At 34.4% G+C, this 72,089-nt stretch overlaps 3 protein-coding genes across 4 annotated transcripts; all 3 read right to left on the bottom strand.

Annotated features, from left to right (window-relative positions):
* Positions 1-13,354: 13,354 nt before the first annotated feature.
* LOC120071987 (glutathione S-transferase U19-like) lies at positions 13,355-15,009 on the bottom strand. Its single transcript, XM_039024418.1, has 2 exons — positions 14,457-15,009; positions 13,355-13,889 (listed from the first exon to the last, which is right to left on the bottom strand). The coding sequence occupies exons 1-2, from the start codon at positions 14,769-14,771 to the stop codon at positions 13,542-13,544; spliced, it is 663 nt and encodes a 220-aa protein (XP_038880346.1). The 5' UTR covers positions 14,772-15,009; the 3' UTR covers positions 13,355-13,541.
* A 16,879-nt stretch (positions 15,010-31,888) lies between these two features.
* LOC120084549 (probable glutathione S-transferase) lies at positions 31,889-33,950 on the bottom strand. The gene is made up of 2 exons (XM_039040350.1): positions 33,463-33,950; positions 31,889-32,415 (listed from the first exon to the last, which is right to left on the bottom strand). The coding sequence occupies exons 1-2, from the start codon at positions 33,775-33,777 to the stop codon at positions 32,077-32,079; spliced, it is 654 nt and encodes a 217-aa protein (XP_038896278.1). The 5' UTR covers positions 33,778-33,950; the 3' UTR covers positions 31,889-32,076.
* A 9,580-nt stretch (positions 33,951-43,530) lies between these two features.
* On the bottom strand, positions 43,531-50,615 carry LOC120084536 (probable glutathione S-transferase parC). 2 transcript variants are annotated; one of them, XM_039040342.1, is made up of 6 exons: positions 50,128-50,615; positions 49,164-49,460; positions 48,190-48,295; positions 46,567-46,683; positions 46,311-46,450; positions 43,531-45,570 (listed from the first exon to the last, which is right to left on the bottom strand). In XM_039040342.1, the coding sequence occupies exons 1-4, from the start codon at positions 50,440-50,442 to the stop codon at positions 46,610-46,612; spliced, it is 792 nt and encodes a 263-aa protein (XP_038896270.1). In that variant the 5' UTR covers positions 50,443-50,615; the 3' UTR covers positions 43,531-45,570; positions 46,311-46,450; positions 46,567-46,609. The 2 variants fall into 2 exon arrangements, with proteins under 2 accessions (XP_038896270.1, XP_038896262.1); XM_039040334.1 differs by having other exon boundaries at positions 43,533-45,570; positions 46,299-46,450.
* Positions 50,616-72,089: the final 21,474 nt, after the last annotated feature.

Raw genomic sequence — 72,089 nt, forward strand, 5'->3', positions numbered from 1 at the left:
TAGCCATCATTGATTTGGCCAAGAGATCATTAACTTACTTAACAATCTCCCGTAAGTGTGACCCGCCATTTTAAGCCCTAGAGGTCCGTCCCAAAAGGCCAATTCGAAGGGAAAAAATCCGATTGGGGCAAAACCTAAAGTGACCCTATCCATTTCTGTAGTTCACCTTGATATTGACCAACTGCACAAAACCCATCCGAAGGGGGCCGCTCCAAAGGCGACACAAGGGCATACAGAATGATCTCACGGTGTCAACCAATGACAGAGACCATAGGATGTGTTGGCACACACCCTTCACCCACTTACTATAAATACTCTCTCCGTCCACCTTGATATTGACTCATGCAAACACCATCCGAAGAGGGATGCAACTTGGGGCATCTCGAGGCCAAGCATGAATCTCACGGTATGGACATAAAGGGAGAAACATGAGTGGAATCATAGACATATCTGATACGTCTCCTCCTCCCACTGAGTATTTTATAACTTAGGTTTAGTTTACCTAGAAAAAACACGGCTAAGGATTTTAGCTAAGTGACTTTTAGATTTTCCCAAGAGTAACTTTTACCTTGGATAGTTGAACAACTTTTGATCATCATCCATTAAACTCTTTAACGGAGTCTTTGACCAAAACGTCGCATGCTTGTTGAAAATCTATCTAATTCACCTTTCCAGGTAGGTTCCCAGGTAGGGATGATACGTTTTCGTCAACTAAGAACCCCAGCCTAGCTAGAACCCGCCTTAGACAAAAGGTCCCTTATAGATTGGTTTACAACAAATTTAATCTTTTATGCCAACAATTTAATCCTATTAAACCGATTTTAAAAGATTAATCTAGGTTACTAAACTCTTTAGAACCACTGAACTTAGGTCTATCTCAATCCAATTTTAAAACCCTTTAAAAAAAAAAGTTCACCCTAAGTCCGCATGCAAATATGAATTATCAATTTTAGGTCTAATTTCCTTTATAACATTTATAAATGGAAACAACCACCACAATGCGAAACTAACACATGCAAGGCATTCATAACGATTATAAATGGCCTAATTGTCATGCTCAATGCATTGTCCATTCATTGCTACTTCTTTTATATAACACTTACACAAAACAACAATGAAACAAGCAAAACATGCTTCCATTCACCCTTAGACTATAACATTTATAATAAAAGAATGATGCATGATAATGCTCACTGCATGCAAAATATAACTCTTATATTTCATGATGCATACGCATGCTTTTAAGTAATTTCTTTATGCAATATTATAACATTAATAATACATGATGCATGAATAATTGTACAACCTAAGGTGAGTTTTTAACTATATGACAAACACTTTGACATATAAGAAACATATATCACATGTATAAGCCATAAAAGTTGATGAACTAGGTTAAATTGCCTTAAAATTCAAAAAGGGAAAGCTAATTATTACAAATACAAGAAGTCTCTGGTTCAAACAGGTGAATCGGGTCTTGAACCACTCAGTAAAGCATCACTTCTTCAACCATCCATCGTGTACTAAGCACCCCTCGATCGTCTACACGATAAAACAAACCTTTCGTTCTATCGCTCACTAGCACTCCCAGAGTTAAACAATCGTTTAGCATTACCATATGATCTTCTTGAAAAATCCAAACGATCGTTTAGTTATTACTACACGATCGTGTACCTTTACTAAGCAATAAAGCCTGAAGTACACAATCGCTTAGCGTGCTCCACACGACACTACCTTCCGCAATCGTCTCAGCGACTACGATGCCACAAAGCACCATCGCCTAAGCGATCGCTTAGCTAGGATCTTCGTATTGTATACGTGTGTTCGCATAGGTAGTAACTAAGAGATAAAGCTTACTAACTACACGATCGTCTAGCGCACGCCTTCTACTAAACGACGAGCATCGCATGCTNATAAAGCTTACTAACTACACGATCGTCTAGCGCACGCCTTCTACTAAACGACGAGCATCGCATGCTCCCACTACGATCGCCTACCTCCAGCGCCTACACGATCGCGCAACCAAGACTACACGATATGGTAAACGATTTACCCTATCGCTTAACATTAGCTAAACGATCGATTAGAAAATACTACATGATCGTCTAGAACGAAAAATCTAAACGACCGCTTAGTGAAATCCCAACGATTGTTTACCTGAGGCTACACGATCCAATCATCGCTTGATCTTCTTCTTCGTTGAGAACTGCATCGTCATGCGCCAAAGCTTCATCACGAACGACTCGACGAACTCGAACTTTTCGAATTACAGACTCGATTGACAAGTTAATTTCGCCCAAAAACGCAGGGGCCCTTACAATTAACACTGTGTAATAACGAAATCTTTACAAAAAAGGCAATTTAAACTCGAAACATTCATCAATTCATCCATAAAATGCATAAACAGTTAATTATAAATGCAGAAACCCACCGTGACTGTAAAAACCGTTCAATTCAGATCTGTAATTTGGAATATCAGAGAACTTGGCTCTGATATCAATTGAAGGAAATCGACACTCGAGATTTCTATGAGCAACAGGACAAGACAATTCCAAATTACAATCATGAATCAACAATACATTTACAGTCGACTTCAAACATAAACAGTTATGCAAATTATAGAAAAATTACAGCATGAAACAATACAAATATACAAAGAGAACTCTACGCACATATGCATAAATGTCACCACACTCCGATGTGCGACTCAGATCGAACAACCGCAACCACGTGCACTCGATCTACACAACCACAATACCGCATGAACACGGCATGAACACTTCGCGTTCTTCCTCAACGATCTCCTCGGTTACGAACTCCTCCGCAACACCACGAACGGACTCCTCCAACGCACCACAAACGGCCTCCGGAAAACTTTGATGTTGTCAAATTGAGTCTGACACCACCAACAAGGCGACCTTGGTATTCTTGGTGTGAGAATCCGGAAGATGGGCTCTGTTCGGACTTGGTGTTAGGCAGACGAACGGAGGAAAGAAAAATCGTGTACACGACTGGGCAAGTGGGAGAAGTCGGAGATCTATCGTATAGGTCGATGCCTAATCGTTTAGATAAAGCTATGTGATCGTCTAGCAAAAGCTATGCAATCGTTTAGCTCTATCATTTAGCTCGACAGACTCTACATGGTCGTTTATCTTGGGCCAGTGATCGTTTAGTAAATACTGCACGATCGTTTAGCTAACAACTGCACGATCGTTTACCTAGCCAGCCATCGTTTAGTAAATCTGTATTTACTTGACGACTTCCATTTTGGTTATTTAAAAGAAAAAGTATTAATTATCTAATAATTAATATTATTATAAACATAAATGATAACCAACTTATCATACTATATTTATAACCTATATTTTTAATATTTCATCTTATAAAACATATAAACCATAGTTCTTTTTTTATTCCACAGTACATAATGTAAATCTCATTTACATAAATCCTTCACTAGATGTATCTTATACATCATACCGATTATATCATATATAATCAAGATACCTCTTGTCAATTTGAACGTCTTAAATCAACACCAAGAACTTGATCCTTCAACATGAATCCAAGCTACCAAAGGGACCTCATGGACCTGTAGATCCGAAGCTCCAACGGTACGTGAATAACTGATTAAACTCTTTAGTCACAGAATCCACCATCCGTTAATTGCAAGGCACTCCACTAAAGACCGGCAGTTGAACTCTCCTCACTACAAATATATTATGTGTCTATCTTAACCAATCAGCAGTGCCACAACCCTTCACAGATTGCTCGTAAGTACAGCTGGGCCAATAACCGTTTTGCCCCTGTAGTTACATCTATGTCCTTAAGTACCACTTATCCCTCTAATGAACATAAATTATAGTCCTACTATGACTGAGTCTTCTCTTCCAAAGAGAAGCTGTGGCCACTATGTTCAAGCTCCAGAATCAGCCCTTAAGGGAGAAATCTCTCTACTTATCCCTACTTCAAGAAATTAGTGAATTCCATATTGTGGATTGAGTTCCCAGCTCCCAGATCAGACAAGTAACAAAAAAGGTAGGCATGTTGAGTTGGCAATTTGGCCACTCTCACCCATACTAATCAAAGGACCACCCTCAAAGGCAAGAGTTCACAAAACACTCAAAATTGAGGTCGTGTCACCTATGGTCATTTAGATGAGATGCAAGTCTCTAGAATCAATGGCATTATATACAGAGTCTAGTCGTCTTGTGGTCCAGGTCTTATACAAACTCTTTGTATAAGACACCCCCACTCCACGTCTCCACATGAATGGTCTGGATCAACCATCTGTAGTAGTTTAAAANCAGGTCTTATACAAACTCTTTGTATAAGACACCCCCACTCCACGTCTCCACATGAATGGTCTGGATCAACCATCTGTAGTAGTTTAAAACACTTACAAACCTCTACAAAGCGGGTCGTATCCGTAGTGTCACTAGGATCAGGTATCCCACCTTAATCCTTATACTATAGACCGATTTAGATTATCACTTAAGGCATGATCCACTTGTATATCACATATACATGCTTAAGTTCACATAAGATAACTAAGGAGCTTTCTTTATTGGATATGAGTAAATGCCAGAATTAAATAACACTTATTTTATTCATTGAACAATGTGTATCTTTACAAAACAACGAGACTCTGGGAGAATTAGGACACCAATCCCAACAGCCCTCACGAGAGATTTACTAAACAATCTAGCGAGATTTACTAAACGATCGTGTGCTAGCAAGATTTACTAAACGATCGTGTAAATGACCTAGTGAGATTTACTAAACGATCGTGCTAGCAAGATTTACTAAACGATCATGAAACGATTTAGCGAGAGACTAAGCGATCTTGTAAGCGATTGAGCGAGAGACTAAGCGATCGGCTATACATTCTCACGAGAGCAAGATTTACTAAACGATCAAGCATTCTCAGTCTATGCAATAGATAGAACCTTTCTCCCACTTGCTTAATCGTGTAGTTCGATCGTTTTCTTCCTTCTTCCCTCTACCAAATTCACACAAAGCCCATACCTCTTGGATTCTCGTTCCAAGAATACCAAGGTTTTCAGTGGTAGTGTCGAAGGGTTATTGTTCGTGGAGCAGACTGTTCGTGATCTAAACGAAAGCGAGATATTGGCTAGACGATTGTAGCAACAACAAAAGGTTGCTATTCAATTGTTCATGAGAGTGAGAGATTTACAGAAGAAAAGTTCTTCAAAGGTATGTCTCTCATTCTTTTTGTATTAATTAAGAAAACATGTTGTAATTTTGTTTAAGATGCATAACTGTTCTTGTATGTTTGTGAATGCCTTTCATTCTTTCACAATGGGTTTGGAAAGATGTTGCTTCTGCTCACCGGTTCTCTTGAATAAGAGTTCTTTCAGGGTTAAACTGCGAATCAGACCTGCTAGATCACAAATTCTTTTAGTGGATCCTCCTCTATCATGTAAAGTTTTTTTTTTTTATCTAATTACGCAGGAAGAGGAGCAACAAATTAGGGAGAGTCCAACACCAGTCGTCTCTCTTGCTATTGGAAATCCAAATTCATCTCGCTATGTGAATCAACAAAGTAATAATAAAAATTTGACTGGATCAAAGAACTCTTAGCGCCTAGTTTTTACACGTCGCAAAATTCAAGACCACACAATTGATAAGTGCTACAAAGTACATGGATATCCTCATGGGAATCACCAACATTGCAATGGAAAAAATTCTAACCTAAATAAGAGGACCAGTTTGAATGCCAATACTGCTGTTGTTGTTAATGTTAATCCTGCTACAAATACTGACGTACAAAGATCCTTGAATGCTGAAGAAATGTTGGCGCGATGTCACACTACAAGAAATCGCACTTCTTTCGATGTCCAAAATCGTCGAAAAATGGTGGAAAATACGTCAGAGATCCACTCCTGATGATAAACAAATCGTTGGGAGTTTGGTCGGAAAAAATCCGTTGAGAGAGGAACTCCCGATGGAAAAAAGGATCCGTCGGGAATTGCTCCTAGAACTCTCAATATGTAGAAGGAAGTCCTGACAACTAGTATATGTTGTCGGGATTTCTAGGAACTCCCGATGCGCTCTTCTATGCATCGGGAATTCTAGAACTCCTGACGACCTGTTTTATTCGCTAGGAGTTAAGGGAACTCTCGATGCACTAAAGTATGCGTGGGAAGTTCTTTCATTGGTTGAATATTGGTTTTTCAATTTTTTTAATTTGTAATTTATAACTTCTTTAAATGTGATATGAATAACCTATAAAGCATCAGTAACCAACTCAAACAGATTCACATAATAAATAAAACAAATAAAAATAAGTCCATACTATAACAATTAAATGAAAAGTTACAAGATCCTACAATAAAACAAAGTCAATACTATAACAAATAAAAGAAATTTGTTTTCAAAAATACATGAAAGAAATAAATTTTAAAATAACGTCAATAAATACAGAAAAGAAAACAACGTCTGGAACGCAACATCTTGAACAATCGTCCAACCTCATCTCTGAACAGCATCCTACAATAAAACAAAAACATTCAAATGTCATAATCTTTTATAAACAAGAACGATTATAAGAGCGCACCTCAGATGAGATCCCATTGAAATGCATCTTGAATAATCATACCCCATTAACAATGCATCCATTGTAAGAGCGCACCTCAGATGAAGGTCCCATTGCAAGTGAAAATAAATCCTCGGATATCTTCTCTCTCGCACCATTATAGAACTTGATAATTATACATTAAAAATGACTAGAAAAAATGAATCATCTCTCAACTTCCAATGCTATGTATACCTGAGATCTGAACCAATCGGGAAATTTGTGTTGATGTTTTATATATAAGTCAGAAGCGCTTTGAGCTTCACGACGAATTAACCTCAAGTGTTGCCTAGAAAATTGATCATTTGAAATTTATATCAAAGAATTTATCCTAGAACTTAGAAATTTATAAGGTTTGAAACGAACTTGCGATAGTCTGTTATTTCTTTACAATTGTTGAGAATGTACCAATGTGCAATACACTTTTCCTCCGCTGATAGTGTTCATAAAATTGACACCCCTAATGGTCGTACCCTCTACCTAAATAATTTAAATTCTTCAAATATCTCATGATCGAAAATGTTATCACCATTTCGTTCATCTCTATTGAATCTCGTTTCAATCCCACTTACATATCGTGAGCAGAAGCTCCATGATTCATTCATTGCATATGCTTCCACTATGGACCCCTCAAGACGTGTTTTGTTCCGTACAAATTGTTTTAATGTTTGTAAACTTCTTTCAATAGGATACATCTAATTGTAACTAACTAGACCCACCACTTTGGTTTCATATGGTAGATGAACAGTAAGGTGTACCATTACATCGAAGAAGGCAGGCGGGAATATTTTCTCCAACTTACAAAGTATGACTATGATGTCTGTTCAAATCACTTACACATATTTTTTTGGCACATAAGTCGCAAAAGAATGTACACAATTCAACAATAGCAGTGGATACGTTCTTCGGTAAGATCATAACATGCTCACTTACATGTTCTTTACTTACACGTATGATCATAACATGCTCACTTTGCTGCAATCAAAATTTGGAGCAATGAAAAATGATTCCACCAATACTTCCTCCTTCATAGTAGGTATGTGCCCCAATATTATTTTATCTTCTATGAATACTTAGTGGATTATTGATTTGGGGGCCTCGAGACATATTTTCTATAAAAAGGAAGTTTTTAGTAAACTAGAATCTATCAACACCTTAATAGTTCTACCAAATAATTCAACAATACTCGTTCATTTTGTCAAAACAGTGACATTATTTGGATCTTTATTGCTTCAACATGTATTATTTGTCCCAGAATTTCAGTATAATCTCCTCTCTATCAGTTTTTTAACCAAAGATAATGGTGTTTTTGCCTCTTTTTGGGCTGACTATTGTGAAATACATGAAAGGTACACTTTGAAGACGATTCGGAAGGGTAAATTGCACAATGAATTATATCTTCTTACAAAACATGTTAATTCTAGGCACTACTGCATTGCTAATAAAGTACAGTACAACTCCATATTGTGACATTTAAGGATGGGACATCCTTCTTTTAATCAATTGAAGGCTTTAAAAGGAGTATTCAAGTTTGATTATACTATTTTATTTTCTAATCAGCCTTGTTAAGTATGTCCTCTTGCAAAAAAAAAAATCGATTATCTTTTACTTCTCATAATAATCGTGTTAAAGCCATTTTTTATCTTATTCATGTTGATGTCTGGGAACCCCTAGCAATTAGTTCACTTGTTAGTCATAAATATTTTCTTACCTTAGTAGATGACTTTAGTTGCTATACTTGAGTCTTCTACTTAAGAAAAAATATGATGTCTTGCATATTGTTCCATAATTTTTCAAGCTTGTTGAGACTCAATATAGCAAAGTAATAAAAGTTATTCTGATTATGCTCAAAATTATATTTTGCTGATTTTTTTGGTAAAAAGGGTAGTTCACTAGTTTTCTTGTGTTAGTAGACCTGAGCAAAATTCTGTGGTAGAAAGAAAACATCAACATATCTTGAATGTTTCATGAAGCTTAGATTTTCATTCTCGCATTCCATTACTTTTTTGGAATGAATGTATCATGATTGTTTTACATCTTATTAACAGAACCCCTTTTCCGGTATTAAATTGGTCTACTCCTTATGAATTACTTCCTGGTTCTTGTGCTGATTATTCATTGTTAAAAGTGTTTGGATGTTTATGTTTTGCTTCCATACTTACCACAAATCACACAAAATTTTTCCCTCGAGCTATACGTGCTATTTTTATTGGGCATCCTCCTGGGATGAAAGCCTATAAGCCAGTGGATATTGAAACTCAACACATTTTTTTTTATCACGGGATGTAGTTTTCCATGAAATGGTTTTTCACTTTCATAGAGTTACAAAGCCTCAGAGTAACTTGATATGTTTTCTAACTTAGCATTTCCAACACCTTTTAATGTAGACTTACCTTCAAATCTTGTTCTTGAATCCATCCCATCTAAACCTATTCTACCTCTTCCATCCCAACCGACTGACACAAACTCTCTACCTACTGATGTTTCAAACCTTGAATCCATCCCAGGTGTTATTGAATCTATTTGACTACCTAACATTCATCATAACCCAATTACTAGTAAGCATTTTATACCAATTGATCCTAACCTTTCTACTGGTCCTAACTCAACCATTGTCCCAGTTCTTCGACATTCCATAAGAACCATTAAGCCTCCATTATATCTTAAAGATTATCATTGTAGCATTGTCTAAAACACTTCTCTTCCAACCTTCTCCACCTGTTATCCCCTCCAAAACTATCTCAATTACTCTCACCTTTCTCCTTCCCACCAAGCCTTCACTGTTCAACTTTTTTCCCATTTTGAACCTCATTTTTATCATTAGGTTATTCCCTATGAAAAGTGGCAAGAAGCAATGAATTTTGAACTCCATGCTATGGAAGTTAATAATGCATGGACTGTTGTATCTTTGCCAGAAAACAAACACAGTATTAGGTGCAAATGGATTTTCAAGATCAAATATCGAGTTGATGGTTCCATTGAGCGTTACAAGACTCATTTAATGACTAAGTGCTACACTCAACAAGAGGGATAGGACTTTCTTGAGACTTTCTCTCTAGTTGCAAAACGTGTTACCATATGCATCATACTTACAATGGTTGTTTCTTCTATGTGGTCATTGGTTCAATTAGACATAACAATGCTTTCCTTCATGGAGATTTATTTGAAGAGATCAATATAGATTTGCCTTCGGAATACAAACCTTCGGAAGTTTCCACTAAGAGGGAGCATTTAGTTTGTTGTCTCCATAAGTCAATCTATGGATTAAAGCAAGCATCTAGGCAATGGTTTGCCAAGTTCACAGTTGTTTTGTTGACATTAGGATTTCAACAATCTAAAGCTGACTATTCACTCTTTACTTGTGGAAGTAGAGAAGATTTTATTGGCTTATTAGTATATGTTGATGATATCATCATCATCGGGGCTAGTCAGTCTCATATTACTCTGTTAAAGAGAGTATTAAACGAATTTTTCAAATTGAAAGATTTAGGGGATCCAAAATATTTTCTTGGTCAAGAATTGGCTCGATCCTCACGTGGTATATATATTTCTAAAAGACACTATACATTGCAGTTAATAAAAGATGTTAGACTACTTGGTGCAAAATCAGAGACAGATCCAATGGACCAAATTGAGGCATTTTAATGATGATTTGTTGAATGATTCTTCCTTATATCAAAGGTTCATTGGACGATTTCTTTATCTTACCATTTCACATCCTGACGTTGTTTATGCAGTTAATAAACTCATTCAATATGTTTCAAAGCTGTGTAAAACACATTTAGCAAATTTTCACCATCTACTTCGATACTTGAAATCAGCCCCTGGCCAAGGAATTTTACTACCAACAACCAAGTGTTTCCAACTTCATGCCTTTGCTGATTTTGATTAGGCAACTTGCCTTGACACAAGAAAGTCCACAATATTTTTTTCTATTTTCCTTGGAACTTAGTATCATGGAAATTAAAGAAACAAAGTGTTATGTCATGATCATCTGTAGAGGCTAAATATTGAGCTTTAGCATTGACTACTTGTGAACTCATATAGCTTTCATATATATTTGTTTGAAGGTTTGAAGAAATTGTTTCAAAAACCAGCTTTACTGTTTTGTGATAACCGAGCTGCCTTATATATTGCTACCAATCCCATATTTCACGAGCGTACGAAATACATAGACCTTTATTACCACTTTGTTAGGGATCATGACTCTAATGGTTTTCTCAAGCTCTTGCCTATTTGGTTCCATCTTCAACTTATTAATGGGTTTACAAAGGCCTTACCTGTTGCTCGATTATTCCTTTTACTATCCAAGTTGGATGTTTTAGATATTCATGGTCCAACTTGAGGGAAAGTTTTAGATATTCATTCTTGAGGGGGAGTATTAGGATTATGGTTATTTTAATTAACAGAATTGTTGAGATTAATTAGAATTTTATATTTTGTTGTATTCTATTATTAGATGTAGTTAGTTTCTTATTTGTCTAAATATAGTACTCATACTCAACAAATAATATAGTATTTTTTATCCCCATTTCACGTTTATTATATAGCAATTATGAATACTTTTTCTAAAAGGTCCCAGGTTTAGTCTCACTATATATAGAACACGACAGTTTTCCATATCAAGTAAGCTCATCTTCTTTACAAAAAGTTTGTTCTAACCCTTGAGCTGAAAACTAACTTAAGTATTAGAGTGTTTGCAACATATACCACACTGGTGAATGATTTTGATTGTTTTACAGGTGACCTATTTCTGGGAATACAAATTCACTGACAGTGTCACGTGAAGGTCAAGTCAGTTTCGGCTAGATCATTTTGTCAACAACATTTATGTACATTTTCTAGGATTATTGCTTAAAATTTTCTTTTGCAACCTAATTTTAAAATTATTGTAGGTTTTACTTGGTTGGGACGAAGACATCTATGTTGTTTAAAACCAAGAGTTGTTGATCGGTATGTAGGTACAAAGGTAAAAAATGAAATAGTCAAAATTGAGTTAATTGACACGTACTTTCTCAATTGAGATTATAGCATCAATTCTAAGCCATCTCCACAATATTGTTATTTCTAAAAAGTTGAAATAATACAGTAGAACCTAATTTTTGCTTGAAACTTGGTGCTCATGACTCTAGAGTGAAAATAATTGGTCCTATTTAGGTTGTAAACATGGCCCAACTTTCCAAAGGTCTCATGGATGGATAGATATTGATTCTTATTTTGGGGTTGTTTGGAGGTCCAACATGAGATGATATATCCCTACATCCTATATCAGTGTTTGAGGTCCATTATCCTATCTCACCGATTTTAGTTGTTTGTGGGCCCATTTTCGGAACGTGTTTCGTCTCTCACCGTCATTTTTCTTCCGTGTATCGTATATCATCTAAGTGCTTAAACATACTCGATTATACTCGATCCGAACTCCTTACATCCTATATAGCGCCCCAAAAAGTTTTCTCACCATTATTTAATTAATAAATAAATAAATATATTTATTATTTCAATATCAAGTAAGGAATTCAAACTTCAAATATTTTGTAAGTCTATTTTTTATGCTAATTGAGCTATGTTCCATTCATATATTAATTACAACAACGAATGTGGTGTTTGGTTTAATTTTTTCAAGTGTTTAATTTTGAAAATAATTTATTTTATAAAAAATTGAAGTGTTTGACAATCACTTAAAATAACTTTTAAAACACTTCATAGTATATTTTAAATTTTTTTCTTTTATAAAAAAGAGTTTAAATAGAAATAACTTTTTTGAAAAATATTTTCTTTTTCTAGTCCATTCAAACATTCCCAAAATTTGATTTCCCCAACCTATTCCAAACTATGAGTTTGTTAATCTATTAATTCAAATATCTATGAAAAACCTTTTCTTTCTTTGGATTACCTATAAAACTTAACAAATACATAAATCTACAGTCATTACTTAGGAACAAAATTGAGAGAATTAACGAAATATAATGAAATATATTGTTTGAAACTATTGGGTAAGAAACATTTCTGGCAATCTAGAGAGAGGAAGCTGGGCAAATTCTTATGCAAATTAAAAATAATATTAAGACAGTCCAGATTAATTAGATCAAGTTAACATAAAACTTAGAAATGTTATGTCGTATGTCTAAATTTGTACAATAATGTATATATTTGAGGTTTACATAAAAGAAAAGATTTTATTCTTTGAATTACAATTTGTTTTCTAGAATAATATAGAATGTTATAAAATAAGAATACAAAGATTTTGACCTTAAACCACCATTGATTAGCTAAATGCATATTTGGGATTAATTTTGAAGTTTAAAATAACACCAAAACTGTTTTTAATCAGTTCAAATTATTTAAAGGATTAATTTTACATTTTTAAATAAAATTCTCATTGAAAACATTTTGAAGGTTGCGCCTCTATTCGACGTGAGTTGAGTAAGTTTTTGTCTAACTTGCAATGTAATAATGTTACTCGTGTTCTTGCGAAATTTACTATGGATAATTTTTCTCCTTTTGGTAACTCTTCTTCCTTCAATTTGGAAGACGAGGTGCTTTTTTGGCATTTCAAATATTCTTGAGTGGATGGATTCGACAGTAAAGGAGGATCTGGTGTATTTTCTTCTAACTCTTAATGCAAATTTCTCCTTCAAATATATAATATCATACAAATTTTCTAGAGTGATTTTAAAAATGACAAATATGATCTACCAAACATACCACAATTAATTTGTTTGACACGTCCACGTTTTGAGAGTAATAAGCAAAGGGTTTTGTAGAAACCAAAGCTGGGTCATACCATTTATTCATAATCACTAACTACATTGATAATGTTCAAAGCTCACACATCAAAGTGTGCAAACAAACCTTTTTCCAGCATCAAAACAAAAACTAACAAAAAACACTACAAAATACATTGATTAATTAACCTTCAAGCGCTAGCTGCAACAGTTTGGGTTTAGCCAAGCCCATACTTTTTCTTCATTTGAAGCACAAACTCACAAACCTTCTTGGGTTCTGGTAAGGACTTAGAAACACTCTCATTTTGTAAGCATTTTTTCACCCAATCCATTATCTTTGGACACTCAGCCTCAATACTGAAGTTCCCAATGGCCTCATAGGCATAAAACCAAGTGTAATATCCAATCAAAACAATGTCTAAAAATCCCAAACACTCACCTCCAAAATAAGGCTTTTCCCCAATTAATTCTTCAAGCTGCTTCAATATTCCTATTACCTCCTTCTTACCTTCTTCTTGCTCCTCTCCTTTGCTTGTCCAATAAATTTTCCTTCCACCATCAAAAAGCTACATTTTTTTTAAAACAAAATCATAATGGTTTCTAATAATTTTTAGTAACTATAATTGTGTGCTAATAAGAATTGAAAGTGGTGTATTTGAACATATTTGAACACATAGATATACCACTTGGAAGAAAAATGAACTTTGTTGAAAATTGGGTTTAGGTTATAACTTGTAAGAACAAACAAGTTGGATCAGACTGGCCATGTCTATGTTCAAAATCTGTTAAGAAAACAATAAATTTAAATATGAACAAACACTTTTTAGCAAACTAACTAATTTAGAAATTTTAGAAAGTGAGAAGACCGACCATATTAAGACCAAACAAAACTGACAACATGACCCGTGACTATTTTATACTAAAATTAGTGCATCATGCTCATGCTCTGTGAGCATTCGAGTCCATGTGTAACTCTATCAATTATAAAGGTCGATGATGTGATCACCATATCTAACCTTGGAATTATAGAACTCAGAAAAAAGAAAAACCAACAGTAAATTTTATGAAATCTGGGTCAGTTCGAGCGTGAAATTTGAGTCATCCGTACAAAATGTGAAGTGAAAATAAATTACCTTCTTATCGATGATATTCACCCAAAATCTGGCCTGAGCTCTTTCATAAGGATCAGACGGCAACAGAGGAGCTTTATGGTTCCAAAATTCATCAATATACTGAACAATAATGGAAGATTCACAAATGGGTTTTCCATTGTGAATAAGAACAGGGATTTTCTTGTGAATCGGGTTCATTTCAAGAAGCAAAGGGCTCTTATTCCTCAGATCTTCATCCACATATTCGTATGGCACGCCTTTCAGAGCCAGGGCTACTCTGACTCGCATCCCAAACATACTAGGCCAAAAATCCAACAGCTTCACTTCCTCCGCCATTGTTAGCCAAATGGGAAGAAACTCGATAATGGAAATGGATCAGAACGCCGCTTCAGGAGAAACTAATGAGATTGCGTTTTAAGAGAGAGAATCGTAAAGGACAAAATGAAAATGGGAAAGAAAAGGTGGAAAAAAGGACTTCATTTTCTGCAACTTCCCAATGTCATTCTTGAAATTTTCACATTTCCCCCCTCTCTTCTGTTGACGGACATTTTGGGATATGGTGTGTGGCGAAATTTTTCAGTATTAAATTTATTCTTTTATTCCTTTTCTAATTTGGATATGCTTGAGAATGATAGTTAAAATAGTTATTTTAGAAGAAGTGATTTAGGTATAATTCATTCTCAAATTTTATAAATAATTTTGAATCGTTTGGCTTCAAATGTGATTTTAGAATTGCTATGACCTCGTATGATAATCATTTGGTCTTTTATTTTTGTTTTTGAAAATTAAGTTTATGGACACTACTTTTACCTCCAAATTTCTTCATTCTTTATCTACTTTTTATCAATGGTTTAGCCAAAATTTGAAAACTAAAAAAAAAAAGTAGATTTTAAAATTTTGTTTTTGTTTTTTGAATTTAATTAAGAATTCTACCATTGTACTAAAGACATGTAAATTATTATAAGAAATAGAGAAAAAATAAGTTTAATTTTCCAATACTAAAAACAAAAAACGAAAAAGTTATCAAATATGGCTTAAATTAGTTTAAAGTAATTTTATTTTAAAAAAAAAAAATCATTCAGTAAATAAGTGGAACAAATTTTACTTAAAAGAGGTGAATTATGTTGGGTGATTGTGGGTTAATCATCCCACTAAAAGCACACTCCAACTAATTGGTGACGAATCACTAAATAATTGTATACTTTTCTAGTGTTTTCTTAATCAATCTTGGATTTGTGGATCTTTTTGGATTTGATGGTTGGTTGATCATCTTGAATTGATTTTTGACATGTTTTTCTTTTTGGACTTCTTGGTTCCTTTGTTAGGTGAACTTTTTAGATCAACCTGATGGCTTATTAATTTTCTTAGATTGACATGTTGGATTGTTGATACTTGTTTGAATGATCAATTCTTGGTTTGTTGACCTGCTTTGGCCACATTCCGACTTATTGATCTCCTTGAATCACCTTTTGACTTTGTCGATCTCTAGAGATTTCATTCTTCAAGGTGATTTTTAAAGAATTTTCGATTTTCCAAAGAGATCTCATATTTTTCTAGAAGTCTTTCTAAATTATCTACCTCCTTAGGAAAAGTGCTTTGTCTCTGTATATAAAAGGTTTTAATAAATTTCATGTTACCCCTTGTCGACTAGAAGCGCTTTTTTAAATGTAGGTGTCCATTCAAAATACAATAGATGCGATATTTCAACTTTTCAATTACAAAATATATTTACACATTTTAAAATTAAATTTTAGGTCAATAATGTGTCATTGGTGTTGGCATAACACCACTCTTTGAGCGTGTGCACTTGATTAGCACCAATTAATGCCAATGAAAGGTGACTATTTGTATGGTGGTAGTTATATATCGAACAAATGCTTCCTTTCACAAGTAATGTGAAATGCATATATAAAAGAAAAATAAATCAACATATGTGATTGTGTTATTAATCAATTAAAAAGTACAAGCATGATAAGGAGTCATTTGGTTGGAGGTTTTCCTAGATGAAAATTTACACAAATATGCAAAACCCATGTTTGTTTCACAATTTTCAACACTTCGTCCGAGAATAAGCTATTTTAGGGCACCCTATTTTCCTACATATAAGTATTTTCTTTGCCCTTCCAAAATTGTGGGTTTTCTCTTTTTCTCCTTTTTTTTTTTTGTTCTTCATTTGGGTTGTTTACAAATATAGTTAAATGAGTTCACTTATTTACAAATATAGCAAAATGTCATAGTCTATCAGTGTTTATCCTTAGAACTCAAGGACACAGATGTTTCTATAGAACAGATCTTGTTCAAGTAAGGTCGTATCTATCTGCGTCTATCATTAATATACTATGACATTTTGCTATATTTAAAAATATTTCTAACCACTTTACCATTTAAAACAATTACCCTTTTCATTTTATGTATAATTTTATTTTGAATATAGTTAATTAATTAATTAATATTAATTTAACAAAATTAATATATTTTTTTTAATAAATCAATAACAATCTATTAAAATATTTCCGTAACTTATTTTTACAATAAAAATTTATAAAATGAATGCAATTACTTATTTACCTTAATTATTAATTAATTAGCTAAAATATCAAAAATATATTTAATTAGTAAACTACGATTAGTCAAATTTACTTAAAATTTTCATTTTTCAATAATAATAATTGATTACTTATTTTTTTAATAATCAAATAATTATTTATTAAGATTAATTTTACTTTGATTCTTCATTATGAACATATAATCATTATTGATTATCTATAATAAGTTAATTATTTATTATGATTAATTTTTATTACTTCATTTATTACTAACATATCATATTTATACTACTTTTTTAATATTCTTTATTAACATATCATATTTTTGTTTTATTTTTTTCACTTTGTATATAATATATTGTTTATTAAAATATATTTTTTATATTATTTAATTAAAATTAAAATTTAATTTTGAGCTTAATTATTAATAATGATCAAATATTATATTATAATTAACTAGATATTCATTAATATATTAATTGGTTAATAATTATAAATTACTAAATTTTTAAATATTACATTAAAGTATAATTAATTCTTAATTAATTAATATTTATCAATATATTTGGAAAATATTTATTGTTTAATTAATTAATCTATTAAAATTATATAAGATTGTCATGCTTAATTTCATAAATTGTATACAAAACATAATTTTTGTTTCATAAAATTCTGATAGCATTTTCCATGCACAAAAATACAATCATTTTTTATTCTCATACATTTTTTTTTCTAAACATTCATTCTCTCAAACTTGCTTATTCATATTTCCAAATATCTATAAAAACTTAAATCAAACGATCTCTAAAGGGACAACACTGAAGTAAGTAGAACTTATATATAAAAATTATTTGGACTATTTTATAAATAAATTAATTATATATATGATAGTGATTTTAACAATTTTAAATTCCTAAATATAGGGCTTGTTTACTTAAAGCACAAAAGTGATGATAGATGTTGATGGGGTCAGGGAGGACTTTGAAACAATTATTTGTAGCATCTCTTCACCCAACTCATTATCTTTGGATACTCAGAGTCAATGCTGAAATTGCCAATGGTCTCATACGCATAAAACCAAGAGAAAATCAATCAAAACAATGTCTAAAACTCTCAAATATTCACCTCCAAATAAGCATTCTTCCCAAGAACTTCTTCTAGTTGCTTCAATATTTCTATCACTTCTTCTTCCCTCCCCCTTGTCCTCTCCTTTTTGTCCATATCTTCGTTCCAGTCATAAAGCCGCACATTTTCACAATATAGTTTCAATTGGTTTAGAATTTCAATGATTATTCATTAGAACAAACTATCAAATTAAGCTTTTCAAAGAACCCTCGTCAAAAAGAAAAATTAAGACACCATTTGATAACCATTTAGTTTTGAATTTTTTAGTTTTGAAAATTAAATCTATAAACACTCATTCAACCTCTAAATTTCTTATTTTGTTATCTACTTTTACTAATATTTTCAAAATTTAAAAAAATGTAGTCAACTCTAAACCGAAGAAAAATACCAAAGACTCTGAAATGCGAATAAGTGGGATCATATCCCTTCATGCTCTCTATGAAATTCTAGACTAAGAGCATTGGTGGAGATCGATTATCTAATACACGATACATTGCACTATTTCACCCCAAAATTCTTAGGAGTCAGACATTCTAAGCATACATCTCACCTTCTCTACAGTGGTACTGTTCATCCTCTCAACACTCTATGTGTTGTGGTGTACAGCTATGTATTTCTCATGTTTGATGCATGTTATGAACAATAATCTTGAATTCATTCGAAGTATAACTTACATCATTTCAAATCAAAGACACTTCAATTTTCTTTTAGTCTCCCTTTTTACTATGTTATGAAACCTTTTGAAAATCTCGAATACTTGGTTTTTTTCTTCAACATATAAGCCAAGTTCTTTGAGTAGCACATCAATAAATGAAAAAAATTATTGACACCAAGAGACTCCACTTAATAGGACCACAAATATCAGAATGTATTAACTCTAATTTCTTTTGCCTTTTAGTAGACTTACTAAAAAAGAAATTCTATGATGCTTATTGCCAAACAATGATCACAAGAGATCAAGAGAACTATCAAGAGAAATGTTTGGAATTAAGCCTGAATCTCATAAGGGTCCTATAGTTTTTAATATATTGAACAAACTCATTCCGCGAGCCTAATTCCCTGTTTCCCCGCAGAGATTCCTTACTAGTTCCACAGGATTACCTCTTTTTTTAATTAAAATTTGATTTTATTTAAGTTTTAAGTTTGGACTTGGCTCTTGGCTTAGAATTAGAATTTGGATATTTAATATTGGGCCTAATCCAACACTATACATTATAAACTAAATAAATTATTTTATATAATTATAATTATATATTTATAATATATAAAATATATCAAATCGGGGTTTGGGTTAATCGGGTCGAGCGAGATACTATCCCGTCCCAGACAGGGCCCCAAAATTTTTCTAGTTTGACCCATCCCCGTCAAACTGAGGATTTTCCTGCCCTATCGAGGCTGATCCGCAGGGACCCGACCCACGAGAAATTTGCCAACCCTAGTTTTCCAAACTCACTCAGGATTAAAGTCATGTCAACTATGGTCATCCTAGTGAAATGTAAGTCTCAATTATCAACGATGTTATATAAAGAGATTAATCATCTCTGCTCGATCTTATACAAACTCTTGTACATGATATCCCCTCGCATTTCTCTACATGAATGTTCAGGATCAGACCATTTGTAGCACTTTACAACATTTGTAACATCTACAAAGCGGGCCGTATCCGTAGTTGTTACCAGGATAAGTATCCCTCCTTTACCTTATACTACAGGCTATTTAGGTTATTATTTAGGCATGATTCACTTGTATGTTGTCCGCATACCGTATCCGTAGTGTTACCAGATAAGGTATTCCTCCTTTATCCTTATATTATAGACCATTTAGGTTATTAATTAAGACATGATCCACTTGTTATTTCTCCACATACAACTTAAGTTACATAAAATAACCTCAGATCTTAGTTTATTGGATTGAGTAAATGCTTATAAAATAACACTTATTTTTTTTAATAACAATATGTTCACAAAGTGTTTACAAACTACGAGACTACAGGAGAATTAGGACACCAATCCCAATCTCACATCTCAATCTCTCACTTGTCCAATGCTCGAGAGACTAATGTACAATACAAAAAACAGTACGATATACAATAAACTATGGCATACTCTATACCCTAGTATCATCTCCCACTTGCCCTAGACAAGATGCCGCATGTCCCGCAGACCCAGACTCTCTAATTCACCCTCGAACACTTTTAATCGTGAGAATCTTTGTAAACGAATCAGCAACGTTGTGCTCCAAAGCGATCTTCGTGACAATCACATCACCGTGATGCACAATCTCCCTGATCAAATGATATTTTCGTTCGATGTGCTTGCCTCTTCGGTGACTCTGAGGTTCCTGAGAAATTGCCACAGTCCCGCTGTTATCACAATAGAGTGTGATCGGCAAAGACATATTTGGAACAACTTCCAAATCGATAAGGAACTTCCTAAGCCAAACAACCTTTTTAGCAGTTTCACAAGCAACTACGTATTTGGTTTCCATAGTGGAGTCCGTGATGCATCCCTACTTGATGCTTCGTCAAACTACAACTCCTCCATTCAGAGTGAGCACTGACTCTGATGTCGATTTTCGAGAATCACTATTAGTATGAAAGTTAGAGTCTGTGTATATTGTAAGGATCAAATCCTTATCTCCATACACGAGCATATTGTCCCTCATTCTCTAAAGATACTTGAGGATCATTTTAACCACCATCCAGTGATCTAATCTTGGATTGGACTGATATCGACTAACGATCCTTATTGTATAGCAAATGTCAGGTCTAGTACATAACATAGCATACATAAGGCTACCAATAGTCGATGCATAAAGAATTCTTCTCATTTCCTCATCCTCTTAAGGTGTCTTAAGACACTGTTCCTTAGACAAAATAATTCCATACCTGAAAGGTAATAAACCCCTCTTGAAATTTTGCATCGAGTACCTGATAAACATCTTATCATTGTACGATGCCTGAGACAAGGCCAACCTTTTGGTCTTACGATCCCTTATGATCTGGATCTCTATAACAAACTGCGCCTCTCCCAAATCTTTAATTTGGAATTGTGCGGCTAGCCATTTATTAATGTCAGCAGAAAACCTACATCATTCACATACCGCACAAGGAAAACTACTGAGCTATTGATGATTTTTTTGTAAACACAAGGCTCATCAACATTCTGATCAAAGCCAAATGACTTGATTGCACTATCAAATCGAATGTTCCAAGATCTAGATGCTTGTGTCAGTCCATAAATGGACCTATTAAGCTTGCAAACCTTTTGCTCTTGATCTGGATTAATGAATTCTTCTGGTTGAGTCATGTAGATGGACTTCTCGAGATTACCATTCAAAAAGGTAGTCTTGACGTCCATTTTCCATATCTCATAATCATAAAATGTGGCTATGGACAGAAGAATTATGATAGACTTTAAAATGATAACAGATGAGAAAGTTTCCTCATAGTCCACTCCCTCAACCTAGGTATAACCCTTTTCCACAAGTCTAGCCTTAAAGGTCTGCACCTTTCCATCTACACCTCTTTTCCTTTTGTGGATCCATTTACAACCTATAGGTTTTACCCCATCAGGCTGATCTACAAGTTCCTAGGAAAAATTGAAGTACATAGACTCCATTTCCTGATTCATGGCTTTAATCCACTCATCTTTGTCAACATCCTCCATTGCTTGCTTATAAGACAATGGATTCTCAACTTCATCATCAGATATGATATTTTGAGCTTCTGTCAAACTCATGTAGCGTTCAAGTGGGTTCGCAAACCTCCGATTATATCGAGGAAGTCTCAACTCTTGAGATGGTTGACTAGATGAATCGAAATCAACAACTCTTGTTGATCTATTAGTCTGTTCAACAACTCTTGTTGAACTCTCAGTAGTCTCATTAGAAATCTCATTTAAATCAAGCTTACTTTGTGGTTTATGATCCTTTATATGGTTTTCTTCCAAGAAGATAGTATTTTTCGATACAAACACCTTATTCTCACTTGGATCAGAGAAGTATCCATCCCTCGTTTCTTTGAAGTAACCTACAAATAGGTAAACTTTTGAACAAGGTTCCAAATTTTTAGGGTTAGCCACAAACACATGGGTTGGACATCTCTAAATCCTGAAGTGGTGTAAACTACCTTTACGACTTCTCCATAACTCAAAAGGTATTTCAGAAACACTCCTTGAGGGAACATTGTTCAAAATGCAAACTGCAGTCCCTACTGCGTATCCCCAAAACGAGTTTGAAAGATGAGCATAACTCATCATAGACCGAACCATGTCCAACAAGGTTCTGTTTCTCCTTTCTGATACACTATTCTACTCTGGTGTACCTAGGGCTGGGAGTTAGGACGTACTTCCATGTTCTATCATATAGTTTCGGAATTCTAAGTCCATATACTCTCCACCACGATCAGATCGTAGTGTTTTTATCTTTTTACCTAACAAGTTTTCAACTTCAGTCTTATACTCATTGAACTTTGCAAGAGCGTCAGACTTATGTTGCATTGGTATAGATACTCATATCTTGAATAATCATCTATGAAAGAGATGAAATATCCATACCCACCCCGTGCTCTAACACTCATCGGACCACAGAGGTCTAAATGTATAAGCTCCAAGGTTTCCTAGGCTCTATAACCTTTTCCAGTAAAAGGTCGTTTGGTTATTTTGCCCTCAAGGCAAGATTCACATACTGGTAAAGAGTTTTCTTCTAAACCATTTAAAAGTCCACATGTCACCAACTTCTCAATCCAATTGAGATTAATGTGACCTAACCTTAGATGCCAAAGATGGGAGTTTTCCTTAGGAAAAACCCTTGGTTGTTTTACAGTTGTTGCTGTTTTGAACATTTCAGTATTAAGCAAGGCTTTTATGACAAACGACCTTAGTAAATACAAGTTATTTTCCATTGAAGAAAAATCAATCTCCATACCATTCTTAAAAATAAACACTTTATTCTCAGAAAAGAAGATGGAATAACTTTGTTCAATCAGACGAGAAACTAAAATTAAGTTCCTTTTTATATGAGGAACTACATAAACATTATCCAGTAACAGACAACGTTTTTTGTTAAAAAATAACTTTAGCCTACCTACAGCAACAGCTGAAAAAACCTCACCAGTACCGACTCGAAGAATCATCTCTCCATTTTTCAATGTTTTCCAGGAACTAAATCCTTTATGGGAAGAACATACATGATTAGTAGCACCCGAATCAAGTATCCAGGCAGAATCATCATTCTCTACCAAACACATATCCAAGACAAATAAATCACATTTATTGTCTTTAGATTTCTTCCTCTTCTGGAGAGTAGTGGGATCCGTATCAGAACCTATATAAACTCCAAGTTCCATTTCAGAGAACAATTCTCGTCGATGAACTTCATCTGAGTCAGCAACAATTTCTTTCTGTTTTAGTCCCTTGACATTCAAGAAAGACTGGAGATTATCTTTGGAACTGACACTACTGGTTTCTTTGTCATTAATCCCATTTTGCTCAAAAAGTGCGAACTTACGTTCAAACAATTCTTGTAACGAGTCAATGATCTGACGTGCAATGACCATGTTCTCAACCTTTTTGGCCAATGCATCAGGTATGCTAGCCAAAATTTGAAGTCAAACCATCGAATTAGCCTTCATCCAAACTTCATATGCATTACGAACAATTTGCAGTGCATTAGGGTTTGGGACTTGAGAACACTCCTCGACCATGACAAACTCGAGGTCATTTACCACGAAATACGTTTTTAGAGACTCTTTTCAATATATGTAATCGGTCATATTAAAAGAGGCAACTAACGGAAAATCATACATGTTGCTGAAAAAACAAACACATTGATCTACATTAGATTTTAGCAAATACTCCTTAAAAGACAAATCCAATCAGGTTTAGCAAAATCTAAATGAACTCTATAACACATCTAGTTTCGCAATGACGCTTCAGTGGCTTAGGACAAAAGCCACCGAAGGGTAGTCAATTTATCCCTCCTCTGAATTGAGACACTCTCAAACAATCATTACACCATAACAACTCTTGTTCCTATAACAACTAACCATCATTGATTTTATCAAGAAATTATTAACTTGCTTAACAATTTCCCGTAAGTGTGACCCTACATTTTAGATCCTAGAGTTTCGTCTCAAGCAGCCAATCCGAAGGGAAAATCTGATTGGAGAAAAAACTAAAGCGACCCTATCTATTTATGGAGTTTACCTTGATATTGACCAACCGCACAAATCATTCGCAAGGGGATGCTTCTAGGGCCCCACGAGGCCGTGCAAGAAGATCTCATGGTGCAAATCAATGAAGCAGACCGCAAGACATGTTGACACACATCCTTCACCCACTTACTATAAATACTTTCTCCGTTCACCTTGATATTGACCCATGCAAACACCATCCGAAGGAGGATGCTCCCAGGGCACCACGAGGCCAAGCATGAATCTCACGACATGAATATTAAGGGAGAAACGTGAGTGAAATTGACATATCATATACATCTTTTCCTCCCACTGAGTATTTTAAGAACCTAGGGTTTAGTTTACTTAAAAAAAAACACAGCTAATTATTTTAACTAAGTGACTGTTTAAGTTTGCCCAAAAGAACATGTACTTTGGAAAGTTTAACAATTTTCTATCATCATTCATTAAACACTTTAACGAATTGTAATCAACTGTTGCATGCTTGCAGCAAATTTATCTAATTTACCTTTCCAGGTAGGTTCCCAGGTAGGAGTGTTCCGTTTCCGTCAGCTTAAATACCCCAGCCTAGCCAGAACCCACCTTAGACAAAAAGTCTCTTATAGACAGATTTATTACAAATTTAATCTTTTATTCAAATCAATTTAATCCTATTAAAACAATTTAAAATATTAAACTTAGGTTTCTAATCTCATTAGAACCATAAACTTAGGTCTATCTCAATCAAATTTTAAAACCCTTTTAAAACATGATTTTACCTAAGTTTGCATGTAACTCTTGGTTATTGATTTTAATTCTAATTTCATTAATTATAACTCTTATAAAAAATGAAACAATCAAAATCAACCACAATACGAAGCCACACATTCTCAAGGCATTTATAACTCTTAAAAATAAACCTAAGTATCATGCTCCATGCATTATTCATTCATTACTACTTTTATATAACTCTTATATAACAAAGTAATGAACCAAGCTACATGCACTCATACACCTTCATATTATAATACTTATAATATAAAGATGATGCATGAATATGCTTAATGCATGCATAAATATAACTTTTATATTATATGATGCATGAAAATGCTTTAATTTAATTTAATCAGGAAATATACTAATTATAACACTTATAATATAAAGATGATGCATGAATAAATGCATAACCTAAGGTGGGTTTTAAATCTATATATCATACATTATGGCATATAAACAAACATACATCTCATGTACATTAAAAATAATGATGGACGGGGATAATATGCCTCAAAATCTAAAATAAAACTAACTATTACATTGAACCATCGAGTCGGCCGATTCAAACAAGCGAACCGGGTCTTGAACCGCCCGAGTGAATTCTCGTTCCACTGATCGTATAGCTTTTCGTTGTGATCATCGAGTAACTACAGTCGTGTAGCAACAATCAAGTACCTTTGACTTTGCAATGAAGCATGAAGGCCACTTGATCATGCAGCGCACCGAGTTTAAATGCATGCCTATACGATAGAGTATACGACAACTATGTGATGAAGCATGATCTTCTAGACGATCAAGGAGCAAGCGACGAGTATCACATACCGAGAAATTTGAGTAGCCAGTGACTATGCGATGAAGCATTCTGGCCTACTCGATCACTTAATGCGCGCGTCTACCATGCAACGAGTATCATATATTCAGCGATCATTTATACCCTCGTTTACACGATCGAGTAGCCAATGCAAACCGATTGAGTAAGCACTTTACTCATTATTTAGCATCAGCCATATGATTGTTTAGTAAATGCTACACGATCGAGTTAGAACTTTTCTACTCATCGTTTAGCCAAATCTAAACGATCGTTTAGCTTGGGCTACACGATACTATATGACCAATGCTTGGTCTTCTTCTTCCTCGAAGTGAACTGCATCCCCATGCTTTGAAACTTTATCACGAGCGACTTAAAACTCTTCAAACACTTTGAATACAGACTCGATGACAAGTTAATTATGCCCAAAAAAACGCAGGGGCTCTTACAAATTAACTTTAAAATGTAAAAGAAAGCTTTAAAACAGAGGCCATCATCCCGAAACATCCATCAAACCATCCATAAACACACTGAACACTTCAATGCATTGTAGAACAAACTTAAAACCCATCAAGACTGTAAAATAAGTTCAATACAACAATGGAATTTGGAATATCAGAACAACCTGGCGCTGATACCAATTGAAGGAAATCTAAACATAGAGATCTAGTGAGCGGAAGTAGATCGTTCCAAATCCTATTGAGAAAGAATTCAAACAATTATAGTCTAAACGGGACAGATTATGCATAAACTATGAATTACAGCATGCTTCTTATAAATGCTTAAAGCTTGAAACTCTTCTGTTGTTTACTGGATGACATCTTAATCGTGTAGACAAAGCTCCAAGAACTAAACGACAGTTCAATTATGTAAACGATAGGACGAAGCGCTAGACGATCGTGTAGACGACAGTTGAATGAAGCTAAATGATCGTATAAACGACAACTGAAGAGCTAAACGATCATATAGACGATTGGATGTGGAGCTAAACAATCGAGTACACGATGCGATAGGAACTACACGATCGTGTAAATGATACTTTAGTAAATGCTAAACGATCGTAGAGTTAGAAAGAAAGAACACATGAGTTTAAGTGGTTAGGCCAAAGGCCTACGTCTACTGTGCAAATCGAGAGGGTCTCTTTTATTACTTCTTCTTCAAAGTTATTACAAAACGAATGTCTTGCTCTCTCTCGTTTTCTCTCTTATGTTATTCTCACATTTGTTTTCCTTTATATACACAGGTGCAATGGTCAACGATGAGACTCTAGTGGTTACAACACATAACAGAAAGAAGTCGACAACGGTTCAATTGCCTGTAACGATTTTTTTTTTTTTTTTTTTGGTCTTCAATTCTATCACCTTTCAAACAAAATTGGGAATTTATGAACTGAGACTGTGAGTGAACCCATTCTATAGGAAACATTGCAAAATTAGAGAGACAAGACTAAAGAACAAAGTAAATAAAACAGCTTATTTTCTGCCCCCACTTCTTATTTCTGTCGTGAATCTCGTGTAATCGTCGTACTATCCGACGAGGATTCCACTTTTATAAGCACTTTTGGAAATGTTAAAGATTTTTTTAAAATTACTTTTAAATACACTGTTCGTTTTTTAAAAAAGACGCGTTTTTGTGTTTGAATGACCTTCATGGTTAAAGTATTTCTAATTCACTTCTATTTATTATAAAGATTTCTATCTTTTTATATGAAATGGAATGGTGAACAATGTTAAAAATATTTTTTTGTTTTAAGCTTCATTTTCATATCTTTTATCATTATTTATTTTAAACAATTAAGTTTATCTGTTTCACTTTTATTTGTTTTTTATATCAAATTGAATGGTAAATAATGTCAAAAATAATCTTTTTTTACACTTTATTTTCTCATCAATTATCATTTTAAAAAATATCTTAAAGTTTTGTTAAACAATTTTTTAAATTTTAAAGTTAAAATGGTTGGAGAATATGAATAAGATATATTTAAAAAAAAAAAAAATACGAGAATTTATTTTGTAATAAAGGATACAACTCAATTGACATATATGGTTTTATTTAAATATGTGACTATTTTTTGGCTTTTTTTCTCAACTTTCAAAATAATTAATTAATATTTTGGTAATAATAAACTCACTCTTATTTATTAATATTTTTAGTGTTTTGAAAAACTTATTCTGTAGAACTCAAAACAAAGATTCAAACCAAATTTGAATCAATCAAATCGAGTTCAAAGGAATAAAATAAGAGCAAAACAAAATTCTTATTAAATAAATTAAAGTGTGACATGTGGAGCAATCGACAGAATGTGGTGAGTTTTGTTTGGCACGAAAATTAAAATTTAAAAAAAAAAAAAAAAAAAAAAAAAAAAAACGTGAATTTTAATTTAAAAACTTACAATAATGATTACAACTTCCCTCACTTTTTTAAAATCATTTTCTTCCCCAAAATCCACGATAATTTTCGAAATTTCCAGTCCTTTGAACACAAAGATTGCATGGTTGCTTTTCCAAGCTTTTTAAATTTCTTTTTCATCTTTTTCTTGAAAAAGATATATTGTTGTGTGAGCACTGATTTGTCAGTGCTATAATTTGTAAATCTATTATTTGATTAGTTTTTTTTTCATATTTCTCTTCATTTCCAAATCTATTGTAAAAGGTTATTCTTAAACGCATAACAAAGAGTCTTGTAATGATTTGATCTTAATGTGTAAAAATGATTGAGTTTGTTCTTGAACTTATAAAATGAGTGTATAACGGTTGAGCTCTAATCTGTGAAAAGGTTAGTAAATTTTTATGGGATAGTTGCATAAATGGAATTCAAAAGAATAGAATATGTAGTACAAAGATAAAATAATTGCATATATAGAACAAAAAATGGTAAAAGATTATAAAACTCATGCCTAGTTACCATTTTGCTTGCTTCTTCTCGATTTTCTCAAATTGAAGGCTATCAGCCACTGATAGCTGCTATCAATTACTACCACTGATAACTGCTATCAGTGGTAGCTTTCAATTTGAGAAATATTAATTAATACAATCTTGAAATATTAGCTTTTAATTTGTTATCAGTGTCAACGGTGACTATCATTAATATACATTCATCAATTGAAATCAACCTTGAAATATTAACAGTTAAGGCTATCAATGACTATCAATGATAGATTTTTATAAGTAGTTATCAACATTGAAAGAAAACCAACAATTTTGAAAGATTAAGCGATACCAGTGATGGAGAACTATTAGTGGCTGATAAACTTTCATAAATGGCTATCAACTTTGAAAGATTAACACAGTAGCTATCACTAATAATCTTCTATCGTGGCTATCACCAATAGCAACTATCAGTCATTATCGCTGATAGGTTTTCATCAATTAGAATCAACCTTGAAATATTAACACTTAAGGCTGGCAATGATAGACTTCTATAACTAGTTATGAACTTTCAAAGAAACTCGATATATAGATTTCACCTAACTTCTACTACCGAATTCACTAATATCACTCATATCGTGGTTACCAATGATAGCTTCTTTCACTGATAACATCAATGATAAGATGATATCAATGATCTCACTGATATCATGCTATTAATGATCTCATTGATATCATGTTATCAGTGATAACTCTCTATTACCAATGACAGCAGCTATCAGTCATTATCGGTAATAGAAAGTTATCACTGATAACATGCTATTAGTGATAGCTCCTGTCAATGATAGCTATTGACCACCTTATTGTCCCTTTCCTTGTCCTTTCCAACTATCCATACAGTCCCTTTTCTTTTTAATACCTCTCAAGGGCATTTTCGTAAAATTAGCGAACAGTCAAACCAAATCCTTTTTCTTTGTTTGATTTTGTGAACAAATATTATGGTATACAAATACACAAGTTTTTCAATTTGTGCTCTTCATTTTAAGCCATCTATGCTATTTTTTCAAGTTTATTTTAATAGACATCATACTCTTAAAAGTTCTATAAAAACAAAACAAAACTATTGGTTTGTTTGATATATCATTCGCATTTCTCATTTTTTGAGAAATATACTTGTTTAATAACTATTCTTGTTTCTTATCTCAAACTTTTAAGAAATGTTTCTAAAAATGGTACAAATTTGTGGATTAAATTTTTTTTCTTTTAAATCAGTTTTCATTTGTTATTTATATTTAATGTTTGGTTATAATAATCAAAATTAATGATTGGCTTGTTGGTGTTAAGTCAATTATGAATTGGGTACTTTCAAGTTTAGAGTACGGAACTCACCTTCATAATCCTTATGGAAAAAAGAAGAGATGAAGCAAAAACTGAATAAAGGAAAAAAATTAAAAAACAAAAAAAAAAATAAAAAAGAAGAAGAAGAAAAAGCTGAAGAAAAGAAAGAAAATTTTAAAAGAGAGAGAAAGAAAGGAAGCAAAAATCGGAGAAATGAAAGAATTTTTTTTTTTTAAAAAAAAAAAAAAAAGAAGAAGCAAAATCAGATAAAGGAAAGAAAATTAAAAAAAAAAAAAAGGAAGAAAGAAAAACAGGAAGTAAAAACTAGAAAAAGAAAATAAAAATAGAAAAAATGTAAAGAAACAAAACCGGAGAAAGGAAAGAAATTAAAAAGAAGCAAAAATTAAAGAAAAGAAAGAAACTAAAAAAATAAAACAAAAAAATTAAAAATTAAAAAGAAAGGAAAGAAGAATGTAACAAGACAATGAAAGACGAAACTGAAAATTAGAAAAAATTCAAAAGTTGACTAGTTAACACTTCCATATTTGCAAATATTTTAAAGATGTGTGATATATTTTTAAAATTTTTTCCCCTTGTTTTACTATCTATTACAAATATCCAATTTTTATCCAAATACCTAAGAGGAGCATGAGGAGTGTAATAGGCTAGTTGTGTCGGGTCACTATAAAATTTGTGATGTCAATTTCTCTATACCTATATTACTTTAGTTTTGCAATTAATTTATTATTATATTTTATTGTATGAAACTAGTTACAATATTTATTATTGAAATTAATTTCTCGTAAGTTGGTTGACTTTATCTCTACATATTTATTATTAGTCTTGATATGAAAGTTAAATTGAGTGTTTGAATTTGTTTATGTCAACTTCTTATTACTTTGTTGTTGAATTTATTTGTATGAAAGTATTGTTTAACTTATTTGCTAACAATATTAGTAAATAGTTTTATTAATTTGAATAAACTCTATTCATCATCCTCTAGAATTGTCATATTGATCCGATAATTGATATCAGAGTTAGTAACTCTTCTGCATAATTCAATTTTCAGATATTATTTTGATAGATAAAATATTTTGAGAAATTATTTGAAAAACTTAATTACTAGAGATTTGACAACTTTAAATGATCATTTTATTGTTAGGCCCCGTAATAGATATTATGATATTTCAAAAAAATAAAATGAAAACTTGTGTACTTTTCTATAGATTTTAACATTTTGTATGTTTGTGAGCCTATCATTTAGCTAAATTGTAATTGAATAATGAGTTGCTTATTTTTAATATCAAAGTTATAAATATCATATATTGTACATTACAAGAAGTATGTGATATAATTTTTACATTTTGATTATTTTTATTTTATTTATTCTACCATAAATACAATTTTATTATTATTATTTTTTATGAATCAGAAATCTAGATATTATATATTTTTTTTTAAATTAATCATCAGAGCTTAATTATTATCTCTACACTATTTAGTCACACACTTTAAACCTAAAAATCTATAATTTTAGATTATAGACTTTTTAGCTTTCTTATAATTATGGTTTTTTATCATTCTTAAACAAAGATCAATTTTTAAAAGGAAAATTTTGACAGATAAAAAAATGTCAAACTATTTACAGAGATAGAAAAAAGTATTGATAGACTTCTTTCTGCATCTATTAGTAATAGACTTTTATCATCCTTTATCAACTTCTATTAAAAAAAATTAAAATTTTGTTATGTTAGGTAAATAATTTTCATTTTGTTTAGTATTAAAAAATGAAGAAGTGTACTAATTTTGTGACCTAGAAATTATGAAAGGGCACATGGCATTTATTGAATGATAATAATAATGTTCAAAACACACATCAAAATGTGCAAATGAAACATTTTTCATTTAAAAGCATCCCAACAAAGAAAGTAACAAAGTAGTATTTAATTAACTAATCCTTCCACTTCCACTTCTACTTCCAAACTGAAACTAGAGACAAGGAACAAATTTAGTCAAACCTTTTCTTCAGTTGAAGCAAAGACTCACAAACCTTTTTGGGGTCAGGCAGAGAATTAGCAACACTCTCCTTTTGTAAGCATCTATTCACCCAACTTATTATCTTTGGACACTCAGCCTCAATGCTGAAATTCCCAATGGTCTCATACGCATAAAACCATGAGGAGAATCCAATCAAACCAATGTCTAAAAATCCAAAACATTCACCTCCAAAATAATCCTTCTCCCCCAGAACTTCTTCTAGTTGCTTCAAAATTTCTATTACCTCCTCCTTCCCTGCCTCTTGCTCCTCTCCCTTTTTCGTGTATATCTTCTTCGCACTTTCATAAATCTGCATTTTGAATCTCCCATCTCAAAAACGAATATATAAATATGTGTTTATGCATGAAGACAGAATTTGCACATAGGTGTGCCGTGAAGTGCAGAAGGCCGAAGCCTCCTCGCCGCAGGAGAGAAAGAACAATACACCAGACGGAAATTTTTAACAAGCTTTCTTCACATTTCAGTGTGTGACTCTGTGTATTTTTCTCTTGGATTGGGGCTTTTCTCTTGTTAGTTTACCGGGTTGTGGTATTGGATTCAAATAGTCCTTGTTGGGCTATTTGGGGAGAGATTTGTAACGTAAGTTTTGGTGTCTTTGTAATCTCCATCATAGTGAAACCTGCAATTACATATGACTAGATATAGTTCCAAGTTTGTAACCATATATTTTTCGGTGTCGTTTTCTTTCTCCCTTATCCTGTTTATTTGATGTTTTATGATCGATGACTTATTTGATTCTAATCCGTGGAAGTGGAAGTTTGAGATATATATCTTGCATAAATTCCCAACAGAACATACGGAATAAAGAATAATCATTGTATCATAATAGACAGTTTCTCATATTACTAAATATTATATGATGATTATCCAATGTGGTTATATAAATCATAATGAAAAAGCATTGTAATATTTGAAACTTCGAAAAAAATGTCATTTCATTCAAACATGTCACCTGGAAAAATAATCAATAGATCAAATTTTATTGATGAAACAAGTATCTCATATCATATCATATATACCAATTGACTTACATACCTACTTTTTTTTTCTTTAATATATCAGTACACAATAATTTAGGTCTCAGATTTTAGTTTTTCTCTTTTATGCTTTTTATATTTGTGGAAGAAACATGTTTTTGAGAAATTGGGTCAAAATCTTAGGTTCGTTTCTATTTAAACTCACTAATTATCACTAACCTGAGCATAACTCAACATTTCTAAGTCTAATGTAGTTCTCTCCCAAATTAAAATTAAATTAAAATGATGACGAATGCTAAGGAATATGAACAAAAGAAATTGAGTTAAAAAAGGGAGCTAGAGAGAAAACAAAATTTTACCTTCTTATCGATGAAATCAACCCAGAATCTGGCCTGAGATCTCTCATAAGGATCAGACGGCAACAAAGGAGCTTTATCATTCCAAAATTCATCAATATACTGAACAATAATGGAAGATTCACAAATGGGTTTTCCATTATGAATAAGAACGGGGATTTTCTTGTGAATCGGGTTCATTTCAAGAAGTAAAGGGCTCTTATTCCTCAGATCTTGTTCCAAATACTCATAGGCCACGCCCTTCTCGGCCAGAGCTATTTTAACTCGCATACCAAACATGCTGGGCCAGAAATCCAACAGCTTCACTTCCTCTGCCATTGTTGGTGCTACCCAAATGAGAACAATCCTTCAAGCCAATTGGGAATTGTGGAGAAACTGAGATCGAGATTGATAGTAGAAGACGCATAAAAGGCAAATGGATGCCTTTCTGGAAATTTCACCACTCTTTTATTCTTTTTATTATTTTCATAATACAGCATTGGAGTTGTCGTGGCCTCGTTGGACTTAAATATACTTTCTGCATTTCACATTTATTCATTTTCTTCTCTACGCATCTTATCTTCTCATTTTAATTGAAAAATAGTTTTAAACCTTAAAATGAGTCAAAGATATTTTCAAATACAGTAAAATATTATAATTTATAAATCACATTTTATTGTATACCATCCTTTCTATGGAAGATTTAGACAATTAACTTTATATGACTAATCTTTCACAAATATCCATTTTTTTAACACATTAATAGAAATATATCGTTTTTAAATTTACTATTAAGGAAAGTGTTTCCAATATGATCGATAACGATTTTTATTTTAGTTTTTCTGTTTTTCAAATTTGTATGAAATTTCATCTTAAAACTAATTGGTAATAGGTGAAGTAGCTCATTTATTTTAAAAGGAGTGTGAAGTTCTTTAATTTTTTCAATATGGAATTCTTAACGATTTTCACATTTTTTGAAGAAATATTTGAATCTTAATCAAATTTTAAAAAGAGAACAAGCTTTTTAGAAATTGAGTCAAAACATTAGATTCATTCCTCTTTAAACTCACTAACACATCAGCATAACTCAATATTTTGAAATAATGCTATTTTCTCTCAAATAAAAACTAGGATGATGATGAATGTTAAGGAATAGGAATAAATGATATTGAGTTAAGAAAGAGAGAGAGAAAACAAAGGATCTTCATAAGGATCAGATGGCAAGAGAGGAGCTTTATCATGGTCATAAACATTATTTTTTAGAACTCTGTTGCAATAAATTTTTTTTTTTAAATATGCTTATGAGTTTTTATGAATATATATATAAAAACAGTATTATCCCTTTTTTTCTCTTAATTAATGTATACAACCATGTTCTTTCCACACAAAAAGTATACCATAATACAACCATTTTTGTCATCCACTTTTTTGCAATTAGTCTTAAGTGCACTGCAGAAGAATTTATATAATGCTTTCAACTTTGAGTGTTAGAATGTCTTGAATTTGTTTGTAGACGCCTTCTAACAATCAAGTACGAAATTTAGAGAAGTGCACTATATAAACTCTCTAACTCCAGTGGTGTCATTTTGTATTCAGATAACATTCTTTCTAATAACATGTTCACCCTTTACCTTGTAGACATAACTAACACACTGTTAGTGAATCACGTAAATTTGTGTGTCGATTATCTATTTTTTTATGTTCTTTCGTATTCTTTAATTACCAATTTCGTAACGTTGAGCTTCGAATCTGGGTTAGTTGTTTAGCTCCCTACATTAGAATGTAGTTAAAAGCTTCTACTCACAAGTCACTTAAAAAGGCATTAACATGTGTAAACACAAGATAACCAAAGAGAAAAGGAAGAGTCAATGAACATGTGGAGTTGGTAATCCAGTTCAGTGTAACCATATTTACATCTAGGAGACACTTGCCCTAAATGAAAAGGTTCCACTAGATAAGATAAGTAATGACAACAAGAATACTTATCTAAAGTTTAAGCTAACTTGATACACAAATAGCTTTGTTCTATGGACTAGTTTAGACTCCCCTAAACCAAATGCTTCGTCACCTATAGAGTAATCAGATTCGGGCTCCCCCTTGAATCAATGTCTCTGTATATGAAGCTTCAAAAATCTTTTTGATTAACTGATTGAACGCCCTTCAACCAGCAGACTTATCCCACATGAACAACAATTCATTACCTCAATTCGTGCAGTTGCAACGCTCTCTCTCCGAAGGATTCACCACACTTGCAGAGCAGCAACACAACAAGTTCTCAGCAATGTCATCAATATTTCATACAATCATTCAGTTGCTTCACCAACTCCGAAGATCACAGCAACAAAATAACATAGACAATCCATAAGGAAAGAAATAGAAACGACAAGAATAATATTGCCATCTAAAAATGGAAAGAATAAAATCAAATATGCATCCATAAAGGAAAGAAAGAAGATGATCACCAAAGCCACAAAGAATGGCAACAAGAAACCCAACAAAACAAATAAAAGGAAACAATAACAGCTAACACAATTTGTAATGACATTTGTTTTACGGAAAAATATATTTTAAACGATAAATTGCTTAATATACTAATTGTAATTTTGTTAGGAAACAAATATTCAAATTACTCTACGCAATAACTTGATTAAAAAAAAGTTCAATGATGTTGTAGAGAACGAAAAATTTTATATAATTTGTTATAGAAAAATTAGTACTATGAATCACTTATATCTTAATGTTACGAGATCGAGATTACAATAATAAGTAGTCATGACATGAAGAGATTAAGAATATGTAATAAAAATGATAATCAGATTGATTTTTCTTCCACCAATAACTAGAGGATACATACAGTTTGGTGGTTCGGCTTCTACAAAAAAAACTGAAGCTATACCCACCATTCGATGGTTGAAAGTATAAAACCATAACCAAACCGACTTGGAAAGAAAACCGCACTGGCCAAACCGTTGGAAATACGGTTAGTCGCTTAAGGGATCTAGAGGTGGTGGTCCATGCATGTTGGGCTCGCTCAGATATTGGGCACTTATAAAGCCCGTATGAATGTAGTTAAAGAATAAGAAGCCAAGTTGTGTTGTCCATGGAATCATGGATAATTAAAAGGGACGATTGGATAAATGTCTAATTTTAAAATGAAAATTTGAAAAAAATATCCAAATATAGTTTCTATCCTAAAAATGTCTAAACATAAAATATTAAATTAAAATACATGGTACGTATTTAAAATTATGGCAATATACCTTTCTTGAAAAATAGAATTATACAACATTTAAATACAAAATCTTATCCAAAAATCAAATGTGGCGTAAATAAAGGAATCAGAATCTTGTATGAGAAACGTTAATAGTCCCTCTAAACAATACGCACAAATACAATGTCTATGACCAAATTTAAGCAAAATCAATATGAAAATAAAAGATAAACTTCAGTATATATATATAAGTACAAATAACAATTACATGCCCTAATATTGACAGAAATACAAGGTTTGCACTGTGGAAAAAAAAAAACTTCACTGAAAAAAATATATCAATACACATAATAATTACATGCCCTAGTATAGCCAAAAATACAAGATTTGCACATGCCAGACCAAATAAATAATAATCTATGCCCTCTAGGATATAAGGTACACATTCAACCCTATCACCTTTAACACTAGTTTAATTACACTGTCATCCTATAACTCTCAAACCCATGAACTAAACAACAAATAGCAAATATATAGTCTCACGACCTCAAACCCATGACTTAATCAACAAATACATGTTAAATACATGTGTTTTTTTTTTTTTACGTTATTGGTCTGTGCTACTACCTTGGATAGATAGTGTATTCGAGTTATTATCAAATTTAATGACTATAAAAAAATAATTTGACATAAACTACAGGTTTTGTGAGGTGTCTTCTACTTAAAATCGTCACAATAGCTCAGTTTCGTCCGCCTTGTCGCTCAAAATCAATTGCCGCCATGCTTTGGTGTCAGATTTCCACCACTCAGTCGGATCATGTTTCAGAACCAAATCAGTTAGGTTCAAGTGAAGGTATAAATAGATGTTATTTCACTTTCAATCCTGCTTACCTTATACAACGAAAACTTCTTTTCCGGGAGTTGAGAATGGATATGGATATGGCACGTCGCATTTCGACAAAATGACTAGATGATCAATAGCCCAGTATATGGTGTTTATTATTCTTGTCCTTGTCAATGGGCGTTACCATTACGGGTGTACATAGATTGGGTAGGATTAGGTTGAAAGGATTTTTTGGATCAACCCAAAAATTCAGGTTGATTGAGTTGGCAACCCGAATAAGGTCTCCAACCCAACCCTTAAAATTCGGGTTGGGACGGGTTGGGTTGTCGGGTTATTTATTCTTTTTCTTTTCTTTTTTTATTACATTTATTATTAACTTAAATATTTAAATTTGTGTACAATACATATTAATAATTAAAATTTCATAAAACTTAAATATTAAATATCAAAATTCAAGATATCTATTACAAACTTCGTACAAACATCATAAAAATATATATGAGTTTATATATATATATAATAATAATATTACAAATTCGGGTTGGGTTGAGTCAACCTGAATTTTTAAAAGTGCAACCTGTTAGACATATTTAAATAATAATATGTTTAAGTAAAGCATGGGTTATGTATTTGGATTAATAATTTATCACATTGGGTTATTTTATTAGATTGGGCTCTATTATGTGATCTAATTAATTAAGGCACTAGATTCCTAATTGAATATGGATTTAATGGGTAGAAGCTCATTCCTACTTAATTAGGGTTTAATGGGAACCCTAATTGAACTAGTATATAAAGAGACCTTAGACTATGGTCCTCCATATACCAAAACAATATAAGCACCCAGTCTTTCTTGAGTCAAAGAGATCCCACTAAGAGCATTCGGAGTTTTGGTTGAGGAAGACCATAGTCATCCATCATCATCTTGAAGCTATCATCAATTTTGCAATGGAATCCGGTATGTTATTCTTGACAATTTGACATGAATGATCCTAGGGTTTATCTATTCAATATAGATATAAAGAATTTATGCTAACAAGTGGTATCAGAGCAGAATTTCATGTTGGATTGTTAGTTTATGCATTTTCCATTGGCATTGTTGATTAAATTTTGGTTTCGTAAAGAATTTAAAGAATTTTTTTTTAAAAAAAAATAGCCGGCTTACTATAGCAGCGTTGTAAACTCATCGAGTAGGAGGAAATCTCGGCGGTCATTTTTTTCTTTGCAATAGTGTTCTTGCAACCCGTATTCTTGTATGTGGTATTTGATACCCATCACAATTATTGAATGATGTGCTAGTGGTGGATTAAAGTTAATTTTTTTTTTTTTTTTTGTTGATTATTTTGATTGAACTAGTTTCCTAAAGTTTTTTTTTAAGGAAAAAAAAAATCCCTTAGTTCTCTTATTGTCAAAATTAAGGATTTCAACATTCATGACAAAAGTCCACCATGTGATGAAATCCACTGGAAAAAAGTTAAACCCAATCGAAGGAGTTGGTCTTTAGTTGCTACAAGTTTTACCCATCAAACTTTCGGTTAATGACTGACTGGAGTTGTTGTTGCGCAAAGGTATTGGTTCAATTACCCGATTAAAGTCTTGCCGCGGTTCTTGGTTTTAATTATCATTTTTTTATTTTAATTCTTAATGGATGACTTTATGAGTTCGGTTTTAAATTTGATTAGTAATGGAAAAGTTATGTTGTCGCTGTTTTTTTTTCTTTTATTTTTAACTAAAAAGTTATGTTAATACTAATTGATGAATATGAGTTTCAAAAAAAAAATGATTGAATTTAGTGAATCTAAGTTTTATTGATTAATATTTGTGAAATTCTTGAAAAGGTTCTTAGTTCTTGATTGATAAGTTTGTGAATTAAAATCTACAATTTGAATTTTTTTTTTTTTTTGTGATATATTCACATGTTTATGTTACTTTAATTTATTATGTGTATGCAATTATTAAGTGAATTTTGTAAAATACTATTTGGTGTTCTTCCTCCTTTATTTTTTGTATAATAATATTATTATATTATTATATCTTATATTTTAGATTGAATTGGTAAAAAATAATATGTTACCAAAGTAGTCTCTAGTTTTAATAATGAAATATAAGATGTGCATATTCATGAATTTATGCGGATAATTATCGGCCCAAAGGAAGATAATTATTTGGCCAAATTATGGTATGCATGTGGTAATAAGTATGTGGCAATTATAAGGATTGTTCATGTGAAAAACAGTCGGTCCAAAGAAATGCTATTTTTTGACAGAGTTAATTGTCAGTACTTTGATTACTACGTTGAGAGTACTATTTACAGTGGGTGTTTTTTGCCCAAATGCTGGACATCAATGTTGTGCTAGGTATCTTGTTAAAGAGGCCCACCATATATGTGAAATTATTTTGTTATGTTTTAGTTTTGAGCATATGTTTTTTTTTTTATTGTTTCAGTTGGTCTTACTCAAATGTCTGGAAATCTAAGTTCAATCCCTAAGTTGAATGGATCGAACTTCAAGATTTGGAAAGAAAGCCTAGAGATACTTCTTGGGTGTATGGATTTGGACCTTGCATTAAGGATCGATAAACCTACTTCTACTGAGGAACAGCCAAATACGGCTAATATAGAGAAGTGGGAACGGTCAAATCGCATGTGTCTGATGATCATTAGGTACTCTATTCCGAAGTCTTTTCAGGGCTCTATCACGGAAAGTGAAAATGCCAATAAGTTCCTTGCTCAAATTGAGAAATATTTTGCTAAAAATGAGAAAGGGGAAGCAAGTAGTCTTTTGACTTTTTTAACTTCTTTGAGGTATAAGGGCAATGGAAACATAAGGGAGTACATTATGGAAATGCCTAATCTCGCAGGTAAATTAAAGGCACTTGATATCGAGATAAATGAAAATTTACTCGTGCATTTGGTACTTATATCCTTAATAGGGTACACTATGTCGGGCAAACCCAGCATGAATGGTGAAGCAAAAAGGCGAAATAGTGCTTAAGGATATGGTAAGAAGTATGATTAGTGATTCTTCTCTACCAGAATCCCTTTGGGGTGAGGCACTAAAGACTGCAACATATATCCTTACTATGGTACCTAGTAAAGCAATAGCCAAAACCCCTTATGAGTTGTGGACAGGAAAGAAGCCTAGTATTAGGCATCTTCACATATGGGGTTGTCCAGTTGAGGCTAGGCCATATAGACCTAATGAAAGAAAATTGGACTCAAGAACTATTAGCTGCTATTTTGTTGGATATTCTGAGCACTCTCGGGGTTTCAAGTTTTATGATCCCACTTCTATATCATTGTTTGAGACAGGAAATGCTAGATTCCTTGAGGATGTTGAGTTTGGAGGGAAGATAACATAAGGAAAGTTGTCTTTGAAGAGGAATTGGTTTCTTTTCCTCATGTGATTATAAATGATGTTCAGGCTCCAATTCCTGACTTCATTATTGAACCAATTATAGAACAAGACAACATTGAAGTCCCCGTTATTGAACCTGAAGTTCAAACTCAATAACCTCAAAAAGTGCCACTAAGAAGATCCATTAGAGAGAGAAGAAGTGCAATTTCAGATGATTATATTGTGTTTATTCAAGAACATAAAGATGATGTGGGCATAATGGAAGATGATCCAATCAACTTCCAAAAAGCTTTACAAAGTTCTAACTCTCAAAAGTGGATAAGTGCTATGGAAGAGGAAATAAAATCCATGACAGACAATGACGTTTGGGAACTTGTCGAACTGCCATCAAGAGTGAAACCCATAGGTTGTAAATGAATATTTAAAACCAAAAGGGATTCACATGGCAATATCGAAAGATATAAGGCTTGTCTTATTGCAAAGGGTTTTACTCAAAAGAAAGGCATTGATTACAAAGAGTCTTTCTCTCTGGTTTCATCGAAAGACTCTTTTAGGGTAATCATGGCACTGGTAGCTCACTTTGATTTAGAGCTACACCATATGGATGTAAAAATTGTGTTTCTCAATGGGAACATTGATGAGACGATTTATATGGTGCAACTAGAAAACTTTGTGTCTAATAATTCAAAGTCTATAATGTGCAAATTAAAGAAATCCATCTACGGTCTCCTCTCATCAATGGTATCACAAATTCCATGAAGTGATAACCTTATTTGGTTTTGAGGTGAACATTGTGGAAGATTGTGTATATCACAAGTTCAGTGGGAGTAAATCAATCTTTTTGGTGTTATATGTTGATGACATACTCATAGCTAGTAATGATGTAGGTTTATTGCATGACACTAAGAGATTTCTCAAAAGAAATTTTGAGATAAAAGATTTTGGTGATGCTTCTTTTGTATTAGGAATTGAAATACGGCGAGATCGTTCTCAATGTATTTTGAGATTGTCACAAAAGAACTACATTGAAAAGATTTTGAGTAGATTTGGCATGAAAGAGTGTGTGCCGGGAGATACCCCGATCGCTAAAGGTGATAAATTTCATTTAGGTCAATGCCTCAAGACCACACTCGAGACTAAGGAGATGAAGAAGGTTCCCTATGCATCGGCCATTAGAAGTCTAATGTATACTCAAGTATGTACGCATTCAGATATTGCGTTCATAGTTGAAGTGTTAGGCAGATATTTGAGTAACCCGAAGATGGATCATTGGAAAGCAGTCAAAGGGTTATGAGGTATTTACAGAGAACAAAAGATTATATGCTCACTTATCAGAAATCAGAAGTTTTGGAGATCATTGGGTATTCTGATTCTGATTATGCTGGATGTCAAGACACTTTGCGATCCACTTCAGGCTATATCTTCATGTTGGCTGGAGGAGCTATATCCTGAAAAAGTGTTAAACAAACACTTATGGCTTCTTCTACCATGGCTGCGGAGTTTGTAGCATGTTATGAGGCATCCAATCATGGAATATGGTTGCGAAATTTTGTCACTGGGCTGCGGATAGTGGTTAGCATAGAAAAATCACTAAAATTATTTTGTGACAATAAGTCGGCTGTGATGTATTCCAACAACAACAAAAGCAATACGAAGTCAAAACATGTAGACGTGAAGTTTCTGATTGTTAAAGAAAGAATTCATAATGGTCAAATTTTGATAAAACACATAGGAACAAACTCTATGGTGGCAGATCCATTGACTAAAGGTTTACCACCTAAAGTTTTTCATGAGCATTTTACTCACATGGGTGTTAGTCACTTTTCTGATTCCATGGTTTAGTGGGAGTTTTTTATTGAGGATATTCTTTGACCTTATTTTGTTTATTTTCTATATAGAATAAAGTTGATGGTTTATGTTTTATTATTTGAACTTGTTTATCATACATGCAGTTTAGCATAAAGTTTTTTAGAATGATCTCATTAAGGAATTTGAACCAGTTGGAAACAGGCATGATCTAGATCACTTTGCATGTAGTTTCCATGCTATCCATCCATACTTGATCTATGTCATTGAATGTATTGGAATTGGTGATCAAGGAAGGTTTAGTTACAAGGATAGTGATGAAAGCCGCCTTGATTCCATACTAATACAGGAGATGGACCAGATTGAACTAAAGGAGAATTCTATTATTAAAATAATCTGTTCATGCGCGCTTAAGGTTTATGTGATTTAATTATATTAGGTACATAGACATAGTCCAAGTGGGAGATTTTTAGACATATTTAAATAATAATATGTTTAATTAAAGTATAGGCTATGTATGTGAATTAATAATTTATCACATTGGGTTATTTTATTAGATTGGACCCTATTATATGATCTAATTAATTAAGGCCTTAGATTCCTAATTGAGTATGGATTTAATTGGTAGAAACCCATTCCTAGTTAATTAGGGTTTAATGGGAACCCTAATTGAGCTAGTATATAAAGAAACCTTATGCTATGGTCCCCGATATACCAAAACAATATAAGCACTCAGTCTTTCTTGAATCCCATCTAGAGAGAGATCCCACTAAGGGCATTCGGAGTTTTGGTTGAGGAAGACCATAGTCATCCATCATCATCTTGAAGCTATCATCAATTTTGCAATGGAATCCGGTATGTTATTATTGACAATTTGACATGAATGATCCTAGGGTTTATCTATTCAATATAGATATAAAGAATTTATATTAACACAACCTAAACCCAAACGAAAAACATAAAAATTCAATCCAATCCAACCAAAAATTAAAACTAACTCAATCTAACACTTACAATTTAGGTTGGTTAGTTCGGATTGTTCGGGTTGTCGGATCATTTGAACATTCTTAATTTTCCTGGAGTTTAAAGAAATTCCATTTTCAGGCAAATAAGAGGAGGGAGACATTTTGCAAAGAGGTTCAAGATATTGGTGCCGCAACCGCTTGAATTTAGGGCAAGAATTTTGTTTGAAGAGAGCAGTGGGGGCGATAGAGGAGAGTCATGAAGGTAAGGGTAGGGGAGAGAATAATAAACTTTGAATAAAATAGGTTGCAAATCCATGGAACTAAGATCTTCCATTTTTTTAACAAAAAAAATGGAAATTGTATTTTAAACAATTCAAAAAATTAATGTCCAAATTATTAGGAGAGAAGCACAAACCCAACAAAATACCAAGGCAATAAAAGAAAAAGAAAAAAAGAAAAAATCAGCCATGTCACACCCAATCCAGAAAGGAATAATTTCTATTACCCGTTGGTTATATAAAATCTTCTATAGCCCAATATCTTATTGACGTCTATAAATCCAACTATTCTTTATTATTCCATTTATGTCCCTACTTTAGGGTTTTGTTGTATATAAACTGTAAGGCCATATGAGTCGTAAGATAAGTAAAATACATACCGAAAATTCCTTCAGCTCACTGCCCAATTACTTCTCTGTTATTCTTTTCTTATTTTGGTATCAGAGCCTTATGGCTAACCCCTCTTCACTTGAAACACCATGGCCACTAGAAATTTCACCAATCCACCTGTCAATCAACTTTTGAACCAAGTCACCTCAATAAAGCTAGGTCGGAACAATTTCATACTATGGAAAAACATGGCTCTACCAATCTACGTGGGTACAAGCTAGAAGGATACATGACTAGGCTAATTCAACGACCACCAATGCTCAGCCATACTAATTCAAGAAGCTCTTACTACTGAATAAATTGAGGAAACCTCAAGCAACCACCCTCCGAGGATTGCAACAGGAGCTATCATCAAACCTTAATATAAAGCATGGTTAGTAGTTGATCAATTACTTTTAGGGTGACTCTACAACTCTATGACACCAGAAATAGCAACATAAGTGATGGGCTATGAGACCTTAAATGACTTATGGGAAACTATTCAGAGCTTGTTTGGCGTTCAGTCAGGGGCAGAGGAAGATTTTCTCAAACAAACTTTCCAAACCTGAAAAGGTACTGCTAGGCCTGGAATAGGAGAACAATCCAGTTGCAGCAACCATTCAAGGACGGTCATATATCTCTTGATTAGATATGCAAACTGAACTACTTGTGTTTGAAAAGAGGTTAGACCATTAAAACACTCAAAGAGTGGCTGTAAACTCCAATCCTGCTAATGAAGTCAACCATAACACATCAATTAATATGGTGAACAATCAAAATCACAGTGACAACCAACGATCACAGAGGATTAGAAACAATAATGAACAAAACCGAAATGGTCGCTTCTCAAGAGGAAGTAGAACTCCAAACAGAGGTCGTGGTCGTGGTCATGGAAACAAACCAACATGTCAGGTATGTCGAAAATATGGTCACTCTGCAGACTATTGTTATCACAGGTATTATCGAGAATTTGTACCCAATGTGAACTCAAACAAAGGAGGAAATAATTGAGGGTCACATGGCAACCCTTCTTTCCCTCCCCATGTTGCCTTCATGGCTAATCAGAACACCTATCCAATCTTTGCTCAACCAGAAACTGTGCTAGACCCTAACTGGTATGCAGATAGTGGAACATCCAACTATGTTACATCAGATTACAACTCTCTAGCTAATCCAATCGAATACACAGGTACTGATCTTGTAACTGTAGGAGATGAAAGTGAACTTAATATATCTCATGTTGGTAACTCCAAACTAACAAATGGTCATGCTTTATTAACTTTTCAAAATGTGCTCTATATTCCTGCAGTAACCAAAAACCTGGTCAGTGTTTCAAAGCTAACATAAAACAATGATATCTATATTGAATTTCATGATTCTTATCGTGTTGTTAAGGACAAAGCTACAAGGGCCAATTTACTGAAAGAGGTGCTTAAAGATGAACTCTATCAACTTCAAGATGCCAAAGATCAATTAGTTAAGTCGTAGCAAAGAGCCACTGGTGCAACTAAACCAATGTGCAAAAATAAAGGTGTCTTTGTCTTAAGTTTATCTAATATAGCAGTCAATATCAACAACGTAGTGATCAAAGATTTGTTACACAAACGTCTAGGCTACCCCCATCAAAAGTCTTAAAGTTTATTATAAAAAATGTAGTCTGAATGCTAAAGAGAATGATATCAATCAATTTTTTAAAGCATATCAGTATGACAAAGACCATTCCCTTTCTTTTCCCCTCTTAGATTCAAGAGCAAGTAACAGCTTCGATTTAATTCACTTGAATGTTTGGGGACCAACCTCAATGATATCTAGAGAAGGATTTCGTTACTATATCATATTTTTCAATGATTACAGTCATGGCTCTACCCCTTAAGACAAAAGAGTGACACAGTAACAGCCTTCAATCACTTTCTTACTATTGTCAAAACTCAAATTAACTCACATGTGAGGGCCTTGCAATCTAATAGTGGGTGGCGAATATATCAAACTACATAAAGTATGCTATCAACTAGGGATGAAATCTCAACTTACATGTCCATATACCTCGTCTCAAAATGGCAGGGCTGAACGCAAGCACCGTCATATTGTAGAAGCTGGCTTAACCTTTCTTACTCCAGCATTACTACCTTTATACCTATGGTGGGATGCCTTTCAGACTGCCCTATATCTTATTAATGGTCTTCCTGAAAGAGTTAAATAACATGCATCGGAAGTATCAATGATCCATAAGCATTCAAATTTACTAATTTTAGTAGAACCTAAAGCATGTTTTCCTAAAAAGAGGGTTTTAAGATCATACCTTTGAAGAACTCTCCAAGAACTTGATTGTACAGCAGCAATCTTCACCAGAGATCACCATGAACCACCTCAAAGTCTTTCCCACTATCCTCTTGGAGCTTTAGACAGAGTTGTGGGACTCAAGAACAACTTGAATTAGTGAAGAACAATGAAGAACACACAACAACCCAAAAGGAAGAACTTTTTCTTCTCACAGAGATTTTCTCTCAAAATTTCTATATTAGCTCTCCTCAAATCACTCCAAACTTCTTTATTTATTGCAAATGAACATGCAAAGAAGTGAATTGCATGGCTTGCAGCTCATGCTTGGAGTATTAATGAAGAGAAGATAATGGAAAAATTACATTTTCCATTTAGCATGACATGCAAAACTGATTTTCATTTTTCTTTTAATAAAAAAATATTTTGATTAATAAAACTGAAAAATGATTTTCTAAATTTAATTTCATAAATTAATTTAAAATATTAATTAATTTAATATCAAATATTAAATTAATTTTTGCACAATAATCATCTTCATATATTTAAATCATATTTAAATATATATTCTCTTATTCCGTTTAATTTGAACGTTTCAAATTAATTTCTCAAGCTACTCTAAAGCTTATCCATTTACGAGCTAGTAGGGGGACCTCGCGGATCGAGCTAGTAGGGGACCCGTGGACCTACAGATCATGGGCTCCAATGATTCGAGATTAATCGACTAAACTCGTTAGTCCAATCTAACCCTATTCATTAACTAATGGGACACTCCACTATAGCCCATAGTTGAACTCCCCTCACATTAGATATACATTAGATATATTATGTCCACTTAATAACCATAATCAGTAAGTCGGTCCTTCACAGGTTGTTTGTAATCACAGCTAGGTCAAAAATACTGTTTTACCCCTGTAAATATATCTTGTTTCTTAAGTTCCTACCAATACTCTAAATAACAATTCTGATGCATAATCTTTATGAATCAAATTCTTTCTCTATCATGAGAAGGCGGGGCCCCAATTATTCGAGACCTGGAATCAGTACTTAAGAGAACAACCTATCTATAACCCTAAATAGGGTAGAAGTGAATTCCATCTTGCAAGACTATGTCCCCAGCTATTCATCCGGTCTTATCCCAAAATGGTAAGCTTATTAAGCAGTGACTACTCTCACCATTTGCAGATCAAAGGATAATCCCGAATAAACAAGAATTCATAGCTAGTTTAGGATTAAGATCGAGTTAACCTAGGTTATATCATAAATGAAATAATCAGTTTTAATAGTAAACGATCGTTATAAAGAAAAGTAACTATTTTCGTGGTCCAGTCTATATGCAAACTCATTGCATAGGATGCCCCCACTCTCATGTCTCAACATGAACGATTTGTGGATCACATCGTTTGTAGCATCTTACAACTACCCAACATTCAGACTATAGCCAAGGATGCATTTATTGGATCTACATAATAAGATGGAAAATCAACAAGTCATTATTATTGATAAATAAAATGTTTAACACGAAATGTTACTAAGAAAATCGATTGATGTATCATCATTGAAAATATTTGGGCGTGCGTGCTATTCTTGTCTTCGACCTTGTAATCAGAATAAGTTCAGTTATCAATTTGAAAAGTGCACATACTTGGGTCCAAGCTTGTCAAAGTCTCCAGTTGAAATGCTATTAAGAAAATCGATTGATGTATCATCATTGAAAACATTTGGGCGTGCGTGCTATCCTTGTCTTCAACCTTATAATCAGAATAAGTTCAGTTATCAATTTGAAAAGTGCACATACTTGGGTCCAAGCTTATCAAGCAAAGGATATAAATGTCTCAAATCTAATAGGAGAGTGATCGTCTCAAGATATGTTATCTTTAATGGAGAGGACTTCCCTTTCAACAAGGCATCTGGCAATAGTAATTCTTGTAACTCTTATGTTCACACCTCAAATTTTCCTATCCATTTATATCATTCTATTCAGGTCTCGACGATTACAAGTGAAGGATCCCTAACGGGAGAGAACCATAAGCAGAAGCAAGATCGACCCTAATCCCATTTTTCATTGAATATAAATTATTTCTTCCAATTGCTTCAATACATCTAATACCTCCTTCCCCACCTCATGCTCCTCTCTTTTCCCTACCCATACTGAAGATCAACTACTCTTGAAATTTAGACACTAGAGTGAGTAAAATTGTCTTGAGGAGATACCATGAATTCGTTGGATTCAGATTCTCTCCTTTGTGAAGCAAACCGGACTTCAACGACTTTTTAAAAGCCTATATTTGTTTTTATCTTTATTAAATAAATACGGCTTTTAAAAAAACCAAATATTTTTTTAGTATTAAAAAATTACCTAATTTTGTGATCTTCAAATTACCTAAGGGCACATGGCATTTACTGAATGATAATTTCAAAACACACGTCAAAATGTGCAAATGAACCTTTTTCTTTTAATAGCATACCAACAAAAAGAAACTAACAAATAATATGCATCAAGTAATTAATCCTTCCACTTCCACACTGAAACTAGAAACAAGGAACAAAGGAGAAAGAGCTACAACAACAGTTTGTTTACTCAAACCTTTTCTTCATTTGAAGCATAAATTCACAGACCTTTTTAGAGTCGGGCAGAGACTTAGCAACACTCTCCTTTTGTAAGCATCTCTTGACCCAACTCATTATCTTTGGACACTCAGCCTCAATGCTGAAATTCCCAATGGTCTCATAGCCACTAAACCATGAGGAGAATCCAATCAAAGCAATGTCTAAAACTCCAAAACATTCACCTCCAAAGTAAGCCTTCTCCCCAAGAACTTCTTCTAGTTGCTTTAATATTCCTATCACCTCCTTCTTCCCTTCCTCTTGCTCCTCTCCCTTTTTCGCATATATCTTCTTCCCACTTTCATAAAGCTGCATTTTTAATCTCAGATTTCAAAAACGAGTATATATACCAATTACCATTAAATAAACTGTGCTCATGTTGACATATGCAATTAAAAACAATCATTGATTTAACATTGTATCATAATCCAAAGCATCTCATAATATTTTAACCTTTACCAAATCTCATTTCCTTCTTAATTTATATTGTTAATAACTTGAGTTTTATGCAAATTCTTATTGTATCTGTGTCTTGTATCTTAACTTTTATACTACCATTCATATTCAATTGTAGATTTAGTTTAAAATAAAAACAGGGAGGTATTATATAGAAAATCAATTGAGTCATCATCTAAGAAAAGGAGTAGTAGTTCTAGTAAATATTTTATACAAATATAGAAGATTTACCAATAGATCATGGTCTAAGAACTAAATTTTTTTATTTATTTGACAAGATAGATAATAAAATTGTTAGGGAGTCATATCATAATATGACATCTCGAAATGGACAAATCCACCTAAAATCTTAGATTCATTCCTCTTTAAACTCCTCTATTATCACTAACCTCGTCATAACTCAACATTCCTGACTACCTAATGTACTTTTCTCCCAAATTAAGATTAAGATGATGATGAATGTTAAAGAATAGGAACAAAAGAAATCAAGTTAACAAGGGAGAGAGAAGACAAATGTCACCTTCTTATCGATGAAATCAACCCAAAATCTGGCCTGAGATCTCTCATAAGGATCAGATGGCAACAAAGGAGCTTTATCATTCCAAAATTCATCAATATACTGAACAATAATGGAAGATTCACAAATGGGTTTTCCATTATGAATAAGAACAGGGATTTTCTTGTGAATCGGGTTCATTTCAAGAAGCAAAGGGCTCTTATTCCTGAGATCTTGTTCCAAGTACTCATAGGCCACGCCCTTCTCGGCTAGAGCAATTCTAACTCGCATACCAAACATGCTGGGCCAGAAATCCAACAGCTTCACTTCCTCTGCCATTTGTTAGCCAAAATCAGAACAAACCTTCAAACAAATTGGGAATTTTACGGAGAGACTGAGTTTGAGAGTTTGGAAAATTAGAGAGAAAAGGCTAAATGACGCATAAAGGAAAAAGAAAGCAGCTTCTCTTTCTGCGAGTATCGATGCCTTTTGAAAATATTCCCCATATATTTATTATGGTTTTTAATCTCTTTTTAATACAGCATTGGAGTTGCTGTGGGAATTAAATATACTTCGTGCCTTCCACGTTCTTCTTTTTTTTAGAATTGGATTCCACATTATCACAATCATTCAGGCCCGTCTGATAGAACATCCCAACCAACTGTTGCACACATGATTCAAGTTTTCGGTATTCTAAGGGCCTAGATACCGGTAACTGAATTCTCCTTTTTTCATTTCAATATTAAGCATATTATAAAATGACTAAGTATTTGTATTATATCTTTTTATTTCAATATGAAGCAGATTATAAAAAAATACGGTTGAATCATTTGAATTTTGAATAACGCAATTAGTGATCTATAAGTATACGTGAAGACATCAGCTAAAACATACAGCTTCACTGCAAAGAATTAGTTTTGATATTTTCTGAATTCTCCATTTTGTACCATTCTGTGTGTAACAGCTCGGCCCTCTCCATTTCCTTGCTAATAATTTGTAATGAGTTGTCTGTTTTACCCTTTAGGTATTCTTCTAGGGTTTCCCCTGTTATCACCTATTGTGTACAGAATAAATCATCAAAAGCAGTGAATTATCCATCGAGCAAAGTGTCAGCCTCGGGTTTTTCTTTTCTTGGCTGTATTCCTTGGGATTAATATTTCTTTCCTGGTATCAGAGAAACAAATGGCTAATGCCTTCTCTTCCTCTTCCGTCAGCCACAATAGAGCCCTTTCAAATCCCACCTACAGCATGAATCAAATTACCTCCATCAAACTTGATAGAAGTAACCTTCTGCTAGGGAAGACCTTGGCTCTTCCCATTCTAAGGAATCATCGGTTGTTTTGATTTAATCAATTTAATTTAATAAAATAATTAATTAATTAATCATTCAATTTAATATCATGTATTTAATTTAAATTTTCCATTTGAATTATATTCAAATATATTTCTCTCATTTAATCTATAGTTTTAATGTACATCCAATACACATTATTTTTAACCTATAATTTTCAATATGAATCTTATTCATATTAAATTAATATTTGAACTTTTTTCAAATATTTCGTTCTCTCATTTATTAATTTTGAATCATATCCAAAATTAATAATAATATCTAAAATTAAAATTTAGATTAAAATGTATCATCATACATTAAAAAAATTTCAGTTCTGAATTTGAACATTTCAAATTCAATTTAATGATAAATTACCTCAATACCCTTTACAAGCTAGGAAGGAGACCTAATGGACCTGCAGATCAGAAGCTCCAACGATGTGAGATTAATTGGCTAAATTCATTAACCAAATTAATCAATATTCGTTAATTGTGGGTACATTTCACTAAAGACTTACAGCTGCACTCTTCTCACTACATATATGTTTCTGTGTCCATAGATATAGACCAATAACAGCAAGTTAGTCCTTCACGAGTGTTTGTAACATTAATTGGGTCAAATTACCGTTTTACCCTTGGGTTACCTTTACATCAAGTACCAATGCTTCTCTAATGAACAACCTGTTTATGGTCCAACCATTAAACAAAAATCCCTCTCGGGCTAATGAGAGGGTAGGGCTCTTTGTTCAAGTCCTGGAGACACCACTTAAGGAAACACTCATTTACTTACCATGAAGTCAGGAAGGAGTGAAATCCATCTTGTATGATTATATTCCCAGTTACCCTCTCGGTCTTATCCCAAAATGGTAGGCATATTGAGTCGGCGAACTGGCCACTCTCACTCATACAAATCAAAGGACAATCCCTCGTGAACATGAGTTCATAATATACTTAGGAGTATCACTAAGTTGCCTACGTCATCCTATTGAAATAGAAACCTAACTAGTCAACAGAGTTACATCTAGTGATTACTATTTCACGGTCCGGTCTTGTGCAAACTCATTGCCTAGGATACCCCCACTCGCGTGTCTCCTACATGAACACATTGGATTACTGCGTTTGTATCAAATACAAAGTGGGCCGTATCCATAGTGTTACCAAGATGAGGTACCCAACCTTACCCCTATACTATACACCCTTTAGGTTGTATCTTGAACATTTATCCCTATATGTCTCTACATACCGTTCAAGACTCATAAAACAGCTAGGATGTTAGTTTATTAGATTTTAGGGTTAACAAGACAAAATTAAATAAAATATCAATAACACTTATTGAGAAAAACATTAATAACTATTTATTAATGACGGTCATTTAATTACATTCACTATCTACGAGTTTTAAGGCATAAAACTCAAAAAACTCCCACTTAAACTAAAACTCTAGTTAGTGGGATGTACATTACATGGAACAATGGGAATATTACAAGTACAAAATAAAAAACAATAAACTAGGACATCTCATACCCATTACACATCTCCCACTTGCCCTATATTATAAAATGTATATATCTCGTAAACCTAGATTCTCTAGATGAATCTCGTGAAGGATCTCATATCTGAAGAGTTCTATGAGCACGTTCGGATCGCTCCAATCTCACCGTGACCGAAATACACATTATACATTCAAAACATACAGTTATGCAAACAAACACAAATTATCGGCATGCTAAGAACAAGATAAATAACAAGGGAGAGGGTTCCATACCAGTTGAAGACAGTCTTCACACTTCAGAACTCCAATGCAGCGGAAACCTCCACACGATCTACCAACGCCCAACAGAAGCATCGACTGCAGCAGCACGAACAACCGCAAACTCACAACCGCAACGGGAGCTTCAAAGTTAATGCTTCTAAAAAACCCTAATTAACTAATTTAGGGTTGTATGTTTAATTTATGCAATTAGAGTAAAATTGATCCTCAATTCCACTGCGCATGCCTATTTTTTCATCAACCACCACTAAAGAACCCCGAGTATTCTCGAAGTGAAAACCCAAAGGGTGGTCTTTGGTGAATTTGGTAGAGAAAGGAGGAAACATGAATCTTGTTGGCGATAAGTAAGTGGAAGGGAGAAAGACGCTATTGCATAGCAGAAATGCTTATCATTTAGGAGGAGCTACACGATCGTGTAGGATTTACTGAACGATCATTCATGAAAAGGTATACGATCGTTTAGCAAAATCGGCACACTATATGATCGTTTAGAGAAACTATGCGATCGTGTAGGCGACAGTGTGCGATCATTAAAGTGCGAGGTAGACGATAGTCTAGACGAAAAGTGACTATCGTATAGGCTCTCAATTTTCTTAAGCGATCGTTCTCTATTCTCTAGCGCACGCTCTTACGATTTCTCTTCAGGCGCGATTAATCAAAATGAAAACCATTTTCATTTTAACTCATCGGTTACAATAACCGACAATGCCCCAATAACCCACGTCCGAACGTGAATTTTGAATTAATTATCATATAATTAACCAACTAATTAATTAATAAATATAATCATATTATATTTTTATCGTATAGTTTGATATCACATATCTACTATAGTATTTTCTCCTCTACTTGATATAAATCATATTTATATCTAATTTCTTCCAAAATAATGTATCTCATACATTTAGCCAATTATATCATATATAATTAATCAGACCAATTATATCATATATAATCGAACTTCCTTTTGTCAATTTGAACATTTCAAATTAACCCAAACACTGGTTCTCAACTTTATCCAAGCTACCCAGGGGACCTAATGGACCTGTGGCTCGAAATTCTAACGGTCCGTGAATAGCTGACCAAACTCTTTAACCACGAGATCCACCATCCGTTAATTGTCAGGCATTCCATTAAAGACCAACAACTGAACTCTTCTTACCACAGATATATTTCTGTATCCATCGAATATAACCAATCATGAGTATGATGACCCTTCACAGATGCTCGTAAGTACAGTTGGGCCAAATTACCGTTATGCCTCTATAGTTACATCTCACTTCTTAAGTACCACTGATTCCTCTAATGAACAATACAACATAGTCCAACTATGTGTGAACACCTCTCTGGGCAAGAGAAGGTGTGTGGCACCACATCGTTCAAGTCCCAGAATCGATCCTTAAGGGAGCTATCTATCTACTTATCCCTGCCTCGGGGAAGGAGTGAATTCCATCTTATGTAGCTGAGTTCCCAGCTCCCAAATTAGACGAATCCTCAAAATGGTATGTTTGAATCGGCGACCTGGCCATTCACACCCATACAAATCAAAGAACCGCCCTCAAAGAGACATATGTTACCTATGGTCATCCTAGTGAAGTGAAGTCTCTGTCATGAATGGTGTTATATAACAAGATGTTAACACTTCGTGGTTAGGTCCTATACAAACTCTTTGTATAGGACGCCCCCGCTTGCATGCCCCCAACATGAATGATTAGAATCAGACCATCTATGAAAAATCACAATACTTGTGACCATTCCACAAAGCGGGTTGCGTCCATAGCGTTACCAGGATAAGGTTTCCCTCCTATATCCATATACTACAGACCATTTCGGTTATCACTCAAGACATGATCCACTTGTATGTCACCACATACATACTTGAGTCACATACAGATAACCAGGGATTTTATGTTTATTGGTTTGTGGTAAAGAAAATAAAACAAACAATTGAGAAAAATACAAGATGTGAAGTAAATATCATATTTTATACAACACAAGCGTTCGTACAAACTTTTTACAAACTACAAGACACGAGACTTTAGGGCATCAACCCCAAAAATCTCCCACTTGTCCTAAAGCGAAGTGGGTGTACAATAAACTAGTACAAAAAAATAAACTAGGGCATAAAAGTCCAGTACAAGAAAATCTTCCACTTGCCCTAGTCCAGTCACGGGCAATCCTGTAGACCCATGCTTCGTAAGTGACCCTTAAAAACTATAGCCGTGAGAGCCTTCGTAAACGGGTCAGCAACATTAAAATAGCCTGGGTTAGACTGATCTGTCTCATCTCCTCAACCTCTTGAGGCGTCTTAGAACACATGTCCTTAGACAAAATGACTCCATGCCGGAACAGCAGTAGGCCCTTCCTAGAGTCCTACATCAAGTACTTGAGCAACATCTTGTCAATGTACGATGCCTGAGACAGTGCTAGCACTTTGTTCTTACGATCCTGAAAGATCTGTATACCTAAAACAAACTGAGCCTCTCCCAAATATTTCATTTGGAATTGGGTCATTAACCAGTTCTTAACTGCAGTCAGTAGGCCTACATCATTCCCAATTAGTAGGATATCGTCTACGTACAACACTAAAAAGACTACTTAAGCGTTGATGATCTTCTTGTAGACACAAGGTTCATCAACATTTTGGTCAAAGCCATACGACTTGATCACAGTATCAAATCGTATATTCCAAGATCGAGACGCCTGTTTCAGTCTATAAATGGACCTATTCAGTTTGCAAACCTTTTGCTCTTGTCCTTGGGCTATGAATTCCTCGTGTTGCACCATATAAATGGTCTCCTCAAGATTCATGGTCTTGACCCATTCATCTCGGTCAACATCCTCCATTGCTTTCTTATAAGCCAACGGATCCTCAACGTCGCCATTTGCTACCATAGCAAAGATTTTCGTGAAACCCAGATAGGAACAGGTGGGTTCAACAACCTCCCCCTACATCGAGGTTCCCTCAACGCTTGAGGTGGAATCGACCTACTGAATGAACGCCCATCGACAACTCTTGTTGATGTAGCAGGATTCTCAACAAATCTTGTTGAAGTTTCGTAGTTTCATTAGAAATCTCATGCAACACGACTTTGCTTTGTGAACTGTGCTCCCTTATATGATCCTCCTCCAGGAAAGGAGCGTTTGTTGAAATAAACACCCTATTTTCCGTCGGATCATAAAATAACCTCCTCGTGTACCTTTGGGGTAGCCTACAAAGAGGCATAACCTCGACTGTGGTTCTAACTTCTTGGGATTAGCCTCAAGCACATGTGCAGGGCAACCCTAAATGCGGAAGTGACATAAACTAGCTTTACGCCCATTCCACAACTCCAGTGGTGTTCTTGCAACACTTTTGGAGAGAACACGGTTGAGTATGTAGACCGCAATCTCCACTGCAAACCTGAAAACGAGTCCGATACGGAAGCGTAACTCATCATCGAGTGAACCATGTCTAACACGGTTCTATTTCTCTTCTTCGCTACACCATTCTGCTAAGGTGTACTCGACGTTGAGAGTTGGAAAATGATTCCATGTTCTATCAAATAGTCTTGGAATGCCGAGTCCAAAAACTCTCCACCTCGATCGATCGAAGTGTTTTAAATCCTTCTATCTAATGCATTTTTAACTTCAACCTTGAACTCTTCGAACTTTTAATGTTCAGACTTCTGTTGCTTAAGATAAACATACCCGTACCTGGAGTAATCATCAGTAAAACTGATAAAATACTCATAGCCACTCGGGCTCGCACATTCATAGGACACAAAGGTCAGAATGTACTAACTCAAAGGCTCCTTGGCTATATAATCTTTTTGCAGTAAAAGGTCGTTTAGTCATCTTACCCTCAAAGCAAAATTCGCACACTGGTAAAGAATTTTCTTCTAACTCACTTAGAAGTCCATTCTTCACCAATCTCTCAATCCTATTGAGATTGATGTGCCCTAAACGAAGATGCCAAAGTTGGGCATTTTCTTTTGGAGAAATTCGTCAACGTTTTGATTGAGTTACGGCAGTTCTGAACAATTCAGTATTATGGAAAGAATTAATGGCTAACGGCCTTAGCACATATAATTTGATTCCAGGTTTGTTGTACAAATAAAAACACCATCTTTATGAATAAACACTTTATCCACATTAAATGAGATAGTATATTTACATTGCAATAAATACTTTACAGAAATTAGGTTCCTTTTTAGTTCGGAAACAATATATACATCATTTAAGATAAGAAACCTATTCTGTAAAGCTAACTGGAGTCCTCCCACTGCCACAGCTGAGACGACATGCCCGGTGTACTCGCATCATCATCTCACCAGCCTCCAGCTATTGCTAATATCTAATCCCCTGAAAAGAAGAACAAACATGGTTAGTGGCGCTTGAATCAATTATCCAGGAAGAATCATCATTCTCCACTAAACAAGTTTCAAGCACAAGTAAATAACATTTACCATTATCGACCTTGGCCTTAGCCTTAGCTGCTTTCTTCTCTTTCAGATACCAAAGACAGTTCCTCTTCCAGTGTTCATCTTGGTTCCAGTGGAAACACTTTCCCTTAACAACTTGTGGACGCCTTCATGAGGCGACAGGCGATGGGTTAGCAAGTGCCTTCCCTTTTCCCTTACCACCCTTCTTCTTCTTTCCCTTTACAGAGTTAGAAGCAGAAGGTGCAGACTACGTTCCTGAGGTCGAACCTCTATGGAACGTCCTGGAGGATGAAGCAAAATTTGCCTCACCTTTCTGCCTCTCCTTACTTTTCAGTAAAGATTGGTATATCTGCAACTCATTGAGGAGAGTTGTAAGGTTATATTTCACTTTGTTAAGAATCACATTGCTAACAAAGTGCAGGAAGCTCTCCGGCAAAGAATGCAGGATTATGCTAACCTGGTTGCCCTCATCGATGGTAGACCCATTCAACTCTGCCACATTAAAGTGGACCATCATGTTTAGCACATGTTCACAAACAGAGGTGTCTTCTTCCATCTTAGAGTTGAATATGTATTTAAGAGCCTCATGCATAAGCTGTTCAGACGGTTGTCCAAACATCCCCTACAGGGACTCCATGATCTCACACACTGAGACCATAGGCTCATGTTTCTTGGCCAAGACTTTAGAAAGACTTGCCAAGATGTAGGCTCGGGCCTTCTCATTCACCCTTGTCCATCGCTTATATGTCTCCCGAACATTTCAAGCGGCATTCGGAGCTGGAATAGGAGGACAAGCCTCTGTGAGAGCGAACATGATATCTTCGATGATCAGGATTGTCGTGATCATGTGTTTCCATGTTGCAAAATTATCGCCCATAAGTTCTTCGGCGCTTAGCAATGATAACATGGTTGTTGCCATTTTGAAAATGTTGCTGAAAATACGAACAAAACTTTATTAGATTTTTCTAAACCAATCAGTTTTGCAAAACTATTTCAAGTACCCTAAGTTATAGACTTCTATTGCAATGATGCCTCAATGAGGCAGGACAATCGTCACCGGTAGGGTGATTACTTACCCCTTCGCTGGGATGAGACATTCTCAACCATTAGGCATAACTAACTCTTGGAACTGAACCTAACAGTCACCATTTTTGGGTCCAGAATCATTAACCTTTAACTATTCTGCGTAAGTGTAACCCCTCGCTTTCGGTGCCAAAGTCCCGCCTTAATGAGGCCACCGTAGGGAAGAAGCAGATTAGAACAAGAGATTAAGTTACCTTATCCTCTGACAGGAGATCAAATAAAGAAACGCGCAAAACTGCCATCCTTTAAGGGGACACTCCCAGGGTGCCTCGAGGTGATGCGCAGTAACTTTATTCAACCTAAAAAGGGAGACCGAGGGATATGCTGTCACACTTCTGGCTCCCACTTACTATGAACACTCTCTCCATCCACCTTGATATTGACCTATCCAAACACCATCCATTAGGGGGACATGCCAAAGGTGTCGCGAGGCTGAGGGTAGATCTCACGATGTGGACTATTTAGGAGAAACGTGAAAGGTTTAAGTGAACCATCTTATGCCTCAAGTACCTTCCACTGAATATTCTACCTAAGGATGCATTAACCTAGACAATCTGGCTACTGATTTTAGTATAAGCCGTCTTTTAAAACTCTGCTCATAAACAATGTTTGTCTATGAAATATGAACAAGTTCAAGTAGTCACATTTAAACACTTTAATGGACTATCCTTAACTTGCATGCATGCATCAAATCTATCTAATTCACCTTTTCAGGTAAGTTCCCAAGTAGGGGTGTTACGTTTCCGTCAACTTAAAATACCTCAGCCTAGACAGACCCGCCTTAGACAAAAGGTCCCTTATAGATAGATTTGCTATACTATTAACATTTTTATTAACCATTTAATCCTATTAAACTGATTAAAAGATTAAAGCCTTAGGGTTGCTAATCATATTAGAACCGTGATCTTAGGTCTATGTGATCCAAGTTTTAAACACTTTAAAACCTTGAATTAAACCTAAGTGAGCATGCATGTCTTTCTTATTTCTTTTAGTTCTAATTTCTCTTTAACTTTTAAAAAGAAACAACTAAAACCATTGCGCACAACAAGGCATTTATAACAGTTATAAAATAATCTATGTGTCATGCTTTATGCAATGTCCAGTCATTACTATATATAACTTTTATATAACGCGTAACAACCAAGCAAACATGCTATCATCCACCCTTATAATATAACAATTATAATATAAGGTGATGCATGTCAATGCTTTTTATGCATGCATAAATATAACTCTTATATTATATAATGCATGAGCATGCTCTTACATAATTAAATCATGCTTCTCTAAATTATAACAATTACAATAAAGAGATGATGCATGATCGTTGCATCACCTAAGGTGGGATTTACTATATGAGCATACCATATGACATATAAAAACATACATCGCATGTAATAAATAAAGGATTAATGGACCGGGATGAGCCTTTACAAAAAAAAAGGGAATGAAAAAACCCTATCTATTACATTTTTCATCAAGCAAATCGGTTCATAGGGGAATCGGGTCTTGAACCGCCAGGAGGTCTCCATCGTGTACTAAATTCTAGTAGGTAGACGATCATTCAGCGTGCATTAGACGATAGAAGCATGATTAAATGATCGTGTAGACGATGACGAGGCTACGAAGCCTGATCGTATAGCGCGATGACAGGTAAATGATTTACCTTGCATTACTAAGTGATTGTTTAGTTAGTTACTAAGCGATGAAGCTTGCTGACCTAAACGGTTCTCTAGCGCGCGTGTGCGTTTAAACGATAATCAGCGATCGCATACCTGATCATCAACACGATACGATCAACTCTTGATTGCATACCCCATTGATGTGTTCAATAGCGATCGCGTACTCCTTCATATTTACAATGGGATCAATAGTGATCGCGTAACACATTTTTTGCACGATGCAATCAACCTTAGATCGCCTTCTTCTTCGAAGAACTGCAACGCTTGCCAAGAACTTCGATGAACGACTCAAAACTTCAAACAAACTTTGAATACAGACTCGAGAACGATTATTAATGCCCAAAAACGCAGGGGCCTTTACAAATAACCACAAATGTAAAAGGATTTAAATCAAATCGAGGCTAATCATCCTGAAAACATCCATTAATCCGTACATCCACAGCAAATTTAACCATTAAACCAATGTAGAAATGCACCCACCATGAATGTAAATCTCATTTCATTGCAACAGATGAAATCGGAGTATCAGAACCTGACTCTGATACCAATTAAAGGATCTCATATATGAAGAGTTCTATGAGCACGTTCGGATCGCTCCGATCTCACCTGACTGAAATACACATTATATATTCAAAACATACAGTTATGCAAACAAACACTAATTATTGGCATGCTAAGAACAAGATAAATAACAAGGGAGAGAGTTTCATACCAGTTGAAGACAGTCTTCACACTTCGGAACTCCAACGCAGTGGAAACCTCCACACGATCTACCAACGCCTAGCGGAAGCGTCGACTGCAACAGCACGAACAACCGCAAACTCATGACTGCAACGGGGAGACACAACCACTAAAGAGCCTCGGGTATTCTCGGAGTGAAAACCCAAAAGTTGGTCTTTGGTGAATTTGGTAGAGGAAGAAGGAAACACGAATCGTGTAGGCAATAAGACAATGGGAGGGAGAAAGACGTTATCGCATAGCAGAAATGCTTATCGTTTAAGAGGAGCTACACGATCGTGTAGGATTTACTGAACGATCGTTTAGGAAAAGGTATACGATCGTTTAGTAAAATCGGCACACTATACGATCGTTTAGAGAAGCTATGCGATCGTTTAGGCTACAGTGTACGATCGTTTAAGCGCGAGGTATAGGCTCTTGATTTTCTTAAATGATCGATCTCTATTCTCCAGCACACGCTCTTACGATTTCTCTTCAGGCAATTGATCAAATAAATACCATTTTCATTTTAACTCATCGGTTATAATAACCAACGTTGCCCCACTAACCCACGTCCAAATGTGAATTTTGGATTAATTATCATATAATTAACCAACTAATTCATTAATAAATATAATCATATTATATTTTTATCCTATAGTTTGATATCAATATCGACTATAGTATTTTCTCCTCTACTTGATATAAATCATATTTATATCTAATTTCCTCCAAAATAATGTATCTCATACATTTAGCCAATTATTTCATATATAATTAACCAGTCCAATTATATCATATATAATCAAACTTCCTCTTGTCAATTTGAACATTTCAAATTCACCCAAACACTGGTTCTCAACTTTATCCAAGCTACCCAGGGGATCTAATGGACCTGTGACTCGAAACTTCAACGGTTCGTGAATAGCTGACTAAACTCTTTAACCACGAGATCCACCATCTGTTAACTGTCAAGCATTCCACTAAAGACCAACAGCTAAACTCTTCTTACCACAGATATATTTCTATGTCCATCAGATATAACCAATCATGAGTACGATGACCCTTCACAGATACCCGTAAGTACAGTTAGGCCAAATTACCGTTAAGCACCTGTAGTTACATCTCAGCTCTTAATTACCACTGATTCCTCTAATGAACAATACAACATAGTCCAACTATGTGTGAACACCTCTCGGACCAAGAGAAGATGTGTGGGCCACATCGTTCAAGCCCCGGAATCAACCCTTAAGGGAGCTATCTATCTACTTACCCCTGCCTTAGGGAAGGAGTGAATTCCATCTTGTGTAGCTTAGTTCCCAGCTCCCAAATCAGACGAATCCCCAAAATGGTAGGTTTGAATCGGCGACCTGGCCACTCGTACCCATACAAATCAAAGAACAGCCCTCAATGGCAGGAGTTCCCAACTCATTCAGGATTGAGGTCATGTTACCTATGGTCATCCTAGTGAAGTGAAGTCTCTATCATGAACGGTATTATATAACGAGATGTTAACACTTCGTGATTAGGTCTTATACAAACTTTTTTTATAGGACGTCCCCGCTCGCATGTCCTCAACATGAATGATTAGGATCAGACCATCTGTGACAAGTCACAACACTTGTGCCCATTCCACAAAGCGGGCCGCGTTCGTAGGGTTACCAGGATAAGGTTTCCCTCCTATATCCATATACTACAGACCATTTTGGTTATCACTCAAGACATGATCCACTTGTATGTCACCATATACATGCTTGAATCACATACAGATAACCAGGGATTTTATGTTTATTAGTTTGTGGTAAAGTAAATAAAATAAGTAACTGAGAAAAATATAATATGTGAAGTAAATATCATATATTATACAACACAAGCGTTCGTACAAACTGTTTACAAACTACAGGACACGAGACTTTAGGGCATCAACCCTAATACTTTAGTCGAGAGAGCCTTCATAAATGGATCAGCAATGTTATGCTCTAAAGTGATCTTTGTGACGATCACATCTCCTCTTCATATAATCTCTCGTATTAGGTGATACTTCCTCCCAATGTGCTTTTCTCATTTGTGGCTACGAGGTTCTTTCGAGTTGGCCACAGCCCCACCATTGTCATAGTATAAGGTGATTGGCAAGTTCATGTTTGGAACAACTTCCAAATCATTTAGAAACTTCCTTAGCCAAACTGCCTCATTTGTTGCTTCACAAGTAGTTACATACTTAGCCTCCATGGTTGAGTCTGCAATGCATCATTGCTTGATGCTACGCCATACTATAACTCCCTCATTCAAGGTGAACATTAATCCTGATGTAGACTTCCTAGAGTCCTTATCAGTTTGGAAATCATAGTTAGTGTATCCCGTAAGGATCAAATCCTTAGCTCCATACACTAACATATAATCCCTCATTCTTCTAAGATACTTGAGGATATTCTTAACCGCAGTCTAGTGGTCTAACCCTGGATTGGACTGGTACCTGCTGACTATTCCCACTGCATAACAAATGTCAGGCTTAGTGCAGAGCATAGCATACATTAAGTTGTCCATAGCTGAGGCATAGGGAATACGTCTCATGTCCTCAACTTCTTGAAGTGTCTTAGGACACTATTTCTTTAACAAATGAACTCCATGCCTGAAAGGTAACAAACCCTTCTTAGAGTTCTAGATCGAATATCGAATCAACATCTTGTCGATATAAGTTGTTTGAGACGTCGCTAGCGTTCTATTCTTACAATCCCTAATTATTTTGATACCAAGAACATATTGTGCCTCTCTCAAATCTTTCATTTGGAATTAGGTTACTAGAAACTTTTTAACATCAGTAAGGTATCCTACATCATTCCCAATGAATAGGATATCGTCCAATAAGTAGGATATCATCCACATAATGTACTAAGAATGCTACTTTTTCGTTGATGATCTTCTTGTAAACACAAGGCTCATCAACATTTTGGTCAAAGCCAAAAATATTTTATCACAGTACTAAACATAATATTCCAAGATCTTGATGCCTGTTTTAACCCATAAATGGATCGATTCAGTCTGCCAACTTTTTGCTCCTGACCTTAGGCTATGAACCCCTCGGGCTGAGACATAAGATATTCTCTTCAAGATTGCCATTAAGAAAGGTTGTCTTAACATCCATTTTCCATATTTCATAGTCATAATATGTGGCTATGGATAAGAGAATTCATATAGAATTAAGCATAGCAACAGGAGAAAAAGTTTCCTCATAGTCAACCCCTTCCTTTTGGGTATAACTCTTTCCTACGAGTCTAGCTTTGAAGGTCTATTCCCAACTACATCTCTCTTTCTTTTGAAGTTCCATTTACATCCTATGGGTTTAACCCCTTCAGGTGGATCTACAAGATCCCATATTGAATTGAAGTACATCGACTTCATTTCAAGATCCATGGCTTTGATCCATTGGTCCTTGTTTACGTCATTCATTACTTGTCTATAAGACAATGGATCCTCAATGCCATCATCAGGTATGACGACCTGAGTTTCAATTAAACCCAAGTAACGGTTAGGTTGTGCTACAATCCTCCCACTACGTCGAGGCACTCTCAAAGTTGAGAACAACGAGACTGACTAAAAGTGCTAGTCCCTTCATTAACTCTTGATGAAGAACCAGCATCATCATCAACAACTCTTGTTTATTCTTCAGTAGCTTCATTTAATACTAATTTGCTTCGTAGTATATAATCTCTCATGTGGTCTTCTTCTAAGAATGTGACGTTTGTCGATACAAATACTTTGTTTTCTTATGAATCGAAGAATAGACCACCTCTCATTTTCTTAGGGTAACCAATAAATTGGCATAATCTTGAACGAGATTCCAATTTCTTAGGATTTATCACTAGCACATATGTTGAACAACCCCAGATTCTGAAGTAGCACAAACTAGGTTTACGCCCCCTCCATAACTCGAAAGGTATTTCAGAAACACTCTTCGAGGGAACATTGTTCAAGATATGAACTGCAGTCTCTACTGCATACCCCTAAAATGAGCTAGGCAATTGAGCATAGCTCATCATAGAACAAACCATGTCTAATAAGGTTCTATTTCTCCTTTCTGATACACCATTTTGCCGAAGTGCTAAGAGTTGAGATTGGATTCCAGTTTCTATCATATAGTCTTGGAATCTTAAATCCATGTACTTCCCAACTCGATCAGATCGAAGTGTTTTAATAGTCTTATCTAATAGATTTTCAACTTCTGCCTTATACTCCTTGAAGTTTTCAAGGGCTTTAAACTTATGTTCCATTAGGTATAAGTAATCATATCTCGAATAATTATCTATAAAAGAGATGAAGTATTCATACCCTCCTCTAGCTTTTATATTCATTGGATCACAAAGATCCAAATGTATGAGCTCTATGGGCTCTTCGGCTCTATAACCTTTTCCACTAAAAGGTATTTTAGTCATCTTATCCTCAAGACAAAATTCACATGAAGGTAACGAATCATTTTCTAACTCATTTAGAAGTTCATTCTGTACCAATTTTCCCAATCCTATCAAGATTAATATGACCTAATCTTAAGTACAAAAGATAAGTATTATTGTTACTTGGAGAAATTCTATGCCTTTTAGTTTGAGTATTAGCAGTTTTAAACATCTCATGATTTAAAAGTGCTTTTGTTTCAGTTGATTTTAACACATACAAGTTATTTTCTAATTTAGCCAAACAAATATGAATCCCATTTGTTTTTAAATGAACACTTCATTACTTGTAAAAAAATACTGAATACATATGTTCGATTAAGCAGGAAATAGATACTAAGTTCCTTTTCATTTTAAGAACAATATACAAACTTTCTAAGAAAAGAAATCTATTTCCAGAAAACAACTTCACAACTCCCACTGCACGAGCTGAAATGATGTCTCCAGTTCCAACCTTGAGCATCATTTCACCCTCAACAAGCTGCTAAAAGGAACTAGTTTCTTGTAAAGAAGAACAAACATGATCAGTGGCTACTAAATCAAGTATCCAGGCATTGTGATCATTTTCCACTAAACATGTTTCTAAACAAGTAAATCACATTTACCTTCCTTTTCCTTCTTCGTCTAGTAAAGTACTTTGGGCAGTTCCTCTTCCGGTGACCTTCCACATTGCATTGGAAGCACTTGCCCTTGTCGGCCGCATTGGCCTTTCCCTTACTCTTCCCAGTGGAGGGAGCCTTCCCCTTTCCTCCTTTCTTCTTCTGAACCTTCTTAAGACCAGAAGATGAAGGTACAGACTTAGTTCTTGAGAATGAACCCTTATGAAACTTTCTAGAATGGGCAATATTTGTCTCTCCTCTACCAGTCCCTTACCTTTCATAAGAGACTGGTAGGTCTGCAACTCATTCAGGAGAGTCTGTTACAAAAAGAACTGAGACAAAAAGAAATGAAGTTGCAGGCAGTTGATCGTTGTCGTCTTTTTCTGTTTTGTTTGTTGTAACCACCAGAGCTTCTTCGTTGAAAATGAGCACCTATATAAAAAGAAAATGAATGAGAGAATAACAAGAACGAGAGAGAGTAAGGAATTCATTCTATAAAGAATTTTAAAGAAGAAGTAATAAAAAGAGACCCTCCCAATTTGCACAGTGGACGTAGGCCTTTAGCTGAACCACTTAAATACTTGTGTTCTTTCTTTCTTTATTTATGATCATCTAGCTTTTACTTAAGTATCGTGTACATGATCATTTAGTTCCTCTTGCATCGTTTACATGATCATTTAGTTCCAAATTGCATCGTCTACGATCGTCTAGTTCCTTAGTTGTCGTTTATACGATCGTTTAGTTCCATTCAACTATCACCTATACGATCATCTAGTGCTTCGTAATGTTTTTTACATTATTGAAATATCATCTAGTTCCTCAGAGCTTCGTTTACACAATTGAGCTACATTTAGGTAAACGATTGAAGAGTTTTAAAGCTTGAAGGATATAGTCTTCCCTGAGTCTTGAAGTGAAGTTGACTGTTAATGTTGACTAGTTTGGACCTGCAAACAAGAGAAATATTGCTATCTAGGAAAACAAGTGGTATCAAAGCTCAGAGAACAACTTAACACAGATCCAAGATTTGAATTCTTGCATACAAAGATTCAGACAAGTCAATCTTGAAGTTCAAGAATGGCTACAATCAGGTATGAAATCGAGAAGTGTGATGGAAAGACAAACTTTGAATTTTGAAAGCGAAGATCAAGACAGTATCGGGACAACAGAGGCACTTCTGGCCATAACAGACCCAACAAAATACCTTGAAACACTCACAGATGCAGAAAAAGAAACAATAGAGGTAATGCCTGTGAAACTATTGTCTTGAATGTTACAGATAGTGTTTTAAGTGTTGGAGTATATCAGTAGGCAGCGGAAGCAAAAAGGATCAATAAGGATCAATAAGCACTCTAATTCATTAATTTTGGCAGTAACTAAAGCATGCTCATACGTTAACAAGAGAAAGTCATACCTTTGTAGAACTTCTTGAAATCTTGATTCTCAGCTATAAACTTCTCCAAATCTTGTTGTGGACCAACTCAAGATCTTCCCCACTATTCTCTTGGAATTTTAGATTAAGTTGTGAGACTCAAAATAAGCTTAGATTAAGGGAATTTGGAGATTAGGTTACTGCATCACCATGGTTGAAGACCTTCTTCAACCTCAAGCTTTTTCAGTAAAAAAAAACTATCAACGACATCACCGATTCTCAGCCCAATCTTCTTAATTTATTGCATGACTATCATGCAAACACCATTGCTGCATGTATTGCAACTCATGCTTGGAAGATTGACTCAAATTCATGGTGAAACCATGAATATACTACGTGAATAGAAACTGGAAAAATCCCACTTTTTGGGATTTTCCATTTTTTATTCCTTTTCAAATTTGATTTTCAAAATTAATTTCTAAAATTAATTTTCTTTTCAAAAATGAAATCTTTATTAATTTTACAAAATTAATTCAATAATTAATTTTTCTAATAAAATTAATAATAATTAATTAACAATTTAATTAATTCTAATTAATTTAATATCAAATATTAAATTAATTTTACATAAATCTACCTTTATATATTTAAGTCATATTTAAATATTAATTCTCCTATTTCGTTTAATTCTTAAAATTAAACGTGTAATTATAACTCATATAATTACTAATTCCTTTAATTCTAATTTGAACGTTTCAAATTAACTTATCACACTACTCTAAAGCTAATCCATTTACGAGCTAGTAAGGGGACCTCGCAGACCTATAAATCATGGGCTCCAACGATCCGAGATTAATTGGCTAAACTCATTACATCGAATTAACCCCATTCGTTAACTAATGGATCACTCCACTAAAGCCCATAGTTGAACTCCCCTCACTGTAGATATATTATGTCCACTCGATATAACCATGATTAGTAAGTTAACCCTTCACAGGTTGTTTGTAATAATGGTTTGGTCAAATGTCTGTTTTACCCCCGAGATTACCTCCTACTCCTTAAGTCCCATTAATCCTCTAATGAACAATTGATCTGTGATCCAATCAACAAACCGAGTCCCTCTCGGGCCAATGAGAGGGTGGGGCCCCTTGTTCAAGACCCGGAGTCAGCACTTAAAAGAACAACATCTCTACTATCCCTAAAAGCGGGTAGGAGTGAATTCCTTCTTGCACCTTATGTCCTCGACTATCTACCCAATCTTACCCATGAAATGGAGGTTTATTGAGTTGGCGTTGTTGAGCCAACCCTCACTTATGCAAATTTAAGGATAATCCCAAATAAACAAGAGCTCATAGTTAGCTAAGGATTAAGGTCAAGTTACCTAGGTTATCGCTTTGAAATAGTCAGTCTTAAACAATAAACAACGTCATAAAGTAAGAGTGACTAATTTCATGGTCCGATCTTGTACAAACTCATTTGCACAGGACGCCCCCACTCCTTGTGTCATAACATATATGAATTAGGATCATTTTGTTTGAAGCACTTTACAACTCTTTGTAACAACTACAGAGTAGGTTGCATCCAATGGTGTTACCAGAATAAGACACCCAACCTTATTCATATACTAGATCATTTTGACTATTTACTCAAACCTGATTCACTTTTATGTCTCCACATAAAGTTCAAGTACTCATGTAATAGTCATGGGTCTTTTAGGTTAATTAGATTCCTAATAAGCAATATATATATTCAACAACAACTTATTGAATTTTCAGAATAAGTTTTATTGTTTCCAAACCACGAGTTGTAGGACATAAAACCCAACATTAAGGCAGATAGTTGACCAGCCAACTGCTTATGATCTCTGGAACAAATTAAACGAGATTTATCTCAACAAAGACTTGCCTAATAAAGCATTCTTGAGGGAAAGATTATTCACATATAAGATGGATGCTGCAAAATCTCTCACTGACAATTTAAACGAATTCAAAATATTGTCATCAGAATTCATATCAATAGAAGACAACATTGGGGAAGAAAATGAGGCTTTTATCTTACTTAACTCTCTACCAGAATCGTTTAAAGATGTCAAAACAACCATGAAGTATGGTAGAGAAAGAATCACTATAGAAGCAATAATTTCAACAATAAGAGTCAGAGAACTAGAGTTACAAATGAGCAAGAAATAGCAGCTAGGAGGAGAATGTTTGTTTTCAAAAGGGAAAAAAAAGAACAATGGGAAGGGCAATCAGAATGGTGGTGAAAAGTCTAAAATCAAATATCATTTTTGCCACAAACTTTGACACATGAAGAAAGACTGTTATGCCTTGAAGAGGAAGCTGAACCAATAGAACAAAGGAGGAAAACAGACAAAAAGCAATTGTGGGAGAAAATTCCCTTGTGAATTCAGATGCCTTGGCAGCAACTGAAAAGTGTGGTGAGCAGAATTCTATGGAGACTCAAGATTGAGTGATAGATTCCAGTTGTTCAGTCCATATAACACCAACTAAAGGGTGGTTTTTTACCTACGAGAAGTGGGATGGAGGGCTGATCTACATGGGAAATAACAATACCTGTAGGGCTGTTGGAATTGGGTCTATTTACTTGAAGTTACAAGATGGTTCAATGAAGTTGATCGAGAATGTGAGGCATGTTCCTACATTAAAGAGAAATCTCCTATCATTGGGGATGTTTGACTCCATTGGCTGTGAATACAGAGGAGTTAAAGGCACCTTTAAGATAATTAAAAACTCAAAAGTCAAAGTTAATGCCTTGTTTGTCATTAAAGATGTGCAAAAGCCACACTCAGCCTTGATGGCTACAGATGAAGAACCCACAGAAGATGAGCTATGGCACAAGAGGCTATCTCATATTAGTGTGAAAGGGCTGCAAGTTCTCTCAAAACAAGGGATTCTTCTTAAAGTTGTTGGAGACAGCTTGAAGTTTTGTGAACATTTATTCTTGGCAAGGCAACAAGGCAAGGTTTCCCTAAAGGATAGCATACTTCCAAAGAGATATTTGAATATGTACATTCTGACCTATGGGGTCCAATACACTCTCCTTCACTAAGTGGAGCAAGGTACTTCTTTTTCTTTGTTGATGATTATTCAAGAAAGAGTTGGGTTTATTTTCTAAAAACCAAAGATGAAGTGTTTGGGAGATTCAAAGAATGGAAAACCTTGATTGAAAAGCAAACCTCTAAACATATCAAACACTTGAGAACTGACAATGGTTTAAAGTTTTGTGGAGAGGAGTTCAACTTGTTTTGCAGGGAAAATGGTATTGTGAGGCACAGAATAGTGAGGTATACATCTCAACAAAATGAAGTTGTTGAAAGACTAAACAGAACAGTGCTTGAAAGGGTGAGATGTCAATTGTCTAATGCTCTTTTGCCTGAGAAATATTGGGCAGAGGCAGTTTCCTACACAGTCTACACTCTAAATAGGTGTCCACATCAATCCATTGAGCTGAAAACTCAAGAAGAAAGGTGGATAGGAAAGCCTCCCAAGCTGAAACACTTGAAGGTGTTTGGGTGTGTAGGGTATATGCATCAAAGCCAAGGTAAGTTGAAACCTAGGGCTATCAAATGCATGTTTCTATGCTTTACACCTAGAGTGAAAGGATATAGACTATGGCATCCTATTGAGAAAAGATGTGTTAATAGTAGAGATGTTGTGTTCAGAGAAAATGAGATTTTTATGATGTCCGAGCAATAATCTATATCTATGTCTAAGACCAGTAGCATAAGGTTTGAGGTAAAGCCTCAAAATGATCAAGAAGCTTCTACTTCTTCTCAGAATCTAGAAGCTGAAGGTGATGACACTACTGAGACAAGTGAACTTCTGTCAAGTGAACAAGTAGAGACACATAGAGATTTACAAAATTATTCCTTAACAAGGGACAAAACTAGAAAAACCATTGTGCCCCCTACAAGATATCTAGAATCTGACTTTGCTAGTGTTATTTTAAATGTTATTTCATTGAGCAACAATGAACCCACCAGTTCTGAGGAAGCAACTAACAGCCCTGATGCTAGATAGTGGATTGAGGCAATGAATGATGAAATGAGGTCTTTCAACCAAAATGATACCTGGAAACTAGTACCTTTGCCTAAAGGGTACAAACCTATTTCATGTAAGTGGATATACAAGTTCAAAGAAGAAATTCCAGGGGACCAAAATTATAGATTCAAGGCAAGACTTGTTGCAAAGGGATTCACACAAAAGGAAGGGATTGACTATACAGAGGCTTTTTCTCCTGTGGTGAAACACACATCCATTAGGCTACTCATCTCCCTAGTTATTCAAAAGGACTTGGAGTTAGACCAATTGGATGTAAAGATAGCATTCGTACATGGATTGTTGAATGAAACTATCTATATGAAGCAACCTCAAGGGTATGTGAAGAAAGGAGAAGAAGACTTTGTGTGTCTATTAAGTCTATCTATGGTCTCAAGCAGTCACCAAGATGTTGGTATGACAGATTTGATGAAGTGGTCTCTAAAATGGGATTCAAGAGAAGCTTCTATGATTGGTGTATGTATACCAACTCTAAGAACTTCAAA

Source organism: Benincasa hispida, chromosome 1, assembly GCF_009727055.1.
Source record: "Benincasa hispida cultivar B227 chromosome 1, ASM972705v1, whole genome shotgun sequence".
NCBI classification, from domain to species: Eukaryota; Viridiplantae; Streptophyta; class Magnoliopsida; order Cucurbitales; family Cucurbitaceae; genus Benincasa; species Benincasa hispida.

Bases quoted from the DNA above. Each gene is read 5' to 3' on its own strand.
- LOC120084549 (XM_039040350.1), bottom strand. From the start codon at position 33,777: ATGGCAGAGGAAGTGAAGCTGTTGGATTTCTGGCCCAGCATGTTTGGT. The intron at 32,416-33,462 runs GTAAAATTTTGT...TTCAAAATGCAG, and splicing joins TTGATTTCATCGATAAGAAG to ATTTATGAAAGTGCGAAGAA.
- LOC120071987 (XM_039024418.1), bottom strand. From the start codon at position 14,771: ATGGCGGAGGAAGTGAAGCTGTTGGATTTTTGGCCTAGTATGTTTGGG. The intron at 13,890-14,456 runs GTAATTTATTTT...AAAAAAATGTAG, and splicing joins TGAATATCATCGATAAGAAG to CTTTTTGATGGTGGAAGGAA.
- LOC120084536 (XM_039040342.1), bottom strand. From the start codon at position 50,442: ATGGCAGAGGAAGTGAAGCTGTTGGATTTCTGGCCCAGCATGTTTGGT. The intron at 48,296-49,163 runs GTCTGTGAATTT...TCTGATTATAAG, and splicing joins CTCTGCCCGACTCTAAAAAG to GTTGAAGACAAGGATAGCAC. The intron at 46,684-48,189 runs GTATGTGCACTT...GTTGTTCTTGAG, and splicing joins TTTGACAAGCTTGGACCCAA to TCCCACAACTCTGTCTAAAG.